Source organism: Zonotrichia leucophrys, unplaced genomic scaffold (genome assembly GCF_028769735.1).
Source record: "Zonotrichia leucophrys gambelii isolate GWCS_2022_RI unplaced genomic scaffold, RI_Zleu_2.0 Scaffold_156_109164, whole genome shotgun sequence".
Lineage (NCBI taxonomy): Eukaryota > Metazoa > Chordata > Aves > Passeriformes > Passerellidae > Zonotrichia > Zonotrichia leucophrys.
The window spans coordinates 48-71,436 of record NW_026992361.1 but is presented as its reverse complement, the minus strand read 5'-3'; the positions used below and the strand labels follow the sequence as shown (position 1 = coordinate 71,436).

The 71,389-nt window shown below is 48.2% G+C and overlaps 1 protein-coding gene and 1 pseudogene across 1 annotated transcript; one reads left to right on the top strand and one right to left on the bottom strand.

Annotated features, from left to right (window-relative positions):
• Nucleotides 1-40,816: 40,816 nt before the first annotated feature.
• Nucleotides 40,817-41,630, top strand: LOC135461047 (cytochrome b-like; annotated as a pseudogene).
• An 11,472-nt stretch (nucleotides 41,631-53,102) lies between these two features.
• Nucleotides 53,103-61,275, bottom strand: LOC135461046 (serine/threonine-protein kinase PAK 3-like). Its single transcript, XM_064738028.1, has 9 exons — nucleotides 61,143-61,275; nucleotides 59,302-59,365; nucleotides 58,564-58,612; nucleotides 58,192-58,304; nucleotides 57,431-57,548; nucleotides 56,649-56,748; nucleotides 56,052-56,248; nucleotides 54,578-54,715; nucleotides 53,103-53,231 (listed from the first exon to the last, which is right to left on the bottom strand). Exons 1-9 carry the CDS (start codon nucleotides 61,273-61,275, stop codon nucleotides 53,103-53,105), a joined length of 1,041 nt encoding a protein of 346 aa, XP_064594098.1.
• Nucleotides 61,276-71,389: the final 10,114 nt, after the last annotated feature.

Genomic DNA, 71,389 nt, shown 5'->3' with positions numbered 1-71,389 from the left:
TTATGGTCACCAGATGGCTGGCGACTTCTAGAGATGGACTTGTGCAAAGGGACCTTAAAATTCAATGTGCTAATACCTTGTTTTCCCCCTAACTAGGATTTCCCATTCCCAAATCTTGGCTGCATGGAGGAGGAGGAGGTTTTGAGGAAGTGCAAGATGCCCAGGGACACCCAGGCAGATGAGGAGGAAGTCAGTGCCCCTTTCTCTCCTGCTCCATCTCCCAGCCCAGCATGGCCTCCGGCTGCAGGACAACCCTGCTGCCTACGCCATCCTGCTGGGGGATGCACTGGGGGATCTTGTTCCCCTTCCTTCTGGCATGGAGGCAAATCCCATCCTCTTCTTGTCCTTCCTCCCCCAGAGAAGGAGCTGAGGATGGAGACCAGGGAGGACAAATCCCCATAGCAGAACCTCGTGGAAGAGGCTGTTTAGAGTGGCTCCATTGTGCAGGAACCCAATGGGGAGGAAAAGCCCTGGACATCCCACAGGAGGAGGGGCTGCAAACCCAGCCCAGGATGCTCTGAGGAGGAAAGACCCACCCTGGGCCAGGAAGGTGAACAGAGCTTCAGCCAGAGCTTAGAACTGGTGATCCATGATCAGCTTCATGATGGAGAGAAGCCCCACAAATGCTTGGAGTGTGGGAAGAGCTCCAGGCAGAGCAGCACCCTGATCCAGCACGATATGATCCACACCGGGGAATGGCCCTACGAGTGTGGGGAATGTGGGAAGGGCTTCAGCTGCAGCTCCACCCTTGTGACCCACCAACGCATCCACACTGGGGAGAGGCCCTACAAGTGTCCCGAGTGCCAGAAGAGGTTTCAGACCAGCTCCAATCTCCTCCTGCACCAGCAGATTCACAGAGAGGAGAGGCCCTTCTGCTGCCCTGAGTGTGGGAAGAGCTTCAAGAACAACTCTCACCTCACCACCCACCGGCGCATCCACACTGGGGAGAGGCGCTACGAGTGTCCCCAGTGTGGGAAGAGCTTCACCAGCAGCTCTCGCTTTACCAGACACCAACGGAGGCACCAGTAAGGGAAGCCCCGCAAATGCCTCAATTGCAGGAAGAGCTTTGTGCACCACTCCAGCTTCATACCCCATGGGAGGACCCACGTTGGGCAGAGCCGTGGTGACCTACATTCCCAGTGATCTGCACTGCGAGGATACTTGGCTGGTTGTCCTTTTGCTTTGGCTCCAGTTTCCTCTTGAAAGTTCTTTATCACTTAAAAACACCTGAAATAGGACTAAGAAGAAAGTAATTTATCAAAGATGTTTAAAGTTCCATCAGTTAACAGTTACTTGAGCAGGAATTTATGGTTTTGGGACATATTCTGGAAGATTTATGGGTTCTTGGGAGATTTCAGGAAGTATTCTCCATATCTTAGAACTTCTCAAGTAAAGATGGATTGATCTGTCATCTGAAAATGTCTCAATCCCACTGAAAACAAGTCAATCTTACCCTCAAGGGGCTCAATCCCACATCAAATTGCTTTGTTCCCACCTCAAAAAAACTCAATCCTGTGCCAAAATTACTCAGTTCCACAGCCTCCAGGATGATATGGGATTGAAAGGAGATTGGGAGAAGTGGGATCCGAATTTGAGGGTCTAGGATTGGGATTGTGTAGGTCTGAGTGTGTGTGATCTATTTTGATAGTAAATAAAATTTTCATAATTATTGATTTCTGTCCCATTAATTGTCCTTCCATTCTGTTTTGTTTTTCAGAGTGTCACCTTCTCAGCTGATTGTGTTTGTGTCCTCCTTTCTCTCCTGCCTTTCTTTACCCGCTCCCTTGAACCAGGGCAGCTCCCACCAAAGACGTGTCCCTGATTTAATTCCCAATCCAGGAGCTACAACCACCATGGGTGAAGTTCTGAAGACTGGCAGTGAAATGTCACTCGAAGAGCTTGCTCCACTTGGCTTTTGGCTCCTTCTTAAGAACTTTGCCTTCAAGATCAGGAACATCTTTTCCTGGCTGGGAACTGGTGTCAAAGGAAGGGGACCAGGACACCAGTTGGTTCATCACAGGCCCTCAGGTCCGGTCCGGTCCCGGTCCCTCAGGTCCTTCAGGTCCAGTTTATTAAAGAAAGTATCAAACACTTATACAGCAAATAATAAGCTTATGAATATTCTGTAAGCCAAGTAATCTATTTGTTAAACTATACCATGAACTCTTCCTCATTCCTTAGGGGTTACATCTCTCTTTTCTCATGTCTCTTTTACTGTTTTTTATTATACTACAGCTAGGCCCCAAGGACACTCTATCTTACAGGTGCAGGACTTGGAATTAGCCACAGTTTTTGTACTTTTCCAGTCCTTAGCCAGCCAAACTCCCAACACTTCCCCTGTTTTTATTTAAAAAAAAAAAAATTCTATGGGCTGTGTTACATTTTTTGCAACACAAAAATAGACAATTCTAACAACTAAACAATATTTTCATCTAGCAAGGTTTCTCTCTTACAAGGGATCTAAGCCAGGGAAACAAACCAAAAAGGCTATCACTAATTATAAGATATGCTATACAACAAATACAAAAAAGAATTGTATGTGCTATAAAGCTCAAACAAAACTTAGGTGTGCTAATATAATTCATAAAAATAAGCTAAAGGAAGTTTGCTTTCTATTCTTAAACAGCAAATATATTTTAACAAAACCAGTTTTACTTATAAATGTTTCTGATTGTCTCTTTTAACTAGAGGTTTTTTTTTTTTAATGTTTACAACAACACTTTATACACAGGTCATAAAATAAATGCTTATCATTAAAACATAAATCTATCTAACATTATTTAAATTTAATAATATTTAGATTTAAAATATTTAAACTTTAAATATTTTAACTTAACAGAATTTAACATTATTTAAACTTAGTTTTAACAAAAATCAGCTGATTTTAAATTTTATATAACTTATATTTAATATAACTTTAATTTTAATAAAAAACTTCTGGTCAACAAAAGTTTGTTTGCCTGCAATCATGATAAAAAGCAAGTGATATCTCAAAATGAATACCAAATGCTGTATATTTTGTTAATCACATGCTTTTAAAAACCAAGCCTTTATTACCTAAAATTTGAAATGATTAATTATTTCAAATTTTTAAATTTTTCTTATTATTTTATCTTTATTAATTTTTATTATTTATCATTATTTTATTTTATTATTTATTTTATATTTTATTATTTTATTCATATTATTATGCCTTTTAAAGTGGCTGGGATGAGAAGCACCACTTTAAAAACCAAACATTTCCTTTGGATTTAAAGAAAGGAAACAATTCTTATTTAAAAACAATTATGTAATAGTTTTATAAAATGCCTCTTTGAGGAAATACATCAACAGATGTTTTCCTTGTGTAAAATAGACATTTTTCAGCTCAAATCTCAGTAATTCAATAAAACTTTTAATCTATACCAAAACTATTTTTTTTTTAATTCAAAATGTGTACCACTCCTAATTTAGCTTTCAGGGCTTGAGCTAAAACCATGTCATCAAAAAACTCTGGGTTTCTCATTTCTTAATTCTTCTTCTAAGTTCTTTTCTCATTGTGCATATTTACTTTTGACTCCACAAGTCTATTATGAAGGCTATATGAAATATATTCTCTCTTAGGAAACAGTAAAGCCACATTGCATACCACTGGAATAAAACACTGTTTAAGGTATAGCTATAAAAAAATTCTTTTGAATTCAATATTTGCTTTTACATTTATCACATCTAAACAAAGCTTAAAAAATACAAAAAATACACTTATTATATTTCACTTTTACAACCACTTTAACCTGTTTTTAACATTTTTAAATTTTTCAAAATACAATTTTGAAGTCTGATGTTTTACTGACTAAGTTATTTTGGGCTTCTGATGTCTAAAGTCTGTTAGGAAAAACAAAAGTCCCTTTTAACACTTAAGTGAGAAACGCTGGCGCAATGGTCCTTGGTGTCGTTTGTTTATTATCACTGGTCTCTTAATTGCAGTAGGAATCTTTCGTTTGTTGACAAGAGTCACATTTATTACGGCTGTCTAAAACTGAAGCTTTTGCCAGCTGTGGGGCAGAGGGAGAAGCTCTCCCGCTGGAAAAAGCGCTCCAGTCCCGTGGCGCCTGTGTCGGAGCGGGCGACTTCCCCGCGCTGGGCTCTTTGTTTGCTCGCCGGCAGGCTGTGACTCCGCTGCAGCTACCGCTGCTCGGCTCGGCTTCCTCCGTGCTGGGTGTGGCGCGGCGCAGCTGCCGCAGCTCTCAGCTTCCGCGGTGGTTCCCGCGGCGGCTCCCGCAGCGCCTGGCTCGGCTTCCGCCTCGGCCCCCCACCGCTGCGCTACCGCCGCTGCACCCATGTCGAGTTTGGAGTAGGATAGCTCGGCAGGCGTCCCAAACCACGGCTGCTGTTTTGCACTCAGAAATATGGTGAAGCAGTGTGTGGTGTATCACTTGCCATGGCTGGCACAGTTTCTTTGCTGTTTTATCATCTTCTAACACTGCTTCCCACAGTATATCCCCAAATTTTCTCCATTCTGAGAGTTTATAGACCGTATGTGGGTTAAGGACAATTTCTTTAGCGTATCCGTAGGCTAATAACAAATTTATCCCCTTTATCTCTTGCCATTCTAGATACGCGGCTAATAACTTATATGCTGCTTGCCTTTTCATACCTCTTTTTATTTTTCGTGAGCGCTCTTGCAGCTTTCCAGGCTTCCGGCAGCACGTGAATGGCTCAGGTCACCGATGTGAACCCCGAGGGTGCTTCAAAGGTCCGGCACCGTCTCGGCTGCGAACGAGACCCAGCTCCAACTTCCTTGACCGTGGCGTGCTCTCTCCCCCTTTTTCTTTTAGTCAAGACGAGAGGGGTCAGCGTTCAGGGTCACCATATGTCAAAGGAAGGGGACCAGGACACCAGTTGGTTCATCACAGGCCCTCAGGTCCGGTCCGGTCCGGTCCTGGTCCCTCAGGTCCTTCAGGTCCAGTTTATTAAAGAAAGTATCAAACACTTACTTATACAGCAAATAATAAGCTAATGAATATTCTGTAAGCCAAGCAATCTATTGGTTAAACTATACCATGAACTCTTCCTCATTCCTTAGGGGTTACATCTCTCGTTTCTCATGTCTCTTTCACTGTTTGTTCTTATACTACAGCTAGGCCTCAAGGACACGCTATCTTACAGGTGCAGGACTTGGAATTAGCCACGGTTTTGTACTTTTCCAGTCCTTAGCCAGCCAAACTCCCAACAAACTGGAATTGCAGCCCCTGGGAGTGTGTGCCATGGATCCCAGAGGGGCATTCCTGAGGCTCCCAGGGTGCTGCTCCTGCTGTGCCTCCCAAAGAACTGTGCAGGGCCAGGGAACAAGGTCCAGCAGCTGTGTTTGTTCTGCAGTGCCACAACCCCTGGTTGTGCAGTGCCATGGGACCTGGTTCCATGAGTTTCCATACTGCCAACAGCGGTTCTTTGGTTCCCATGATGCCCTCCTGTGTCACCATGGATATTTTGTGCCATGAAGTTCTTCAGTGTCACAATGGCCTCCCTCACTCCATGAGCTTCCACAGAATCAGAATGGCCTCCCTGAATGGGCAGTGCCACCATGGACCTTTGGCTCCATGCAGCCCCGCTGGGTCACCATGGACTCCTTGGTTCTATGAGGTTCTGGGGGTGTCTCCATGGTCTCCTTGGATCCACAGTGTCACAATGGACCACTGGATGCACGTGGCCCTGCTGTGTCACCACGGCCCCTTTGTTTCATGGAACCCCAGGGTCACAATTGACTGCTTGCTTCCATGTCACCCCCTCAGTGCCAAAATGGCCCCTTCATTCCATGAGGAACACAAAAGTTTTGTAGAAACATTGAGAAAAAAATCCTGCTTAACACACCTGGGAACATCTGTTTGCATTCAAGAGAGAGGTTAAAGGTGAGGATGGCACCAGCAGCTTCCATCTGCAACAGAAAGATTCAAGGAAAGGACAGAGAGAGAGAATTCAGCTGCAAGACTCAGAGAATTCTGCTTCCAGAGATCATTTCTACTCACACTGTCCCTCGTAGAAAGGTGACACCATTCCAGGCAGCCTGGACTGAGCAGGTGGGTCCTGAGTGGGGTTTGTTGTTCAGTAAATCTGCTCAGGCTTTTCCATTTTTTCTGGTTTGAAAGCAAAACCAGTGAGGGACTCTAAGTCAGAATTACAATTTATGAGGAAAATAAAAAAATAAAAAACCAAAATGCATTCAATAATACAAAAGAAAAAACACTGACAAAGTCAGCATACAACTTGACACCCTGTTGGTCAGGGTGTTGGTAGCAGTCCAGTTGGAATGGTGCTGCAGTCCTCCTGGAGTGGCAGATTTGGTTCTGTTGGAGCAGTGATCCTGTAGTAGGGTGTAGTCTTCCTCTGAAGATCCAATGGAAATGGCAGCTGTTCCTCTGGGAAATCCAGTGGAAAGGCAGCTTGTTCTGTCCCAAACCCCAGATTATATCCAGGTGGGGATGCTTAGCTCCTCCCCCCCGGGCAGAGCATCTTACAATGAGCTAAAATCATTCTATAAGTCATGGGGTGGGTGCAGAAATGGCTCCCAGAGGGAGTCATCTCTGAGTCATGTGGCAAGGCATTTATTGGCCCAAAAACAGGAGATAAGAAAAAAAACTATGTCCCTCCTGCTTTCAACAGCTCTTGAGGAGTGGAATAGAATACATCTTTACATCGTAACCTAAGACATCTATCACTGATGCAAGGGTGGGACGGAATAGCCTCATATTTGAGGTAATTTTGTGCTCTGCTGGGAGTTTCCCAAGGGCTGGTAGTGCTGTTGGCTTCAGGAACAATTTGGGCAATGGCTGTGGGACTGGGGGCTTGGTGAAAAATGAGAACGGTTGTTATTCTTGTATTTACAGTCTTTTGCTACATGTCCAGTTTTCCACTGCCTTTATTACATTCTGTATTGTGGGGAAGCCCGTTTGCTGCAATGAGTGCTTCCATTGCACCCTGGACGGTGGCTTTGGCTAGGCTGGAGTCATGGTCTGAGACCGCTTGGTGGGTGCAAGCATCAACCATCTGAGCAATGGCTGGCTCAGGGTCAAGGCGGAGCATGTGCAGAACCTTTCTGCAGTCAATACTGGCATTACAGAAAACTAATTTGCTAATAAGATAGTCCCAGAACTTTTGATTGTTTGCCTGTTTTTCCAGTGCTTTCATAAGGTGCTTTACAAACTTGATATAGCTCCTGTCCAGGCATTGGCAATAGTCAGTGAAGTCAGTGTGGGGTGCAGAAGCCTCAGATGTGTAGAGGGGGGTAGACCATGCAGCACCTTTGAGATCTTACAGTACTTACTGTAGGGGAGGACTTCAGCCTGCTACTGCAGTCTCGTACAGTCTCCTTCCCTGGTAATGCGGTCCATCGTGAGGTGTTGTGGCCCTTCTTCCTTAACATAGCCTTTTGGTAACTCATTAACTGTATTTATCCAAACTCCTTTCCACAAAATAAATTTGTCAGGTGACAATATGAATTTCATGCACTGTTTTAAATTTTATAGTACCATTGTGTGAGCAGTAAAAGGCACATCCAGCAAATTGGTAAAATTGGGAGAACCCCTCCCATAATCCTTTGCAGCCTTTACTAAGTCCTTCATTTTCCTGTGGGGAATAGATTCCCATTGAGGTTTTGGCCCCTGCTCATACTGCACAGGTGCCACCTGAATCTTGGATGCCACCTCCCAGTCCCCCTCCTTTTCAGCTTTTCTCTGCATCCTCTGCCAAGAATCCTTGGGCTCATCCTCACTCTTGATAAGCTATCGCTCTCTTCCTCTGTGGAGGAAGCAGGTCTGCTGGCAGAGTCATGGGCCTTTCTGCCAACCGGCAATGCCTGGTGTCAAAAGTCTTTGGTACCTAAAATGGCTTCCTTCTAGTTGGCCCCACGTTTGGTTCCAGTGACGTGGGAAGTGGAAGAGGCTGGACTGGAGAAGGGGCCTGGAAGTGGAGAGGTGGAGCCTGTACTGGGGAGGAGCTTTCTGATGACAGGGGAGGGACCCAAAATGGGGGCGGAACTTGATGTCAAGGTGGGGCCTGTCACAGGGGAGGCACCCAGAGCAAGGGTGGGAAATGGGGATGAAGGTGGGAGGGAATCTTCTCTCTCACAGGAGCATTGCCATCTTGTGATTTATAGGAAGGGGGATTAGGATTAGGGGATGAAGGAATGTGGGCAAGGGAATATCTCAGGGCAGCATGGCCACTACCACCATGAGGACAGAAAAGGAGAGGAGATGGCAGGCAGCAGATGGCTTGTCTGTGCCAAAGGGCAGGGTCCATCTCCTGTCCTGTTCTCAGGGAACGTGGGTTCAGGAATGTGGAAGGCGGGTTGAATAAACCAGGACAAAGGATTGGAAACACAAACTCATTAAATGATCCTATAAATTGAAGGAAACAACAGATAAAATTTCCCAACTTTTAAAACCCCTTGTGCTTGTAAAATATAAAGCTTTTCCCCGACAGCATCCCAAAATGGTAACTGATAGATAGAATCAACAGAGATATCAGGAAGCTCCTCAAATAACCATGAACAATATCTTTTAAACTCCCCTCAGAAAATGAACTCCCCTCTAAATTTAAAACTCTCCAAAACTTAACAAAAACATCTTTTTCAGCTTGGGACTGATTATTTCCCATAGCTGCCCCCAATGGAAGAGGGAATTCCCACCCACAGGAGCAGAAAATCAAAAGCCCAAAACCCTGGGAGCTCTCTGCCACTCAGTCACTCACTCTCACAGGCAGAACCTTCAGCCAAAGTGGAGCTTGTGGGCTCTCACTGAATTTGGTCCCATGGATGTTGAAGGGATTGTCAACCTTCACTTCAGTGAGACTCAATAAAACTCAAGTCTCACTTCAGTGTTGTGGCTGACCCAAAGGCATACAGCTTCCAGTGACATTTAGCTGGCAGGATCACCACTGGAGACACTCAGAGGGACCTCAATGAATCAGGTCCCCGTTCGGGCGCCATGTGTAGCATCATGGCTCTACTGAGGCCCTTGTGGCGTCCAGCACTCATGGGCCCAAACTCACTGCTACCTTAGAAAGCCGACAGAATAGGCAGGATGGGTCTTCACATGATCTCCAGCAAACTGGGTTTATTGGTACACAAACAGGCTACACAGCTGAACAGGCTCCAGGGATGAATACAGGGTGTAGGCTGAGGGAACAGGGCCTTATATGGGGTAGTGAGGGTGGAGCTGAGGGTCAGGGTCCAATGGATATGGGGGAAAATGGTGCAGAGAAGGGGTCAGAAGTCAGGTCAGCCAATAGGGAAACAAGGGTGAAGGAATGCAGCAAACTAGGGCCAATGGAGGGACAGAGAGAGAAGAATATTCTAGGGCTAAACAAACGTGAGCAATAGGAGATAAACTAGGGTAATTAGGCCAATGGGCCAATGGGGTAATGTAACATAACATAAATCAGCATGTGTCTGCAAAGATCAGTGGGAGAAGAAAGTGTCTCCCCCTATCCTGAAAGCCTACTCCCTTATCTGGAACCAGTCCTCCATGTCTGGGGGAATGAAACACTGATGGTAGGCCTCTGGGCCTCCACATATCCTCACAGCTGGCCCAGGGTAGGTCTGGACTGGTCTTGGTGGCAGCTTGGGCTTGGCACACACTTGAGGAGTGATTCTGTTTTCAACAGGGAGCTTAGGAGTTTTAAAATGCTAAAATGAAGGAAGAAAAACCCCTCTTTGCCTGAGTGCAGCCAGTTCTCCAAGTAAAGCTGGCCCCAGTGAGTGAGGAGAGACAGGATGGGGTTTGGAAATGTGGAGAAAGGCTCTCCACACTGGGTCAGACTTCAAGGAAAAGCTTCTCTGACTGGGCTCGACTTCCATAGGAGAGACCCTGAGTAATATCAGTCACAGAATGCTGCTATAATTTCTTCTCTAAAGAGAACCATACACCCTTAAAACAGGAATGTGGATTTATTAGAGGCTCTTAGAAATATTTCTCCGTAAAAATAGTAAAAGAACTTCCTAGTGAACTGCACTACAGTAGAGGGAAATCAGTGCAAAACCATGGTTTGTAAGGACTTGTTTGATCCTAATGAGTCCCATGGTGCATTTGGAGCTGAGCCCTGGAATCTCAGGGCCTGAGAGGAGATTGCACAAACCTTTCCAGGAGTCAAAGACAGAAGAAAACCCCAAAGTGTCTCAAAGCATAAATGGGTCCCACTGAGGTAAACCCCCAACACAGGCTCCTCATGGACTCCTTGGAGGAGAGAATTGGAGGCCAGAATGGCACAAAAACCTCTCAGAGACTCAGTGTGGAAAGGAAAATCTGAAGTACCTTAAAAATGTGAGTATTTTAAAGCATTACTGAGCCTCACTGAGTGTCAATACACAGCTCTCAAGGGACTCATAAAAACAGATAATTGGGGCCATGATTGCACAAACCTCTCACAGAGTCTGTATCAAAAGGGAAACATCTAGTAACTTAAAAGAACTGAAGTACCCTGAAGTACTAATGAGCCCAGTAAGCATTGTTACTGACAAAGCCTCTCCAGGGACTAATTAGAGCAGATAACTGGAGGCCATGATTGCACAAACCTCTCAGAGACTCCAAGGCGAAAGCAAAACCCAAAGTTCTTTGAAAAACCTGCAGTCCCTGGGACCATTCAGGAGCCCCCAGGGCCATTCCTGAGCAAGGCTCCCCGGGGACTCCTTCCAGCAGATCCTTGAGGCCACAGGGATGGGGGTTAGCGGGGGATGCTGAGGGCAGGACAAGGGGCTGACAGTGCCCAGCCTGGCTGGGGCTGTGCCAGGAGGCCCCAGTGCCTCAGGACAAGGTGTCTCCTCACAGCCCTTGGTGGCACAGACCCTGCTGTGCACCAGGGCACCAAGACATAGCTTCTCTTTGTCCCCACCTGTCATCACTGCCTCCAGTTCTCTGCTCTGCCTGGGGCCTGGGGACACTTTCTCTGTCGTGTCCCTCAGTGGGACCCATTAAAAGTCCAAGAAAGTTTGGAGTTGGATTCTGACTTGAGTTCTGGAGAGGTTTCTTCAGCTCCCTCTCAGGGACTGATGTTCAGGGCCTGAGCACAAAGCCCCAGAGGCTCATTAAAGTCCTGGTGCTGTGTCTGTGCTGCTGAGCTGGGCCTGGCACAGAGGCAGCTCCTGGTAACCAAGAAGAGCTTCAAAAGCACATTTCTCTTGATGAGCAGCTCTTCTCCCAGCTCAGCAGGGCTGGGGGCACTGCCTGCAGCCACCCCGGGCACAGCACAGAGGCACAGAGAGCTTCAATCAGTCAGGGCTGGGAAGGTGCTGAGAAGTGCCTGGGGCACAATCACTGCCAGCCCTTGGCACAGGAACCTCTGGCTGCAGGACAATGCAGCTGCAGCTCCTGGAGCCATCTCCTCAAGCTGGAACATCCCAATGCCTACAGACCCTGTGAGTACATTCTCTGACTGTCTTCTGTGCAGAACAACCAGGGGTGCCCAGGGCTGTCGTGCAGAGCAGGGTCCTGCAGCCCAGGGCGCTGTGCTGGGGCTGGGACTCTGCTGCCTGCCAGGGACAGCTCTCAGCCAGCCCTGGCAGCTGCTCCCAGAACTGGAGGAACAAGATCTGTGTGGGAGGAGACATCTGGTAAGGCTTGGAAGTGTTCTCCTTGTGTGGTGAGAATGCTGCATTGTTCAGGACTTCTCCCAGCATGGCATTTCACTGCAGAACATGTCCAAATAGCTTATACAGGGAGCACAGCAAAGCAGGAGCTGCATAAGAGGGAAAATCCTGCATTTTTAATGTACTGCTGTGGGTTGCCTGAATGGGAATTTGCATATATATATTCATCTCTCTTTTCAGGGTGACATTAAAAAAAACCAAACAAAATCTCCCAGATTTGAATAGACCAGGCAGTGACAGAAATCACCACAGGACCCCTCAGAGGCAGCATCAGTGTCAGTTTTCCAGCCTCAAAGTTGCTCTGACGTTGCCATCAGAGCCTGCAGAGCCAGAGCAGCCCCTGGGCAGTGCCACAGCTGGGAGGGGCCGGCAGGGCAGAGCTGAGCCCCCAGGGCTGGGCTGGGCTCTGGCAGCACTGGCAGGGTCCAGCCCTGGGCACAGGGAAGCAGCTGCTGGCAGGGACAGCTCCAGGCAGCAGAGCCCTGGGCAGGCAGAGGGGGGAATATGCCCCCAAGCTGTGCTGGGATATTTTAAGTCCTCTCCAAGCCCAACTATTCCATGATTACTTTTCTTACAGATCCCCAAGCCAATACAGAACAAATGTCCAACAGCAGCTCCATCAGCCACTTCCTCCTGCTGGCATTGGCAGACACACGGCAGCTGCAGCTCCTGCACTTCTGCCTCTTGCTGGGCATCTCCCTGGCTGCCCTCCTGGGCAACGGCCTCATCATCAGCGCCGTAGCCTGCAGCCACCACCTGCACACGCCTATGTTCTTCTTCCTGCTCAACCTGGCCCTCACTGACCTGGGCTGCATCTGCACCACTGTCCCCAAAGCCATGCACAATTCTCTCTGGGACACCACGACCATCTCCTACACAGGATGTGCTGCTCAGGTCTTTCTTATTTTTTTCTTTTTTGGAGCACAGCTTTCCCTCCTGACCATCATGAGCTACGACCGCTACGTGTCCATCTGCAAACCCCTGCACTACGGGACCCTCCTGGGCAGCAGAGCTTGTGCCCACATGGCAGCAGCTGCCTGGGCCAGTGGCTTCCTCCATGCTCTACTGCACATGGCCAATACATTTTCCCTGCCCCTATGCCATGGCAATGCCCTGGGCCAGTTCTTCTGTGAAATCCCACAGATCCTCAAGCTCTCCTGTTCCAAATCCTATCTCAGGGAACTTGGGCTTCTTGTTGTTAGTGGCTGTTTCGGATTCGGATGTTTTGTGTTCATTGTTTTCTCCTATGTGCAGATCTTCAGGGTGGTGCTGAGGATCCCCTCTGAGCAGGGACGGCAGAAAGCCTTTTCCACCTGCCTCCCTCACCTGGCTGTGGTCTCTCTGTTCATCATCACTGTTATGTTTGCCTACCTGAAACCCCCCTCCATCTCCTCCCCATCCCTGGATCTGGCCCTGTCAGTTCTGTACTTGGTGGTGCCTCCTGCCCTGAACCCCCTCATCTACAGCCTGAGGAACCAGGAGCTCAAGGCTGCAGTGTGGAGACTGATCACTGGATGGTATCAGGGACATTAAACATCTTGCCAGTTTCTGCAAATCACTTATAATAAAAGTCACCTCTGATACTTTTTGCTTTCATTTTGGACGTTCTTTTCCTGTGTTTTCCTTTTTTCATATTGTCCACAAGGAAATGTCATTGTTTGTGCAATTTCTCATTTTGTTTCTCTCCACCTTTCCTGTCGCCAAAGACTCTGTCAATGAGAGTTTGACTCTCAGTTGCTTAAAAGGAGTGAAAGGATCTGCCAGCAAAGTTTTCTGTAGAGATGCCTTTTTGTTGTCTTCTCTGGAGCTGCAGCAGCAATGTCTGTGTGCAGAGATGGGGGCAGATCAGGGCTGGCACAGCAGCTGTGCCCAGCAGCACCAGCACTTGGTGTTGCCAGTGCTGCTGCCGTGGCCCTTCGCCACTACCCTGGTGGCCCTGGTGTTGCTGTAGGGCCTGAGTGCTCTCAGGGCCGGGCACAGCCCTGGGGGTGGCAGTGCCGGGGCTGCAGCAAAGACAGGCCATGGGCACTGCTGGAGCAGCGCTGACGCCTCAGGCCAGGGCCTGGGGGCTCCAGGCTCCTTGCCCAGGCTCTCTCAAGAACATGCCCAGGACAATGCTCAGCACAGAAAAGCCCTGTGAGCAGCCCCAGGCTGGCCGTGGGCAGGCTGGAGGCAAACAGCATGGCTGGGGCTCTGCAAGGGCCCTGGGGCAGACGGGAAGGAGCAGCAGAGCAGGGGCTGATCCATCCCCAGTGCACTGCACAGCCCAGGGCAGCGTCCCAGAGCGTCCTCATGGAGCTGGCAACAACATCCCCCCTCTGCAGCCCTGGCCTCTCCCCCAGCTCACACAGGTGCCCCATCCTTGCAGGCACAGACACAGCAGCACTTGCTCAGCAGCCCCTGTTTGCATTGCACAGAGCAGGGGTAGCACTCCCATGCTGTTGGTGTGGGGACATGAACCTGAGGGAGCACAAATGCCATCAGCCCCTGGGGCCAGCACGGGCTGGGGGACACCAGGGAAACCACTCAGCTTTGTCCTGGCCTCTGCAGTCAGCCAGAAAGTTTGTTCCCCTCAGCTGGGAGTTTCCTGTCGCACTGCAGACGCTGTTGCTCAGAGCCAGGGCTGCCTGGCAGCCACTTCCAAACTGCCCTGAGAATTTCCTTGGCTTCACCTTTGCTTTATTTACTCTTCCTGATACAAATTTCTTCCTGTTGCCACTCCCTGTTCCCTGCCCTGCAAACAGCCCATCCCTATTTGCCCTTTCCTCTCTGGCCCCACTCCCCATTGCAGTTCCTGACCTGGCACCATGGGAACGTCCCTTGGGCAGCAGGATCATCCTACAAGTGCTGCAGGAATTGTCTGCAGGCTCCTGCAGTGCCTGGTGCTGCTCCCTGGCCAGAGGCACCCCAGACCAGGGGGCACATCTGGGCTGCTGTGTCTGGCTCTGGGGCTCCCTGTTCTGGGCAGTGAGGAGGAGCTGCAGAGGCTCAGCAGGACTGACAGGATGGGCTTTGGGGCTGGCAGGAGAAGCTGAGGGACATGGGCTGCTGGAGCTTCTTAAGGGGAGGCCCAGGGCTCATCCTGCAACTGCTCCAAGAGTGGTTTCAGAGAATCCAGAATCAGCAAGGTTGGAAAAGACTTTGGAGATCATCAAGTCCAACCTGTGACCTGACACTGCTTTGTCTCCCCTGAACCTTTTCTTCTCCAGGATAAACAACCCCAGCTCCCCCAGCCACTCCTCACAAGACTTGTATTCCATGACCCTCCCCAGCCTTGTTGCCCTTCTCTGCACACCCTCCAGCCCCTCCATGTCCTTCCTAAATTGAGGGGCGCGGAACTGCAAACAGCACTCAAGGTGCTGCCCAAGCAGTGCTGAGCACAGGGGAAGAATCACTGCCCTTCTCCTGGTGGCCAAACCATTCCTGATCCATAGGAGTGTCAGGGGTTGGATGAGGGAAATGGTGGGGAGGGAGTGGGGTAAAAGTCTGATTGATTGTCACCCATTAATGATCTTCAAGTTCATATCTATTGTCTGCATTAGGAGTTGCTGGTGGTCAATATCAATTGGATATTTCTGATATCAATCTATAAAGAGGAAAAGAAAAGAGGAAAAAACTGTTCTCTCTGCATTATTTTCAATATAGTACTTTGAATACACTTCTGAAATTTGTCTAATGAACCAGAGAAGAATGGAAAATTTGAATTGTTTACTGGGGATTTTTTTTATGTTCTGAACAAAAGATTTATGAGCTTTTCCTTTTCAATTCCTGAACTGAAGAGCTCAAGAAAGAAGAGGTCTTTTGAGTAGTAAAATCCATCAACAACCTCCAAGTGGCTGAGGATCCATCCCCATCAGAGCAGCAATGAACAGAAATGGGCACAGCTTTTTGGCTGCCCCAGCTCTGGGATGGGCCCTGGGCCTGGAGCACGAGCAGCTCTTGAGGGCCCCAAGGCCGGGGCTCTTGTGCTGCCCTGGGCAAATGGGATGGCAGCAGGGGCTGCAGAGCTTTCAGCACCTCAGGCAGAGGGGAGCAGGGCAGCCAGGGAGCCTCCTTTGGCCTTGGCCAAGAACTTTCCCCCACGGCTGGGGCTGAGTCGTGTGGCAGCTGCAGCTGCTGCTGTGCCCTTGCCAGGGGCTGAGGCCGTGGGGCAGTGCCCAGAGCAGCCTGGCCTGAGCAGAGCTGTGGGGCCAGAGCCAGCTGGGCTGGGCTGGGGAGAGGCCCTTGGTGCTGCCCAGAGCTCAGGGCAGCTGGCAGAGCTTGCAGGGAGCTGGGTTGGGCTCAGAGAGCCTGGCCCAGAAACCATCAGTGTCCATCTCAGCCTGGCTGAGAGTGCAGGGGAAGGACTTAGGCCAGGCCGTGTGGGACAGGTCTAGCACCTGTGCAAGTTACTGAAAACAGGGTAGTGCCCCAAAGAGGAGGCTGCTCTGTGCCCTTGGGGGCATGGACAGAGCAGGGAGGAGGCCCATGACATTTGTCAGTGCCAGCCTCCGTGCCCATGCCTTGGCAGCCCTGGCTGCTGAGCCCAGCTTTGGCCTGGGCTGAGTTTGGCTGTGGCCCAGCTCCATCCTCCTGCAGGGCTCAGGGCCTGTTCCTGGCCATGGCCAGCACTGGCTACCTCTCTGCTGGCCGGCAGAGCCCGGGGCAGGGCTGTCTGTGCAGCCCCACAGGTGCCACGGGCTCTGCAGGAGATGGCAGAGGCTGCCCAGCAGGGAGGCCATGGGGCACAGCGCCCCAAGGCTGCTGTGGGCACCACGGCACAGGGGTCGTTCCCAGCCGCAATGCTCCTGGCCTGGACTGGGCCTGCACAGGGACTGGGCCACCATGGCTGGGCCAGCACAGGGCCACAAAGGGGCCACGCAGCTGCTGCCGGGGCTGACAGCAAGGCCAGGCACACACAAGCAATTGTTGAGCATGGCCTGCGCTGGTCAGGCCTGACTGTGCCAAAGGCAGAGCTCAGCTGCCCTTGGGGGCTGCAGCAACAGTCCAGAGCCCAAAGAGCCTCCATGGCTGTGCTGGAGACCAAGGCTGCCGGAGGGAAATGCAGGGCTGCTGTGGGATGGGGAGGGCATTGAATTCCAGCACACACTTCAGCTCCCTGATGATCCCAGCACCATGCTGGGCCCTGTTTCACACTGGAGGAGAGCAGATGTTGATGGGACAGCAGCCCTGTGAGACTCTCAGGATGGATGGGACAGGATGGGATGTGACGGAGGCCTGCGGGGCTTTTTTTGTTTTGTTACAGTTTAGATCCCATCTATTGCATGTGAAAGATGAAATCTTATCTTGAGTTTAAAAGCAAAGTTTTAAAATTTATATATATGTAAGGATTTTGCCAAAAATTAGCTCATAAAAAAGACAGAGCAAAATCAAATTATATGCTGGTGTTGGTGGGTTTTAATTGCTTCTTGTCTTGCAGATTTGCCTGTCAAACAACCAAAACCAAATGTTTGATTGACCTTAGCTAAGGCAGCAGGTTCAGATACCATATGTGTGTCTCATTCAGAACCAGAAAAGCCTTTCTCAACCTGTCTGGCTGGTGTGCCCATAAAAGATTTGCCTTTGATCAAAAAGCAATCCAATGGTGAGCCTGGTGAAATTGACAATGGGAACAATCCTGTATTGAATTGGAACGTTTGGTCCAAAGAACTTTCCAAAGCAATATCTGAACCCCAAGAATTAGAAATCCTTGGTTTTGTAACAATAGATTTTTGTCTTACATTTATAGCTAATGATTAGTGAGAACGTGATCCTCCAAAGTGCAATGTTACTTCCCATTATTTTGCATACAGAAACTTAAGTTTTTGGTGTAATTATTCAAACAGTTGGGATGTGCTTTCTGAGGCTGACCAATACCACGACAATTGCCCAAGGGATATTGTTCATTTGTGGAGATTGGGCTTGGTAGGGCATTCCAGCACACCTTGAAGGTGGCCCATGTAGCATTGGAATACTCACTGTGATAGCACCTACTGCCAAGGCAGTCATTAAGAAGAAACTAAGGGGAACAAGATCTGCTCGTCATTATGATGAAAACTGTAAGAGTGATTTCATGCCTTGGAAGGCTGCAAAAAGAGTTTCAGCAGGTTTGTTTTTACCCCAACTGGCTTAAGCAATGGCATTGAAACAATAAGATCGGGTTGGATGTTGGCTGAGTAAACAAACTAATGCCACATCCACTGCAATCAGTGATATGTTGACTGATGTTAATAGTGTTGTCAGACCTGCTACCCTTCAAAATAGAGCAGCAATTGATTTTGTTTTACTGATAAAATGACATGGTTGTGAGGAATTTGAAGGACTGTGTTGTATCAACCTGTCAGATCATTCTGAATCTATCCACAAAAGCATACAAAAGCTGAAAGAGTTGACAGCTCCAATTAAGGAAGATGGTGGGTCCTGGTTAAATGATCTGTTCCAAGGATGGAGCTTTGCACCTTGGCTAAGGGAACTTTGTAGAATAGGTCTCTATATGTATTGGGTGTTTTGGTAGTGATACTAGTAGTAATACCTTGCATACTTTGGTGTGTGTGACAAATGATGGACAAAACTATCAAAGAAGTCTTTATCACACAAGAGAGAGAAAGGTAGGAAATGGATTCACAGAGAGTTCTCAAAATCTCACAGAGATGATCAATGAAGGTATAGACATGGAGGAAAGTTTTGAATTCAGACATTGGAATTGACAAGACTTTTTCAAACAATGACTTGTAACTATTGTCAGGCATAGTTTATCCCCTTTGAACTGACTGGACTTCCACAGCATTAAAATTGCTGTGTTGTAATATAGCAATGCTTAGTGCAAGTGAGAAAATGCTTTAAATAGGTAATAAGCAGAAATATTATAGTTCAAAGGCTACGAAACACAAGTAATAAATGACATAATTATGAAGGTTTCTTTTCAGGTGAACAGAGAGGGGGAATTGTGGGAATCCACAAGATTAGAGAGTTTTGAGGAAAGCTGCAAAAGGAAGGCCCCAGAGGCAGTAGAACTGTGATTAGAGCTAAGCAGCAGTCATGAGATAGGTCAGCAGAAAAATTATTTAAACTGTAGAAAATCAAGGACAAATAGAACACTGATCTGTGTATTAACGCTTGTCTAGAATAACACTCTAAAAAGCAAGGGTAGAAGCTCTTTCCCTACCTGATGGGATGCGGGTGGCAACTGCTGCTCTGAAGATGTGCAGCTGCCCCTCTCTGGAGAGGCCATGGAAGGGCTGTGATGGTCTACGGAAACCAGAGGAACAATGAGATCAGGCTGGCATTTAAGCTTCATGGGAACAAGCAGAATGAAGAGCTCACAGTGGAGATGAAATTTGCCTGTGCCTGGCTCCTCCAATGAAACCCCAAGAAGTCCAGATGAAGCAAACAACTTCTCCCAAGAAGCCAGGAAAACTTCAGAGTCCTGAGCACCTTCACTTAGCCCGGAAGGGCCTGGAGGCAGCTCTAAATCATCAGGTGAGGCAGCACTGAGGTCCTGGTATGAGAGCGCTGTGTAGCAGTGAGGGAAGGAGAAGGGAAGCAAAGGGAAGGCTGAGTCCCTATTGGTCTTTGGGTGTGTTTCCCTTGGCAGCAACTGTACTTCTGTCAGGGAAAACAAAAGCTCCCTGTATTGTTAGAACTGAAAATAAGGAACAAAGACTCTCTAACTAGTCAAAGTTACAAAGTGGTATGTTCATTACGCCGGCGGGTGGCACAGGGGAGGGTCATTCCCAAAATGCGTGACCGCTGGCCGGGCTCGCCTCGGCAATGCACAGCAGGATCCAGCAGGACAGGGAAGGGCAAGGCAGGCAGGGAAGGGCAGGGCAGGGCACTGGGAGCAGTGACAGGCTCTGTCCCCACGCTGCATCCCATCCCTGGGTCACCATCGGGGACAGAGAGGAAAGACATTGCTCTGTCTTGGCTGCAGAAAGGATGAAAAGGGGGGAGTTAGAAAACATTCATTTGGACACCTTTTCAGCAGGCTAGCTGGTTTTATCTCACCATGTCTGCCGGTCTTTGGCAGAATTGGCACATTTCTCATGATTCGGAGTCAGCTGCGGCAGCGGGAAGGGGAAGGAATTTTGTCAGCACTGATATCAAAGCCAAAGTGCTGCCCCATGGATGGATGTTGCTTTCTTCAAGAGATTTCTGGCCTAGAGTTGTAGTGAATTCATGCTGGTGTCTTCCCAAAGGGTGTTGCCTTTTTCTTTCCACAGGAATCACCTCTTCTTTTTCTACCCCCCATCTGGGGAGAGCTCCAATGCAAATGCCTCCTGCAGCCAACTCTTGTCACTGTAGACTGACAAAGGAGATCTTGCAGTGGAGAGAGACTCCCTAGAGCTGCTGTGGGGAGCTGAGGGGGGAAGCTTTGTCCCTTAGTCTTGAAATCTTGTTGGGAAGCTGCTCGTGCTCTGGGGGATGGACACCAATGATGTTTATCCAAGCCTTGCAGGTTCATTCCTGAGCTTGCTGACACACCACAGAGTCTTTGGGATTGTCGTATTGGCAAACAAATTTCAGTCTGGGCACTTCTTGAAATGCTTCAATTATTCTTTTTTTGCTTTTCTGCAGAAATGTTGTCATCATCTATTCCTTCCAGAGAATCTTTTCCTACATTTTGGGGAATTCCTTTTGCTGCCCTCCCAGATCAGGCCAATTCCCAGGGCTCCTTCCCAAAGTGAGGTGCAGCCCATGGCCTCCACTCTCCAGCTGGAACAGAAGGAAGCACAGAGTTTGCTGTTGTGGGAGAGGAGCTTCTCTTTCCTGCCTGCTTTCCCTTTGGAACAGGTTGGTGTGTGCTCATTTGGTAAAGGCAGGTTTAAACTCTGAAGCAGTTGTGTTTCAAACTGCTCCCTTCTCCAGCTCTTCTGTGGGTATCCTTGGACAAAAGGCCTCTTGGTGGGAGCTCCCCATGGCAGCTTAAGGAAGGAGATTGATATTTCAGGGCTGTGACTGCTGAAAGCAGCTGGTTTCTGGAGGTGTCCAGAGCTGGGAGTGGCTCCTTTTCTCACCTGCCTGCAGAAAAGGAAGTTGCAAAGTGGGAATTTCATTTGTGGAGATGGCCACCAGGGGTGTTTGCCAAGAGATGGGCTGGAGGAGAGGCAGGTCTCATGCTAAACTGGCTGTGTGTTTTGATGGTGGAGAGGGTCAGAGATGCAGACACAGACACCAGCTGAAGGAACAGTGTAATTTACTGTAATGCAAAAGTGCAAAAAAGAGTCAGGAAAGGATAAGCTAAGCAATGCACCTCAGCATTATTACAAAAGGGTGCCTCTGGTGATTAGGGAAGATCCATCACCAGGTACCCCAATGGTTTCCCCTTCATCCAGAGCTGCACATCAGCTGGGGGAAGCTGTCCCAGCCCAGCCCTGCAGAGCCACGGCCGGGAACCGGGAAATCCTGCGGTGCCTCCACCTTTGGCGGCCACGAGGCTCCCGAGTGCGCTGTGAGAGTAGCCCGGCTCTGACAGTGCTGGACGAGCAATGTGCCAGAGCTTCTGCTGGGGCACAGCTGGTGTCATTCTCCTCTTGGTTTTCTCCATGAGCCTGCCCAGGGCTCAAGGAGGAACCAAGGCCAGGTGTGGCTTTGTCCATTTTCCTCATGCAGAAAGGTGAAGACGTTTCACCAGTGAATGGATGCAACAATCCTTTTGATAATAACACTTATTAAAGGAGCAGATACACAGAACATTGGGTTGGGAAGGTCATCTAGAGGGCAACTTTGGCTCAGGTCCTGTTGTTGAGACTTCAGTCAGGGTCTGTTGTTCAGGCCTTAGCCCTTCAGTATTTTGTGGTGCAAATCGCACCTGTGCAGAGCTGGAAACAAACAAGTCTGTCTTTAGCACATTTGAGACAGGGAACAGGATTAGCCCTGCAAGGCCAGGCTGGGGCCAAGAGCAGAAGGCCAGCACCCTGCTTTGCCCACAGGCAGCCCTGCAGAGCAAGCAGCCCCTCCTGCCCAGGGGCTGAGGTGCCCGAAGCTGCCTCCCCACTGTGCAGCTCTGCAGAGCCCAAAGGGTGCAGGGTCCTGGGCAGTGTGGTGAGATGGGACAGAAGAGGAATAAGAAAAAGCATGTACTAAGTTAAGGTAGATAGATAGTGAATCTAGGGTATTGTTGTGTAGAAGTGTTTTGTAATTTTGTTGATAATTTTAGAAAGTGTATTCTCGGAGGTGAAGGGTGGAATGTGGTGGTTTGACCAGGAAGGAGTGGGAATTCTGGGATGCTGTGGTCAAACCAATGGATGTTCTGAGTTCCATACTGACACCTGGTGTAGCCAGTGCGGTTTGGACACACCTCCGAGAATACACAGGGGTTAAAAGCAGGGCTTTGGCCTTGGGAGGCTCTCTTGGGACGTCGCGGCGAAGAGGTCAGATCACCCTCCCCTGTCCAGTCGCTGCTGCGATGGCAGCCACGTGGTAGGCCCTGGGCCTGGACAGAGATGGGAGGTGAGGGGGCTTCGAGAATGGAAGGGTGGAAGATCCCAGGGAGTCAGCCCTCGGGCAGCCATCACCCCCCCAGGAGAGAGAGAGAGAGAGAGAGAGCCGGCGACACCGAATGTGATAGCAGCTGGCCCAGGAGGAGAAGGGGGAGGAAGAGTGCCCGGCCGGAGCGGCAGCGTGTGGGCAGCGTGTGTGGGAGTGCCGCTCCGGGACAGACAGAGACTGAAAGTTTTAACCCCTTTCTTTCATGATTGGGGCCTTGCAAAAAATGCTAATCCTCCTCGAAGCTGAATAAGAAGGGAGATGAGAGATGAGATGAGACAAGGACCTGGCCCGAAGAACGTGGAGATGATTGAGTGGGGACAGATGATTTGGAGTGGCCTTTTGGCTGGACTTTTCTTGTGGCCATGGACTCAGATGTTCCTGTGACACAGAGACTGCACTTAGGGGGAAGCAGTGGCTCAAAACCAGGAGGGTTCTTCGTGAGGACCCCCCGGACCCAGGGGGTTGGAAAAATATGGGGGGGACAGATGTCCCAAAGCAGAGACTGTGCCTTTTTGGAGTGAGACAAGGCATCCTTGAAAGACAACCCTAAAAGCAGCTCTGGTCCATGCGTCAGTGGTGAGAGCACTGGGCATGGAAGGAAGATGTCACAAGCGGCAAAAGGACTTTTTCCGGGCGGTGCCGAAGTGACAGGGAAGCACACGAGGTTTCAGTGTGTTTCCAGGGGAAGCCTATGGAACAAGAAGGACTCCTTTCCTCTTCATGAACTGCAGTTTGAGTATACTAAAGTGTGGGGCCAAGGCTGGGCAGTTGGTGATTTGGGAGAATGTATCGGATTGGGAAAGTCAGGTAGTGGGGAGGGGGAAAGTGGTTTTTGTAAGGTTTTCAATTTTTTTTTCTTTTCCTTATGGTCTTTCCCTATTTTCCTGTAGTTTAGGTAATAAAGTGTTCTTTATGTTCAAGCTAAAGCCTGTTTTGCTTATTCCTGGTCACATCTCACAGCAGACACCAGGGTGAAGGCATTTTCATGGGGGGCACTGGCTCTGTGCCAGGCTCAAACCATGACAGGCAGCCAGGGCAGCCCGGCTGCCTTGGGGCACAAGGAGTGCCCAGAGAGAAGCTGCTGCCCTTTGCTTTGGAACTGTTCCTCAGAGTCTTGTCAATAACCCACAGTGACTGATGTGTTTTCCTTTCCTCTCCCAAATTTAACACAGCTTTCTGAGAAAACTGACTGATGTAGCTTCTGGTGGTGGTGGTGGTGGTGGTGCTTTTGTCTGCAGGTGAGGGCAGGTGATTTGAACCAAGGACGGAGTTAACACCCCATTGTTAACACCACAGCTTTGCCAAATCAAGAAAACCATTCACAATTGGGCTACCAGTGCTGAGCAGTTTTCCTAAGTTTTGGAAAGCTACCACCTTAAGAAACCCAATAGATTTTCCTCCAGGAGGATATCAGCAGTAGCGTGATGCCAATGTTTTCAACCCTGTCCTGGTTTAGGACAAATTAGGGGAAATCTCCAAGAGGGAGCCCCCCAGAACAAAACAAACCTCCAACCACCCCTCCCCCAACACCGGGTTCGGGAAGGAATTTCTCGGAGGAGCAAAGTGGAAAACAAAACCTATTTATTTACAAGTAACAAAAGAACACTCCCCAACACAAGAAAAGAAAAGGGACCAGACTGTGTCGTGGAGGGCGCCGAATCTTCTCTAGCAGGCTTCGGGTGTCCTGGAGCTCGCAGGCCAGAATCCGGAGCCGGTCCAGTATCTTCAGGGGAGGGTAAGAGAGAGAGAGAGAACAAAAGAAAAAGGAAAAAAAAAAACAGCGCAAAAGCAAAAAGCAAGCAAGCAAGCAAGCAAGCAAGCAGCTAGCAAAAGCCAAGCAGCCAAAGCCAAAAGCCAAAAGCCAAAAGCAAAAAGTGCCTGGTCACACCCCCCCCCCCCCTTCCTCTCTTCCCCATCCCGCCACAGCCAGACTGCCGGGGGGGGGGGGTGGGGGAAAAGGCACAGCTGCCAGACATAACACACGATATTGGGATAAAGGCTGTCACCCCACGACACTCCACCCCTTATCCCATATCGTGAACATACAATAAAAAACATTCATTTCACTTACTCACACCTTTTGACACTTACGCATTCCTCTCATCTTACTTGCTCAAACCTTTGACACTTACAGTTTCCTTCTGTCTCACATTCAACAAACAATGACAGTCATATATGAGTCTCATCCCGCAATCAGGTCTCCCTGAGGTACACACCGTGTTGTTCCATCTTTCTGCATTATCCACCATGTATTACCTGGCCCTTGAGCAAAGACAATCCCACGGATGGGTATGTCTGTACTCAAGGCGGGGTTGATCCATACTGTCTTTCCCAACAAACCTCTGACATGGGCCACTGGGGCTTTATCCCCATCTACTATATTAAGGAGCTCAGACTGAGCAGGACCCGCTCGGTTGGTGGAACCTCGAGTGTTAACTAACCAGGTAGCCTTTGCCAAATGCTGCTCCCAGTTTTTTAAAGACCCCCCTCCCAATGCCTTTAAGGTGGTTTTTAACAATCCATTGTACCTTTCCACCTTCCCTGCAGCTGGTGCATGATAGGGGATATGGTATACCCACTCGATGCCATGTTCCCTAGCCCAAGTATTAATAAGATTGTTTTTAAAATGAGTTCCATTATCCGACTCAATTCTTTCAGGAGTACCGTGCCTCCAAAGGACCTGCTTCTCAAGGCCCAAGATAGTGTTACGGGCTGTAGCATGGGACACAGGGTAGGTTTCCAACCATCCTGTGGTGGCTTCTACCATGGTTAGTACATAGCGCTTGCCCTGGCGTGTCTGGGGCAGTGTGATGTAATCAATCTGCCAGGCCTCCCCGTATTTGTACTTAGACCACCGCCCCCCATACCAGAGGGGCTTCAGTCGCTTGGCCTGCTTAATGGCAGGGCACGTCTCACAGTCACGAATAACCTGAGAGATACTGTCCATGGTTAGATCCACCCCTCGGTCTCGTGCCCACTTATAGGTGGCATCTCTACCCTGGTGGCCTGAGGCATCGTGGGCCCATCGTGCTAAGAATAACTCTCCCTTATGCTCCCAGTCGAGATCTATCTTCAACTCCCCTATCTTTGCAGCCTGATGTACTTGCTGGTTGTTTTGCTGCTCTTCATTAGCTCTACTTCTGGGGACATGGGCATCTACATGGCGAACCTTCACAGGTAACTTCTCTAACCGAGTAGCGATATCCTTCCACTCTTCCGCAGCCCAAATTGGTTTTCCTCTGCGCTGCCAGTTGGCCTCTTTCCATCTCTTCAGCCATCCCCATAGAGCGTTGGCTGCCATCCAAGAATCGGTATACAAATAGAGCCTTGGCCACCTCTCTCTCTCTGCAATACCTAGGGCCAGTTGAATAGCTTTGATTTCAGCAAATTGACTGGATTCACCCTCTCCTTCAGTAGCCTCTGCAACCTGTCGAGTGGGACTCCATACAGCTGCTTTCCACCTCCGTTTCATCCCTATGACACGACAAGAACCATCAGTGAATAGGGCGTAACGTGTTTCTTCTACTGGCAACTGATTGTATGGCGGAGCTTCCTCAACCCGGGTCACTGGCTCTTGCTCCTCATCTGCGACACTAAAGCTTTCACCTTCGGGCCAATTTGTAATTATTTCTAGAATCCCAGGGCGATTTAACTTCCCAATCCGAGCGCGCTGCGTAATGAGGGCAATCCACTTACTCCAAGTAGCACTGGTGGCATGGTGGGTAGAGGGAACCTTTCCTCTGAACATCCATCCCAGCACCGGTAGTCGGGGTGCCAGAAGGAGTTGTGCCTCTGTACCAATCACCTCTGAGGCGGCTTGGACTCCTTCATAGGCGGCCAAGATTTCCTTTTCTGTTGGAGTATAGTTATCTTCAGACCCCCTGTAGCTTCGACTCCAAAATCCCAATGGTCGGCCTCGGGTCTCGCCAGGTAGCTTTTGCCAAAGGCTCCAGGACAGACCATGGCTCCCGGCTGCAGAGTAGAGCACATTCTTCACATCTGGTCCTGTCCTGACTGGACCAAGGGCTACAGCATGAGCGATCTCCTGCTTGATCTGGACAAAAGCTTGCTGCTGCTCAGGGCCCCAATGGAAGTCGTTCTTCTTGCGGGTAACCAGATAAAGGGGTCTCACAATCTGACTATACTCAGGGATGTGCATCCTCCAGAAACCTATAGCACCTAAGAAAGCCTGTGTCTCCTTCTTATCAGTTGGTGGGGACATAGCAGTGATTTTGTTAATAACATCCGCAGGAATCTGACGCCATCCATCCTGCCACTTCACCCCCAAGAACTGAATTTCTCGGGCAGGTCCCTTGACTTTGCTCTTCTTAATGGCAAATCCGGCGTCCAGGAGAATATGAATTATCTTCTCTCCTTTCTCGAACACTTCTATTGCCATATTCCCCCAAACAATGATATCATCAATATATTGTAAATGTTCTGGAGCCTCACCCTCTTCTAGTGCAGCCTGGATCAGTCCATGACAGATGGTAGGACTGTGTTTCCACCCCTGGGGCAGTCGGTTCCAGGTATACTGCACTCCCCTCCATGTAAAAGCAAACTGAGGCCTGCATTCTGCTGCCAGAGGGATGGAGGAAAACACGTTAGCTATATCAGTGGTCGCGTACCACTTTGCTGCCTTGGACTCCAGCTCGTACTGCAGTTCCAGTATGTCCGGTACAGCTGCACTCAGTGGTGGAGTCACTTCATTCAAGGCACGATAGTCTACAGTCAATCTCCATTCTCCATCAGATTTTCGCACGGGCCAGATAGGGCTGTTAAAGGGTGAGTGGGTTTTACTGACCACCCCTTGGCTCTCCAGCTCTCGAATCATCTTGTGGATGGGGATCACGGCATCGCGATTCGTCCGGTACTGCCTGCGGTGCACTGTTGAGGTGGCAATTGGCACTCGCTGCTCCTCTACCTTCAAGAGTCCTACTGCAGATGGGTCCTCTGATAGTCCAGGCAAGGTATTCAATTGTTTAATACCCTCTATCTCAACTGCAGCTATTCCAAAAGCCCACCTGAATCCCTTAGGATCTTTGTAATAGCCATTCCGAAGAAAGTCTATGCCCAAAATACACGGAGCCTCTGGACCAGTCACAATTGGATGTTCCTGCCACTCCTTCCCAGTCAAGCTCACCTCAGCTTCCAACAACGTCAACTGTTGTGATCCCCCCGTCACTCCAGCAATGGAAACAGGTTCTGTCCCCACGTGTTCCGATGGCATTAAGGTACATTGTGATCCAGTGTCAACCAATGCTTCATAGTCTTGTGGCTCTGATGTGCCAGGCCATCTGATCCACACCTTCCAAAAAACCCGGTTCCCCCGTGCCTCTTCCTGGCTGGAGGCAGGGCCCCTCTAAGCCAGATTGTCGTCCTTTCCTTGGGCATATGCCTTGGAAGTTCCTTCAAGGGGATCGGACATGTCATCGTCATACTTAACATCTCGGCTACGAGCGACCGGAGCTGCTATCTTTTTGGTTATACTTTCTCTTCTCTTCAAATCACGCACCCGTTGTGCCAAAGCAGCGGTGGGTTTTCCATCCCATCTTCTCATGTCTTCTCCAGACTCACGCAGGAAAAACCATAACTCAGCCCGTGGGATGTACCTTCTCTCCCCATCAAAGGAGCGCCGGCGTTGGACACCAGGGCTTCTAATTTGTACGGCTGAGATTTGAATAAGGTCCTCCTTAATCTCTTCCCGGAGTTTCTTATGATTCTCCTCTATTTCGTCTTCTAGTTTCTGCAGTTGGGTTTCCACTGCTGCAATTCTGGCATGAGTTGGGCCATGCACAGCATCTGCGTACGCTCGAAGCTTCTTTGCCATATCGAGCACAGTCTCATATGTATCATCTCGCTTCATTATTGCTAGGGCGGAAGCGTATTCAGGTGGCCCAAGTCGCACAAGTTTCCTCCACATTATCGGAGTGCATGGTACCAGGTCCGGATTCCTAGTTGTTGTGTCATCTGAGAAAACGAGCTCTGCGACCGCCATCTCTCTCAGGCGTTGGATCCCCTGTTCTATGGTCTTCCACCGTGTCTGCTGCATATAGAGATCATCCGTACACAGGTACCGTTCTGCTACGCTTCTTAGGACCCGTTCCCAGAGGCTGTGAGGGTTAGCCCCCCTCATCACACCTTGATCGATGGCAGGATCATGTGACAGGGATCCCAAATGCCTCACTTCAGTACCATCCAAAATCGTAACCTCCCCTGCAGCATCCCAAAGGCGGACTAACCAACTAATAATAGATTCGTCAGGTTGTCGGCTGTAATCCTTTCTTAGGCCTCTGAGGTCCTTCAGAGAAAAGGAGTCAATATTGGCTCCAGATTCTGTGCCCCTTGATGTGGCCTCTGATTTTGGTGAGGGTCCTTCTTCTGCATCATCGTCATCATCCTCCACCTTCCGATCGGTCTTGCCTTTACACTTTCCACCTCTTGTATTAGCTGCAACAGCCATGGTTTGGGGCCTATTGTCTGATTCAGCTGCTAGCCTGGAGCCTGGGATGTTAGCTGCAGCCTGGGTCACTGGGATAGTAACTAACTTATCTCCCTGTTCCCTTTCTGCTATCTGCTGCTCCACAGTATCTAGCAGAGTACGGTAAACAAACGCCAAGGCCCAGCTCACTGCAGTAATCCTTTCTTCCTTAGTATTACCATGGCACTTCTCCCTCAAATACTTTGCCACCTCGACTGGATTCTGAATTTGATCAGATGGAAAGTCCCAGTCTATAGGATCAGAAAATCCCTTTAAAGTATGGCCCATATCCTCCCATTTCCCACTCCAGTCAAGATTTTTCCTGCTTTGTTTTACTCCTGAATCAGGAGTCTCTCTAACCCCTCTAGAAATCTCAGCTTTCATTTTATATACACTCCAGACAGTATAGACAAGGCTTAATAAATTAAATGCCAGAAAGATGGTTTCTTTCAAACTCAGGGGAAAGTCAGTATTTTCTAATAGAGATGTCAACAATTTGTAGGAGAAGAAGGAAGACAAAGGCTGAAAAGCCCCTTCCTCTTCTTCTCCCCAAACAAACTGAGTACACAGCCATGACAACAATCCATACATTCCTGAAATAAAGTCCAGCACTGTTATCCGACACATCATCACACATAAGGCCAGCACAATGATTATTCTGGTTAGTGCCCCCCGCTTACAAAAGCTACTTATTAGGGACAACATCAGAGCTATTTTGGGGTAAGGAAATAACCCTAGGGACCACAAAGGTATTAAAACTTCAAAAGCCCCTAGGGACCAGAAAAACCGGCAAGCTTCCACTCCAAATGACATTATGAATCACCAATATGCCCACAAAACAACCAAAACCAAAATATTATTGTTATAGGTTTTTTTTCCACTGTTTTTGGCCTCCGGTTTCCCGGCCAATGCACCAAAAATTTATTGTCCTGGTTTAGGACAAATTAGGGGAAATCTCCAAGAGGGAGCCCCCCAGAACAAAACAAACCTCCAACCACCCCTCCCCCAACACCGGGTTCGGGAAGGAATTTCTCGGAGGAGCAAAGTGGAAAACAAAACCTATTTATTTACAAGTAACAAAAGAACACTCCCCAACACAAGAAAAGAAAAGGGACCAGACTGTGTCGTGGAGGGCGCCGAATCTTCTCTAGCAGTCTTCGGGTGTCCTGGAGCTCGCAGGCCAGAATCCGGAGCCGGTCCAGTATCTTCAGGGGAGGGTAAGAAAGAGAGAGAGAACAAAAGAAAAAGGAAAAAAAAACAGCGCAAAAGCAAAAAGCAAGCAAGCAAGCAAGCAAGCAAGCAGCTAGCAAAAGCCAAGCAGCCAAAGCCAAAAGCCAAAAGCCAAAAGCAAAAAGTGCCTGGTCACACCCCCCCCCCCCCCCCCTTCCCCTCTTCCCCATCCCGCCACAGCCAGACTGCCGGGGGGGGGGGGGGTGGGGGAAAAGGCACAGCTGCCAGACATAACACACGATATTGGGATAAAGGCTGTCACCCCACGACAAACCCCTTTTCTGTGTCCTTTAAGAGTTCCTCTGTGCCCAGCAGGAATGAAACAACATGTGATAATGTGATTTGAGAGCTCTGTGTTGTTCGTTGCCACATGAGTGTTCATGACAAGCTGGACAGCCCACTCGTGGCTCTGTCGAGTTAAATTCATCCTGATTCTGTGCAAACAGCAGCCTTGAGATGCTGAGAAGAGCAAGTACAGTGGGTGGGTGTGCATGCATGCACCCGGGAGCTGACTGCTGTGTGGGCAGATGGTTTTGCACTGTTGTAAATCTTCACTCTCCCAAGCTGAAAGGCTACTTCAAATATATATCTTAAATGAAAACATATATAAAAAAATAAAATTGTTCAAAAATACATGTGCATTAAATTTCATGCATATTATGTATAATATATTATATATTATATATTTTGAATGATATGATATGATATAATATAATATAATATAATATAATATAATATAATATAATATAATATAATATAATATAATATAATATAATATAATATAATATAATATAATATAATATAATATAATATAATATAATATAATATAACAAATATATGAGATCATTTTTGAAGCCATTGCTTGTGGGGGATATTAGATGATCTCCTAGTGTTTGTACATTTTTGCTTTCTGCTACTGCTGATCCTAGCAGCAACTCCCTGTCAGTTCCTCCAGGTAACTTCACACAAAGGAATTCCATCATTTCAGGGCCTGTGAGAACTTGGCACTGAAATGCCAAGTTGATTCCCAGCTCTCCAGCCTCCTTCTGGATTTTGGGGCACCTCAGCACTTGTGTCCATGGCCCTTCCTTCATCCCCAGCCTGCAGCAGTCGCAGTCGCAGCTGCCTCCCCCTTGCTGCAGCTCATTTGCCAAAGTGCTGCCAAAGGCAGCAGAGCTGGCTCAGGATCCCTGCTGGCTTCTGGTCTCTGGGATGAGCTTTAGGGGGACACTTGGAGCACTTTCCTAAAGAGCTGCCCGTGGGATGAGGGATTTGTCCTCCCCGGGTGGCTCCTGCTTGGATTCTGTGCTCAGTGGAGCCCCGGAGTTTTCTCAGCAGCCTCTGCAGCGAGTTCTGAGCCAACGTGGGGCTCTGCTGCCAGCCCAAATCTGCGCTGCCCCTGCCCAGCCTGAGTGCAGGTGGGGCATGTGCTGGGCATGGCCGGAGATTTGCATGGCCAAAATCCTCCAGCATCTGCATCTGCCCATGGCTTTGGGTAGCACAAATCTACACTTACTTCAGTTGAAGCATTGCATTTATTGCAGACAGTTACACCCGCACTGCTAATGTACAAATACACAAACATTAATTATGTTTTAAAATGAAATTTATTTTAAATTTCAACATCTGTGCTACCAATATAGAAACACAGAAATATCAATTTATGATTAAAATCTAATTTATTCTGAGAATTTTGCTATGTAAATATATACAGATATCAACTTCAGTGAAAAAAAATTATTGCACCCCTCTGCAACAACTCACTGTACACAAATGTTGAAGTTACTGAATTGAAGTATAACAATTAAATTCATTACATATTACTACAACCGTACAGCCCATATACAAATACAGAAACATCAATATCCCTCTCTAAAGAATCTCAGATCCAGAACTAAATAAATAGAATTTTAGAACTATACAACTCCATATATAATAAATAGAAGTAAATACATATATAGGCATAACAATATAGAGATGTAAACATGCATTACATATTTCATGACATATAACATGACAATATAATACAAACATAACAAACCTGTCTATAAATACACAAATATCAATGTACCAATAAAAAAATCCATACAACCCCAGCAATAGAAATGCACAGCTACAGAGCTGTACAAGTATGTAAACAGATGAATATACATGCATCAATATAACAATATACACACATAATATCCCTATACAAATATCAGTCAGTGTATGTAAATATCCCTATACTTGTAACTATCCAAATCTAACTACACATCCATAAACAGTGCTAGATCAGGAGGGGTTGCAGCCGCCGATGTTCCCAGGCTCTCGCTCAGGCTCCTCCTCCCGAGCAGAGCAGCTCTCCTGGACAGGGACAGCAGATGGGACAGCCAGCAAGCAAAGGGAACACTGAGTGAGTGTGTGGACGTTTCCCTTGGCAGCAGCTGCGCTTCCATCAGGGAAGAGGAAATGTCAGAGCCTCCCCAGGAGGGTCAGAAGGAAAAGCAGCCGAGCGGGCCAGGCTGTGGTGAGCTGTTCACTTCTTTCTGGCATCCCAGTTGCTCTAAAGGAACTCCCTCATGTCAGGTTATTGAACCACCTCTGCACTTATCAAGACTGTGGCCCCCAAATCAATCAGCATTTATGTCTCCAGCTGCTTGCACCAATGACAGGGAATGTCCTCTAACAGTGCTGGGGCACAAAGTTACCTTGCACAGGTCATCTGACAGGGCCTTGTTCTTTCTGTGCTTCCTGTGTTTCTCCTTACCTTCCACTTGGAATTTTTACAGCATTTCTTTTTCTTTCCCCTTGATCAGTGCTGAAATGCGTGTTTCTCTTCCAAGTTTCAGTTTGTTCAGTGATCCTGTCAAGCCTTTTCTCAGAAGCTTTTATAATGGAATTGAGCGTTAATTTCAGCAATTTTGGTGATTTTCTGTGAGATTTATGCAAGTGCCCTGTTCATTGGGCACCATTTAGGAAGGTACAAAAGAGAAAAAGGATGTTCTGTATGTCAGTTCACTAGTGGAATATTCATGGAAAGAGAGAGTGACTAGCTGAATTTTACATCTACTCCTAACCTGAAAGTGCAACAGGTAATTTTGGGGGAAATTAAAGCCAGATTTCTCCTTCTACCAGCCTGTATTCAAATGTAAAGTAAATAGAGCAGGGTGAGAGTGTCAGTGTTCAGTTCCTGAAGTGCCTTATTTAGATGTTCTTAAAGAAATGGAGATAAAATCTGGGTGGCCATTCCTAATTTCCAGACACTCATTGTCAATTTCATTGACTCTGAAAACAGCAGAGATGTGCACATCATACCTTATCAATCCATTTGAAGATGTTTTAGGTTCAGATTCTCTGAGGCTTTAGATTTTTAGATCTCTAGGCAATGCTCCCAGGAATCTCAACAGCTTTCAGAAATTCAACTTTTCTCCTTTTTTCCTCAGTCTTTGCACTCATGTCCACCAGAGACCTTCAGTGAATGGATTCCACTCTAATCCATCTCCAAGCTGAATCTTCCAGCTGTGTTCACACTGGTGGTTCGTGTGTCTCTTCTGCACAGTGCAATTTTAAAATCTTCGTTCCTTATTATCTCTGCCCTTCCTTTTCTGTTTTAGCTTGCAAATGCATGCAGATGTATCAGAAATGATACACCTAATTCCTGATGCATCAGTTCCTGTCTAGCAATTTCATTTTCTCTTGTTCTGATGTTATGCTAGCCTTGTATGTTTTATTCTAAGTGGACTCCTGTCTTCTTGCATGTGGAAGTTTTACAATGCAATGCTCTCATTCACCTGCTTTCATGAAACCCTTCATTAACATTAGCACAAGTAACTGTGTGATTCCCTTCTGCTTTGTAAAAGATTTGGGAAACTCAAGTCCTGCTCAGCTACAGAAAACCATACATGGTGCTTGGTAATTCCCCTAAGAGCTTAAGTTAATGGTAAACAACTGCAGCTTATTCATTTCACAGAAACTGGGAGAAAAGACATTGCAAATATTGAGGAATGTTGTGCAATATTGATGCGTATCCCTCAGTTATCCAGACAGACTGATGTCACTGGCAAAATTCCCTCTTTTCCAAAGGTTTTCATTTGCTTTGGCTGTACTTCGTATGGCTGCAGGTCGTATTTCCCATGATTTAAGGAAGTATCTTGGCAGATATTCATGGTGATATATCTTGCTAATTCTGCCCTTGGAGCAATTACTCAGTTCTGCAGTCCTTATTACACACCCTGTTCTAAAATACTTTTATACTATTTTCCAAAATACTTTTATACTATTTTCCCTCTCTCTGTGTTTTCACACTTTTTCAACAAGGATTTCTTTCTAAGAAAATTAATCACAATATCCCAAAGGATTAAAAAATGCTTAAGTATTTTTCCCTAAGTATTTACTAAAGAAAAATAATAATAATAATAAAAAAAAACCTGTATGCATGCTGGATGTAAAATACAAACAGAAATAAACTTGAGAGTTCTCCCAAAAACCTTAAGAAAAAAAGCTATGTATTCTATAAAACCCAGAGTATTCATCTACAGTATACAAAAATGGGCATGTTCGAGAAGAGAAAATTTGTGCAACGGTTCTGCACAGAATTCTATGCTTTCAAGCTCTTTGCCCTTCAGGGGCAGTGCCATTCTCTGAACTGTAATGCTCCGAGCATGTTCTGCTCACCATGGCAGCTTTCTGCTCTCCCCGGTACAGATCATCCTCCCAGCATAGGGGGAGTGCAGCCACCACAACTCGCAGCACCTTCCCACACAGCAAGAACCTGAAGGAGAGAGATGGCTTTCACCAGTTGCTGTGGGTTCTAATAGTGCCACCTCTCAGCTGCTGAAAGCCTGAGTTGCAGTGTGTTAGTGTGTCTGTGTTGCAGTGTGTTAGTTTATTGAGCCAAATGTTCTGTTATATAGTGGTATGTTCAAGTGTTCCCTGAGTATTACAGTTAACTTTCTTCCTTATGTTATGCCCTCCTACCCAAGTGTCCCTCAAGGAATTCCCTCCCTCCTCTCCAGATTTTTCCCTGTCTGTCAAGACAACCCGGCCCCTTTGCCCCATCCATCAGCCCAAACCCTACCCTTTGTTCCAGAAAGTTCCCTGTCCCTCACCCTAAGATCCAATCCCTATTCCAATGCTCTCTCCTCCCCTTGTTCTGATTTGTTGTAGCCCTCAAAACCACACCCCAAGAGGCGCTTATTGGTTACTATATGGTGTCCACTCCCTGTTTTGAAAGATTTTACAAACCCGTGCACAGGGGTGCTGGGGGTTCTTTTAACATCTGTTCCTTTTGGGAATTCTCACCTGCAGAACCTTCCCAAATCCTCTCCTGATGAATTTGCTGCATTTTACACTGCAGAAGAGCCTCCTCTGCTTCCTTCACTCAGTCCTCCAGAGGTCTCTACTGCTGGCATTTGGCCTAGAGATTCTGGCTCAGGCAAAACCCTAACCTAGTCACTTCCCCACTCTTGCCATTGTCCCTGGAGCATCACAGAGCTAGGCAGGGCTGTGGAGGGCAGTGACAGTGACCCATGCCCTGGCATGTCACAGCCCCCAGAGCCACACCTGCCAGGCCACAAGCCCCAGCCCTGGTCCCCACTGCGGCCTCAGCGGCTCCTGGGCATCCTCATCCTGGGTGCAAAGGCAGCCTCAGGAGCCCCCAGGGCGCTCTGGATCTAGGCTGCAGACACCCTAAAGCCAGCACTGAAAGGGACACAGATGGGGACTGCAGCTGGATCTTCCAGTGCTCACCACCCCTGACTGCCCTGTAAACGAGCCCAAACCTGGCATGCAGCACCTTGACCACATTTACCCTGCTCCCCCATCCTGGAACGTGGTGTTCTCACATTATGCCCCAGCCCTTTGCAGGGAGTGACCAGCTCCCAGCTGCTCTGCTACACTGGCATTACTTTCTGTTTCCCAGCAATGAACTCAACGGATACGCTCATGAAAAACCTAGCACAACATTTGCTTCTCAGCAGCTCTTAGGCAAAAAACCTGCAGTGCTCACTAGTTTTTGCACAGAAAAGGCGGACCTGACAAAGCATAAGGCACAGGCAGGGCTCTGGCAGACGAATTCCTGAGCCACAGGATTCCAGCCATTGTTGTTCCTAGCTGCTTTGGTGATGTTTTAGAGCCAGTTCTGGACAGGGGCTGCTGCTGACAGGGTAGGAAAATTGGGAGAAATCAAGGTGCAGGAGACAAAAAAAACCAAGGGGGGAAAACCCTTAGAAATACAGAGCACAACAGAAGTCCTTGGAGATGGTTGAATAGAAAATGCCACCAGCAGTGAGCAGAGCCCGAGGTTGCTCACTGCCACCCCAGGGGTTCCTCAGTCCCCGTCTGGTTTGTGTCTGATGCAGCCCTGCCTGGAAAGTGCTCCAGGCTCTGGTGTTCCCAGCTTGCTCCAGGCTACATTCTTAGCAGCACTGAAAGAAGAGGTGAAACAAAGAGCCATTTTCTGTGCTGCCTGCAAACTGTTCTCCTTCAGTGCCACTGCCAGAGATCATCCCTCTCTCAGCTTGGCACTGTGCCTGCTGCATCCTTGTCCCTGTCTCTTGCATCAGCTCCTGCACATCATCAGCACTCGCTTTCCCACATCACGTATAGAGAGCTGTGTCAGAAGAACAAGGAGTGCATTTTCTTGGCCTTTTTAACAGACACAAGAAGCATGAGTCCAAATAACTTTGTTGTTTGTTCTTGCCCTCCTTTTAGATAACTCTTTTTTGCTTTAATGCAAAAATCTTTTCCCACATGTATACAATGATCTGTAATTGGGCAGTTGCTTCAGACTGTCAGACACCATGCAAGTTTTCTCTTGCCTCTGATAAGGATTTGGTGAATTTTCCATTGGTCACTTGGTGGTGTCACCATGGGCTGAGCTTAGCGGCCGACTCTGCTGTCCCCAGGGGATGCATTGGGACGCCAAGCCCCTCAGGGCTGGAATTCGGGGTTGGGCGGGCTCGGAGCGCCAAGAGCCTGGGCCCTTGAGGAGCTGCTGCTGGCGCTGGCTGTGCTCAGCCCGCTGTGCCGAGCAGCCGCGGCCATGGAGACACAGGCGGGAGCTGTGGCCGAGGCCGGCAGGCGGCCCGGGCCGGCTCGCAGCTGCGAGGACGCCGGCAGTCTGTGGCCTGAGGCCGGGGCCGTGGCGGGCGATTTGCGGGCAGGGCTTTTCCGAGCCGGCCGCAATGTGCTGCCTCCCGTGTGGGCCCGACTGTGGCAGAGGCCGGCGGGATAGCGGCGGGGCCGGCAGCGGCGGGCAGAGGCCGCAGAGAGCAGCAGCCCGGCCGGGCCCGCTGCGGAGCGGCACGGAGCTGCCGGGCAGCCCTCGGCCGTGTCTGTGCGCACAGGGCAGGAGCAGAGCCCGGAGCAGAGGCAGGAGCCGCGGCAGGAGCCGGCCATAGCGGCAGCTCGCCGTGCCCGGGGCCGCAGCCGCAGCTCTCCCCTGCCGGCCACAGCAGCAGCCGCTCCCCTTCGAGGCTGCGGCGCTTCCCTAGGACGAGGGGCCCGGCCCCCAGCACGCCCTGGAGCCCCGCAGCGAGAGGAGCCGCCGGCGCCGCAAAGGGCAGCGCAGAGGGCGCAGGGTGAGGAGGAGGACATGAGGCTCGCTCTGGGCCGCGCTGGGGCAGCTCTGCCCTGTCAGCCTTCGCCTTGAGCCCTTTGCTTCTTTTCCATGAGCCCTGATCGCCGTCCTTGGCCAAGGGCCCCCACAGCCCTTTCCAGGGCTGCAGGAAAAGCTGCCTCAGTCACAGAATCACAGAATCACTGGCTTGGAAGGCAGACACTTTCAAGATCATCGAGTCCAAACCATGCCCTAACACCTCAATTGAAGCACAGGACCGAATGCCACATCCAGTCGTGTTTTAAAGGCTTGCAGGGATAGTGAGTCCACCAGCTCCCTGGAGGGGTCTGTCCCAGGAAGAACCAGGATAACACTGGGGCCTTCTACCCCCTGGCGCTTGGAGCTCTGGAAGTTTGTCTTTCTGCTTAGGCAAAGGCCATGGAAAAGGACTGGGAAAAGTAGTCACAAATTGAGTAGCCTACAGAGCTCTAAATTGATGTGCGAGGAATACAGAAAAGATAGAAAAGAAAGAAAGGCAAAACCCAAATGGCATCAGCAAAGTCTTGTGCATGAATACATAGCTGCAAAGGGTCTTCTCAGCCCTATTTCTTTGTATTTCTGGGAACCAGAGAAATCTTGCTTGAGCCTCTGGGGAGATGGGTTTGGGAGATAAAAGTTCATGTCTTTTTTCTCCTTGGGGCAGTTCCTATTGCTAGCATCAGCTGAGCCTTTCTCCAGCCTGATGCCCTTCTGATTGTTGCAGCAAAATAACTGATGGCAGACAGAAGACACTGACGCTTGCAGAGACGTGACTTTTTCCAGTGCCAGCTGTGAGTGGGAGTCAGAAGAAAAACTCCTGAAAGCACAACTCCATTGGAAGATTGCCTTCCTTTTCATTCCAATGCTCCAGATCCACTTCTGAATTGTCAGTTGTTCGTTAAGGATGGGAAGTTCTCTTTCATTATTTTTTTCGTGTGGTTTGGAAGTGGAGGAAGCTCTCGTTCATTCACAAACTCCAGACCAAAGTGCCTTTGGTGGCAGTTTTTGCCCAGCCATGGTACTTGTGGATATAAGAAAGCAAGGGCAATGGTATTTGCAGCCAAAACCCAGCAAAGCTTGGCTCAGCCAAAACATCCTGGGGAGATGGAAGCCTCCAGCTGTTCCTAGAAATCAGCAGAGTTCCAGCGAAATGGTTGTGTAGCACTAAGTGCAGTCTCTTTACCTGGATCAGAGCCTTGCTCAGCTGAAGAAGCAGAAAGATCAGCAAGGACCTCCCAAAGGCCCATCACATCCTTTTGATTTTGCTCATCTTGTGTAAGTTCGCAACTAAACGTGCATTTGCATTTGAGCTAATGAGAGAAAAAAAAAAGTGAAAAGAGGCTTTATGGCAGGGCCATGACATTGCACAAGAGGAATCACTGGTGTGCATTTCATTGGACCTCTCTCAATCCTAGAAAAGTATTGTAGCCCTGATTTGAAATAGGCTGGTATGAACCAACTTGGAGAGACAGAGACTAAAATGGCTTATGGTTTTTTTTTTTAAAGTGAGAAAAACTACCCAAAGGGTGTTGTTTTGTGACATTTTAAAATATACTACCTCAAAATTACCAACTGCAATCAATCAAGAGTTTAAAAAGGTGTGTTATGGTATATGAATAATAAAAACTACAAAATGTGCAGATATGAATGCATGTTTTCAGAAAAATCATGAAATTCTAGACAGAAAAATACATGCCCTGAAATACAATACAAAGGCAGGTAGAACTGTAGTTGAATGATCTCTTTTTAGATTGCTGGAGTTTTTTCCTTGTGAAGAGGAGCTAGGGTATTGCTGAAGAAAAGTGGCACCAGCAGGACGGGGCAGCGTGCCGTGCTCTGTGCAGAGGTTGCCAGGGGCTGCCCGAAGAGTGCCCTGCTGCAGCCAGAGCCCTCCTGGCCTGGGGCCCGGGAGCAAAGGGCCAGGGCAGCCACCTCCTGCTCGTCCTGACCCTGCCACCGCTCCTTGCTGCTGCTGCTGCTGCTGCTGAGGGAAAGAGAAGACTCTCCTAAGGCCCCATGAATGAATGCACTTACACAGCCCTGGGGATGCCAGTGAAGGAAACCATGTGTCACATAATGCATGTGTGACCAGAGTCACCAAACACTACCAAAACATGGAATTGTTGCACCTCTCTAGGACAGGCAGAAATTTAAAGAATTAACTGGAGACTTCAGGGCACAAGAGGCCAGAGGAGGAAAACAACTCTGAAGGGAAAAACCACCATATCTGGAGGGGGAAACACCTCCAACTGCTCAGAATAGGTTGAGGGAACATGTCTCTAATCCTCTCCAGAAAGGGATGCTTTAGGTGAGCTCTGCACCTCCAACTGCCTTGGACCAGAGCCAGGAAGATTCAATTATGTAAATGTTACATAGATAGATAGATAGATAGATAGATAGATAGACAGACAGACAGATAGATAGATAGATAGATAGATAGATAGATAGATAGATAGATTTCGTTACTGAAATCTCTCTTTACTGTCCTCTCTGTTGCTACAGATATCAGAACTTGGTAGCCAGTGCCACACTCAACTACAATCCTGAGATTGCTCTCCTGTTGCCTCAAGAAAACACACTCTTGGGGAATATGGAGCATGTAGGTCCTTACAGAAAGGGATCAGACCCAGAGCAATGCACTGGGAATTGCACTCTTTGTGCATCTGTGCACGGACAAGTTCTTCTCTTGGACTCGACCACACTGGTGGAGCTAAACTGGCTGGAATCAGAAATGCAGCCCAGCCCCTTCCCGCTCCTGTGACCTCTGAGGAGCAGCTGGAATGCCAAGGCATTGACCTCCTGCTCACTTCCCAAACACAACACATACTGATTCCCTGGGCTGCAAAAAGGCATGAGCACTACTAAGCTCAAAGTGATCTGTAAGGCCATACTGGCTGGCCTGGAACCACAACAGTTCCTTCTGCACCAAGGTCCCTGCGCAGAATGATGTGTTCTCATGCAAAACTACTGCATTCTCCAGAAGTGATACCTTGGAAATTAAAATTCTAGCAGACCCAGTCCCAGTGCTAAAAAAGGGCAGAAAATAAGGGGGAAAAGTCATTTCCAAAAGTGGCTCAAATATTTGGATGCACTGAGGAGATGCTGAAGGTCCCTCACAAGGCTCCTGCTTCTGTTGTCCAAGCTAAAGCTTTCTCATCCTCACAAAACAAGCCCCCTTCTCAAACTTGTCAACATCCCTAGGATACTTTAACCCCTTATCCTACCACCTAAGTATAACCCACTTCCTCAAAGGAGGACAGAACATTGCATCCCACCTAATTGACCTCTCCTGATACAAAATAGTAGGTCCAGAGGGGCTAGCCAGCCTACAACTTACAGCAACCAAAACTGCCCCCACCCTCCACTCAGGTCTAATCGAAGCTTACTTAGGATCATTCACCTTATCCATTCTCATCATCCTCGTAGCCACATACAGAAATAACCAATGGCCCTCAACCTTCGTAAAAACCGCCAAATCCTCAAAATCATCAACAACGCCCTAATCGACCTCCCAGCGCCATCAAACATCCCAACATGATGAAACTTTGGGTCTCTAGTAGGCGTTTGCTTAATTACTCAAATCGTCACAGGTCTTCTGCTAGCTATGCACTACACAGCAGATACCAATCTAGCCTTCTCCTCTGTCCCTCACATATGCCGAGACGTACAATTCAGCTGACTCATCCGCAACCCCCACTCAAATGGAGCCTCCTTGATCTGCATCTACCCACACATTGGCCGAGGACTCTACTACGGCTCATACCTAAACAAAGAAACCTGAAACATTGGAGTCATCCTCCTCCTAACCGTCATAGGAACTGCTTTCTTAGGATACGTCCTACCATGAGGCCAAATATCATTCTGAGGAGCTACAGTAATCGCAAACCTATTCTCAGCCATCCCTTACATTGGGCAAACACTAGTCGAATGAGCCTGAGGCGGATTCTCCGTCGACAATCCCACACTCACCCGATTCTTTGCCCTCCACTTCCTCCTCCCCTTCCTAATCGTAGGTCTCACCCTCGTCCACCTCACCTTCCTCCACGAAACAGGCTCAAACAACCCACTAGGAATCCCCTCAGACTGCGACAAAATCCCCTTCCACCCATACTACACCATCAAAGACATCCTAGGATTCGCACTGATACTTTCCCTACTAGTCTCACTAGCCCTATTCTCCCCCAACCTTCTAGGCGACCCAGAAAATTTCACCCCCGCCAACCCGCTAGTCATCCCTCCTCACATCAAACCTGAGTGATCTTTCCTATTTCCTTACTGTTGCGGTGTGTTGCAATGTCCTGTTTTACCTTCTCCCTTCCCCCTCGCCCCTCGCTGAGTGTGCCCTGTCAATCAGGCTAACATACCAGCAAGGCGTCGTGTGATTGGTCCCTCAGGCCTGGGGGACATTGGCCCGTATAGGTGTCCCTAGTCCCTTGAGACCCTGCCCCTTCACCTGGTTGGTGGCTCACCTGTCCCCTCCCCTTCCCCTGCCCTGAGCTTAAAAGGTTAATGAGACCATGCGGCCTCCATTCTGGTGGCAGCAGTTGCCCCGGTGCAGACATCTCTGTACCCATGGAATAAACATCTGGCAACCCTCCAGCAGAATCCTCCCTTTCTTATCTTCACCATCGCCAGAAGCTCTCTCTCCTGAGGTAAACAGAGTCCTGACAAGCCTGGACTTGCGTCTGTGCCCCGCAGCACTCTCCAGCAGCCAAGGTATCTCTGGGGTAAAGCACCACAGTGCTGCCTTTGGCCCAGCAGCGAGGGTCAGAACTGGCCCAGGCACCATCTACCTGGTTATATTGGGATTCTTATTCCAATACCTTACGCTATCCTCCGCTCCATCCCAAACAAACTAGGAGGCGTACTAGCCCTAGCCGCCTCAATCCTCGTCCTGTTCCTCGTCCCACTACTACACACATCCAAACTACGATCAATAACCTTCCGCCCCCTCTCACAAATCCTGTTCTGAACCCTAGTCGCCAACATCCTAATCCTCACCTGAGTAGGCAGCCAACCGGTAGAACATCCCTTCATCATCATCGGCCAACTAGCCTCATTCACATATTTCATAATCATTCTAGTCCTCTTCCCCCTTGCGACCGCCCTAGAAAACAAGCTACTTAAACTTTAATTAACTATAATAGTTTATAAAAACATTAGTCTTGTAAGCCAAAGATTGAAGCCTAAACCCCTTCTTAGAGTTACCCCACCACCCACCTAAGGAAGAAAGGACTCAAACACTCCTCTCCAACTCCTAAAGGTGGCATTTTTAACTAAACTACTTCCTGACCCTACTGCTAAACAGCTCAAATCGCCCTCCGAGACAACCCCCGCACAAGCTCCAACACCACAAACAAAGTCAACAACAACCCTCACCCCCCAGTCAAAAGCAATCCCACCCCCTCTGAATACAACACAGCCATCCCACTGAAATTTGACCGGACTGACAACAAACCCCCACTATTCACCCTCCCGTCGTCCGTCAACAACCCCAACATTCCCCCCATAACAAGACCCACCACCACAACCAACCCCATCCCAAAACCATATCCAACAACATTCCAACTACCCCAAGCCTCCGGATAAGGCTCCGCTGCTAAAGACACCGAATACACAAACACCACCAACATCCCCCCTAAATAAACCATAACAAGCACCAAAGAAACAAAAGGGACCCCCAAACTCACTAGTCAGCCGCAGCCCACAACCGCTGCTACGACCAGCCCTAGCACCCCATAGTAAGGAGACGGGTTAGATGCAACCGCCAACCCCCCTAGAACAAAACACAGCCCTAAAAACAAAACAGCTTCTATCATAAATTCCCACTTGGCCTCTCTCTGAGATTTACGGCCTGAAAAGCCATCGTTACAAACTTTAACTATAAGAACACCTAAATACGTCCTTCATTCCCTCCCCCATCCCCTTACCCCCCCCCCCCCCCCAGCATGTTTTATTCTTGCTTTCAGGGTATGTATAATAATGCATCACACTCTCTGCCCCATCAGACCGCTCATGAAATGTAGGATAATTCACATTAGACGTCAAGCTCTTCCACCAAAACCCAAACGGATGGTATTCGGCCAGCCTACCTACCAGGTACATTCTTGCTTCAGGTACCACACAACCCAACTATTTCTACCCAAGGCCAAGCTGCAAGTGTCACCCAAAACCCAGGATCTTAGCTAATGTACACAACACCCAACCTAGAGAACGAGGAATGTCTCAGTACACCTTGGAATTCCCCTAGTCTACAGGATTTGCCCACCTCCTAGGTAATATTCTCAGCCAACAGCCTTCAAGCACTCCCAAGCAAGAGGACATGGTTATCTATTGATCGCGCTTCTCACGAGAACGGAGCTACTCAACATCATATGTGCTTTAGGTTATTGCCCTCAAGCGCATACCTCTCCTATACTTGCTCTTTTGCGCTATTGGTTGTAACTTCAGGATCATAACTTGCTTCATTCCTTCCTCCTTGCCCTTCACAGATACAAGTGGTCAGTTGAATACTCCTCCCTAACCTCATTACCTCAGCATACCGACCTCTTACACTTGTTTTTTCTTAGCGTCTCTTCAATAAGCCCCTCAAGTGCAGAGCAGGTGTTATCTTCCTCTTGACATGTCCATCACATGACAGCCGCGCATATGAATCCCCTAACACCCAGAATGTCATGGTCTGACGGATAAGGTCGTCGCAAACTTGGCACTGATGCACTTTGACCCCATTCATGGAGGGCCCGCTACCTACCTCTAGACAACAGATAGTGTAATGGTTGACGGACATATTAATTATTTTATCATTTACTAGGAACTAGCATTTAAATTCCATTTTACGCATCAATTTTTTTTATCTTGACCTTTTTTTTTAAAAATCAAATACCTAAGCCACATATCCCTACATTGTCCAAACTACTTACCATCAATACACTTTCAATTCTTTCTTCTCTATTCCCTACTGTCAAAAATAATAACCAGCCACCATCATCCCTCCCCTAACCACCCCCAAACAAACATAATATTAATCCCAAAGCTAGCCCCTCTCCAAAAACCAAAGAAAAACACAAGCCATGATGACAAACCATCAAACAACTATCCACCAAATTTCACATCCTTGTAGCTTATAGAAAGCATGACACTGAAGATGTCAAGATGGCTGCCACACACACCCAAGGACAAAAGACTTAGTCCTAACCTTACTGTTAGTTTTTGCTAGGTATATACATGCGAGTATCCGCGCTCCAGTGTAGATGCCCTGGACACCCCCAAGTGGGTAGATAGGAGCGGACATCAGGCTCACCACCAACCGTAGCCCAAGACGTCTTGCAATTGCCACACCCCCACGGGTCATCAGCAGTAGTTAATATTAAGCAATGAGTGTAAACTTGACTTAGCCATAGCAAATCTAGGGTTGGTAAATCCTGTGCCAGCCACCGCGGTCATACAGGAGACCCAAATTAACTTTATAACGGCGTAAAGAGTGGTCACATGCTATCCAAGTAGCTAAGATTAAAAAGCAGCTGAGCTGTCATAAGCCCAAGATGCCAATAAGGCCTCCACATCAAAGAAGATCTTAGAACAACGATTAATTGAACTCCACGAAAGCCAGGGCCCAAACTGGGATTAGATACCCCACTATGCCTGGCCCTAAATCTTGATGCTTACACCTACTAAAGCATCCGCCCGAGAACTACGAGCACTAACGCTTAAAACTCTAAGGACTTGGCGGTGTCCCAAACCCACCTAGAGGAGCCTGTTCTGTAATCGATGATCCACGATATACCCGACCATTCCTTGCCAAAACAGCCTACATACCGCCGTCGCCAGCCCACCTCCCCTGAAAGCCCAACAGTGAGCGCAACAGCCCCCACCACGCTAACAAGACAGGTCAAGGTATAGCCTATGGAATGGTAGTAATGGGCTACATTTTCTAAATTAGAACATACGGCAAAGGGGTATGAAATAACCCCTAGAAGGCGGATTTAGCAGTAAAGTGGGACAATCGAGCCCTCTTTAAGCCGGCCCTGGGGCACGTACATACCGCCCGTCACCCTCCTCATAGGCGCCCCCCCCCCATAAATTAATAAGCTACCCAGCCAAAGATGAGGTAAGTCGTAACAAGGTAAGTGTACCGGAAGGTGCACTTAGGCTACCAAGACGTAGCTTAAACAAAAGCATTCAGCTTACACCTGAAAAATGTCTGCTACACCAGATCGTCTTGATGCCAAATTCTAGCCCAACCTACATGACCCAAAATAACAAAGCTACTCCCTCACATCTAACTAAAGCATTTACTAGTCCTAGTATAGGCGATAGAAAAGACACCTTCTATCGCCTGTACTGGGAATAGAGACCACATACCGTAAGGGAAAGATGAAATAACAATGAAAACTAAGCTATAAACAGCAAAGATCAATCCTTGTACCTTTTGCATCATGGTCTAGCAAGAAAAACCAAGCAAAATGAATTTAAGTTTGCCACCCCGAAACCCAAGCGAGCTACTTACGAGCAGCTATTATTGAGCGAACCCGTCTCTGTGGCAAAAGAGTGGGATGACTTGTTAGTAGAGGTGAAAAGCCAATCGAGCTGGGTGATAGCTGGTTGCCTGTGAAACGAATCTAAGTTCCCTCTTAATTCTTCCCCAAGGAAAACCTACAATCCCTAATGAAGCGAATTAAGGGCCATTTAAAGGAGGTACAGCTCATTTAAAAAAGAATACAGTCTCTACGAGCAGATAAATACTGGTTTTTCCAACTGCATTGTGGGCCCTCAAGCAGCCATCAACAAAGTGTGCGTTAAAGCTCTACACTACAAAAATATAAGAACTTTATGACTCCCTCCCCATTAACAGGCTAACCTGTATTCAAATAGGAGAAACAATGCTAGAATGAGTAACCAGGGTCCTCCCTCTACAACGCAAGCTTCCATCTGTACATTATGACCAAACCACCAATATACGACAAATCAAACAAGCATGGTATTAAGTATTTTGTTAACCTGACAGAGGAGCATCCACTAAGAAAGATTAAAACCTGTAAAAGGAACTAGGCAAGCCCGTCAAGGCCCGACTGTTTACCAAAAACATAGCCTTCAGCAAACCCAAAACAAGTATTGAAGGTGACGCCTGCCCGGTGACCTGCATGGTTCAACGGCCGCGGTATCCTAACCGTGCAAAGGTAGCGCAATCAATTGTCCCATAAATCGAGACTAGTATGAATGGCTAAACGAGGTCTTAACTGTCTCTTACAGGCAATCGGTGAAATTGATCTCCCTGTACAAAAGCAGGGATAAACCCATAAGACGAGAAGACCCTGTGGAACTTCAAAACCAGCAACCACCTTAAATCACATACTCACCTACCAGGCTCACTGACACACAAGATCCTGGCCTGCGTTTTTCGGTTGGGGCGACCTTGGAGCAAAACAAAACCTCCAAAAATTGGACCATACCTCTAGACCAAGAGCAACCTCTCAACGTGCTAACAGCATCCAGACCCAATACAATTGATCAATGGACCAAGCTACCCCAGGGATAACAGCGCAATCTCCCCCGAGAGTCCGTATCGACAGGGAGGTTTACGACCTCGATGTTGGATCAGGACATCCTAGTGGTGCAGCCGCTACTAAGGGTTCGTTTGTTCAATGATTAACAGTCCTACGTGATCTGAATGCTGGCGCAATCCAGGTCAGTTTCTATCTATGTTGAACTCTACCCACTACGAAAGGATAGGAAAAGTGAGGCCAATACCTCAAGCAAGCCTCCGCCTTAAGTAATGAAAACAACTAAATTACAGAAGGCTATCACACAACACCATGTCCAAGAAAAGGACCAGCTAGGGTGGCAGAGCTCGGAAAATGCAAAAGGCTTAAGTCCTTTAACTCAGAGGTTCAAATCCTCTCCCTAGCTTAACCCAAACCTCCTCAAATGACCAACCACCCCCTCCTAATTAACCTCATCATAACCCTCTCCTATGCCCTCCCCATCCTAATCGCAGTAGCCTTCCTCACACTGGTAGAACGCAAAATCCTAAGCTACATTACAACAGTAGTCCTAGTCCAATTATTCAGCCTTCCCTGCAGGTCTGCCAGTCTGCATTTCCAAGGATGTCTTGCTTGTCCCAGCAAACTGAGGAAATGACAGACTCTGCTGCCGCAGACTCTCCCATGGAGCCATCAGAAGCCCTGCAGGTTCCCTTGCAAATGCTGTCCCTGTCGCTACAGGCACCCACTTTTAGGATGAACGCCTTGACAGGAGCTTTACCAAACCAGTGGTATCCTAATGCTCTTTCTGTTTCAAAATCAGAAACTCAGTCACTAAGAAAGAGAAGGAAGACATACAAAATCCAAGTTAGGATACACCCTAACCTAAGTAGAGAGGAAACATCTACTTACGTGTGAAATGTGTCACAAAATAGGCACCATAGGTAATTCCATAGGCAGCAAAAAGCAAAGGAGCAATTCGCTCAATCATTTTCACACTGTCCTGCAAGTTTGCAGGCTGTGCTCACACACTGGAAAAAGCAAGGATCCTGTCAGTGCGAAACAGCCCACTGACAATTGCCTCAATCAGGAGGATTCTCCTGAACTGAGCAAGTGCTAGGACTGCTCTGACACTCAGGCCTTCCGTGCACCAAGGCAACCTTCTGATGTCACTACGACAAGGTGGCAACCACGCCCTGACATCACAAAGCAAACGCTCCATGTTGGTCTGTGAATTTATGCCAAGCAATAACCAACCTTCCGTACAGCAAACACAAAATAGCCTGGGAACTTCTCCTCTTTCACAAAGCAGAACAAATTCTCCTTGTTGGCCAAACCCTATCTTTCAAGGGATCCAAGAGGAACTCCAGGAGTGCACAAAGCACCTACAGCCTGTACCCCAACTGAGCACTCAGATGGCCCAAGCAAAGGAAACGAGACCAAGAAAATGGCCCAAAGCATTGCTCATCTGAGAAACTACCCTTCTTTTAACTTTCTAAAGGTTTATTAAACCTTAAGAAAAGGCTGTATAAGGAAAGATTGAAGCACTGGGAAGTCTCCATGATTCGCAGCCACATGCTCATCTACAAAAGGGATGCTCTGCTTTTTAAACCCTTAGCCCCTCCCAATGTTTTGTCAGTCAACTCTTTCTCTGCCGTCCAGTGGTGGAGATTACTTTCTTGCATCTTGGTTGGAAGTCTGGTGTAGTTACACCCGCCTGCTGGTCACAAGCCAGCCCTCCCCAAATGCCCTGACTACCAAGGCTATTACAAGGGGGATAAGAAAGAGGACTATGAAAGGACATGTTACAATAACAGCACTTTACATTTGAACAGAATATCTATCCACATAATATCTGTCTCTTAATTGTGAGAGCCAGCTATTACATTACTCACCTATAATGCACAGAAGCAGGAGAGAAGGCACTGGGTTGGCATAACAGCTGAAATCATTGCTAACAAATCTCCCTACATATTTGCACCTTTATTGGACATGGCCAGGACTCCTGTGGATGTACATCTCTGCCTTTCTTCCCCTTTGGAAGCAGTCCACCTGGCAACTCCTGGGGAAACCAAGGGCTTTTTGGGGGCTGCATTGCTCTGCACACACCCAGGCCACCCGTGGCACAGAGCTTTGGTACCTAAAAAGATCAACCAGAGGAAAACAGCTGGAGAAGGTTTCATTTGGACCTTTCTTACCTGCTAACAGAAGTTGTCAAAATGAAAGTGACCAAGCAAGGCCTGATCCCTGCTGCCAGCTCAGGGTTAGAAAGGAGTCATTACTTGATTTCAGTGCTGGGTGCACAGAGAATCACTTCCCTAAGCTCTGCACACCCAGCAATCTCACCTAGAACTTTGTATCCATGGAACTAAGACATATTCAATACTTTGCTGAAACTTACAGGCTAAACATTGCCTCCAATTTATTGACATATTTCAGTCACTTCTCAGAATTTATTGACATCAGCAGAGGAGTGTCCTGTAGATCCCTGCTGGTCATTGTCACAGGATCACATGAGCCATGCACAAAATAACCCAGGACAAAACTGGGCTTGCAAAGCAAATTCATTCCATTAGTTGCAGTAGCATATAATACATACTGACCTCTGGATTCCCAAAAATCCATTGAACAAGAGAAGGAGTTGGAGCGTGATGCTCGGCAGCAGGGGCAGGTAGGCAGTGCACTTCCAGGACATCCCCTGGATCAAAACGCTGTGTATCTCGTCCTTCTCAACCTGCCAGCCCAGAACTAGGTCTTGTATCTCCTGCTCAGGAGTGGAATTTTACAGCAGGAGTCAGAGCAGCAGCTCACACATGCCTGGCATGTGAGATGAGGCCATGAAGGCTCAGGATGACTCTATGACTCCCTGCCACCAAGGGCTCCATTTTGCATTGTTCTCCTTTCAAAGCTTGACTGCCCACCCATTGACCAATCCTTTGTTTCTCTTTCAAGGGTCAAGGTCCCACCTGTTAAACAAGACAGTTTTCTTCATTGTCTTGTCAACATGCTCAAACATGGATCAAATATGGCAGGGCCTGGGACACGACTCCAGTTCCTGACACAGTCATTTGGGAAATATTCCCATTGCTCAAACTCTCCTTTGGTGGTCAAGAGCCTCCTAAAAACACTTTCTTCCCCTTGAATGCATTCCAGCTACTTTCTTAGCAGGACCACTCTCCTTATTCCCAAGGCCAAGATAGCCACTTGCACACAGTAAGCACTGCAGTGGGGGAATACATGGTTCAGCACTCCTGTTAAAGCTAAAGGAATTGAAAAGACTATGCCCTGTTTGTTAGACTTAATGCCTCTCCATCCTATTCTGGGAATGAAACACAAGTGTTTCATCAATACACCCTGCAAGTGCTCTTGCTCAGTGAGGCCACATTGCTGTGTCAATAAAGCAGCCACGACTCGGTTTCTTCATGCAGGGCAAGCCAATTCTTTATTCACATAACTCATTTTTATACTGTTTTCACAGACTCGTGTTCAACTCCAACTGGCTGGTCGTTTCCTTGCCACACAGTTTATTGCTTAGAAGGTGTATTAGTGTGTACATGCTAAGACTCTCTCTTTTTAAGACTCACTCTTACTCAGGTGATTACATTTTTCTTTCGTGGACACTCATGGGACAGGTTTCTTGTTTATTAGAGATGCAAACAGTTTTCTTAGCACAATAGCTTGTTGTGCTGAGTGCACTCATGACTATTCCCATGGGAAGTTAGCTGGCTGCATGTAGAGGACGCAACAGGACAGCTGGGAATTTACCATAGTGTGGTAAATAGGTATGATTCGTGCTGATAAAAATTGAAAGAAGAGACAATATTGATACAGTAATTAATATTTAGAAATATTAAAACAGTTAAAAGTTGTAATGCCAAAGAAAAAGGGAGAGGAGGGGCTCTACCTCCCCCCCTCCCCTGGCAGATGTTCAGGAACAGGAGGAAAGCAAGAGATAACGGTTGCTAAAAATTAACCAAGAAGGGACTCTCTGGTTGTGTCCCAGGAAAATGCTAATTATAAGGGATTTATTGCCTTGATGCCTAAATGCAGTAATATTCTTAGTTTTGGCTTACATTGTATTGGTTTGGTGGGCATGTGTAACCCAAAGGTGAATTAAAGGACAAAGAGGAAGAGTACAAAATCTTCCTCAGATGACCCCCAAAGACTTGTGCGACCACCAAACGGAGTGGTGGCACATGCGTGATAAAGATGATAATGAGGGCGGAGGTAGAAGTGTGCTGAATTGAAAATGAGAGGAGACAGCATTGACAGATGGCGTATAAGGAAGACTCTTCACTTGGCAAGCTCGTACGTGATTTTGCAAGGGTCTCAGAACCCTGCACTCCACATCCCGTAGTTATCTTTTGCTTATGTGCTATTATTGGAACCAAATTCTCCCTTATTTTAATCAAATTATATTGTAACCAATTATATATTATTTTATTTAAAATAATAAATTAAAATTACTACTATTTTTAATATTGTTTGGGGTTTTTTTATGATGGGATAACAGCGCAAACACACCAATAGGAAGGCCTGATTATATAAAGCCTTTCTTTTCTAAAAATAACACTACCTGTGTGCAACACATTATAACTTTCTTTCAGAAATTAATGAAGAAAACACAAATTGCCCACTAAAACCCTTCTGCCCCCTTCCAAATCAGTTCACTCCTCAAACACAAGCCTCAGTCACATCCCTGATGTGCCTCTCTCCCAGCAGCTCAGAGCTGCATTGCACAGCGCTTGCTGTGCACCAGAGAGCACAAAGCAGGCTGGCCTGGTGGGCCTGCATGTTTCTGCCAAACACACTGCATCTCACACCTTTGCTCTGGCTCAGTGCAGAACTGCAGGATTGCAGGCGCTTCCTCCCAGAGCTGCGTGAGGCGCTGGCTCCTGCAGATGGGCCCTGCCAAGCTGTCCCTGCCTCACGCTGGCCTCGCTGCCCCTGGCACAAGTGCCGGGCCTGAAGGAGCTGCCCTGTGCTCCAGCCTGCCGAGCAGCCCGGCTCCCTGCCCCGGTGCCCAGAGTGCTGCACACACTGCTGGCCTTTGCCAGGAGTTGCAGGGCAGCCGGCAGAAGAGGAGGAATCCTCAGTCAGCCCAGTGGCCCTCGGCTGCCCTTGGCCTTTCTCTGTTCCTGGGCACACTGCAGACGGCCAATGCCTCCAGGCTGGGCTGTGCCCAGCACAGCTGCGCTTCCCCTCGGCAGCAGCCAGCTGCCACCTGGGCTCTGAGGGCGGAGCATTCACCCGCTCCCTGGAAGAGGCACCCAGGGCCCCTCTGCTGTTTCTTGCAGCTCCAAGGACCTCCTTCCAGCCTGCCTCTGTCGGGGTTCAGGCTGCTCCAGCCCCTGCCGGGGCTCTGCTGGGGCTCCAGGCCGGGCAAGGCCGGGCCCGCTCTCACCTCACCGGCACTGACAGCTCTGCACCGCAGGAGACCTTCCCGAGCACCCTCTCTGATCTTTCTGCTTTCTCACTTGAGCAAGGCTCTCCTCCAGCCAAAGAGATTATTGCATTTAGGGATCCAAATCCAAGTGGCAGGAGCCCCAATGCTCTCCAGTCACAGCTGAAGGCCTGTATCTGCATAAGATGTTTGGGCTGCCCCATTCTTCCTTTGCTTTTGCTTGCAAATGCCGTTGCCCTTTCTGCCTCAAATAGAAGTACCAAAGATGGCCAAAAACAGACCAGTGGGTCATATTCCAAAGGCAGTCTGGTCTGGAGAGGATGAATGAAGAAGATCCTTCCCCACTTTCACACCATACCAAAGACACTGTTTCACTTTCCACCTTTAAGAAACAACACACAATTCAGAAGGAATTCTCGAGTTTATTCGCAGAGTGAGAAGGAAGGGGATCTTCAAGGTGAGTTGTGGTTTCAGAAACTTTATTGATTTTCAATCCTACTCCGCAGTCCTATTAGACAATCCTACTCTAAGCCCAACCCTTACCTTAATCCTAATCCTTATCCTTATCTTTATCCTAATCCATATGCTTATCCTTATGGCTATGCTTATGCTTATCCTTTTCCTAATCCTTATCCTTATCCTTATCCTTATCCTTATCCTTATCCTTATCCTTATCCTTATCTTTATCCTTATCCTTATTCATATGCTTATCATTATGCTTAAGCTTATGCTTATCCTTATCCTTATCCTTATCCTTATCCTTATCCTTATCCTTATCCTTATCCTTATCCTTATCCTTATTATCCTAATCCTTAATGTAATCCTAATCCTAGTTGTAACCTACAATCCTACTCTACACCTGTTAAGGAATAAATAAATGGTCCTGATGTGATTGTCACGTTTGTCTCCTTCCTCTTCACTGAAACAATCAGTGACACCAGGCTGGACGCAGGCTCAGCATATCTTACAAATGGATGCTGCCCAAAGGGAAAAAAGCCAAATCAACAAAAAACAATGAACCATGACTTTCCAAGCTCAGTGCTTCACAGGATTTCTCCTGGCCCTAGAAGGATGCAGAAAGAGGAACAATGGGACAACTCCATCTTTATGTGCAGGACTTTGCCATCACAGGCAAACCTGGCCTAGAATCCCACTCGTCCATTTCTACAGGTGTCTTCATCTTGCTGAGATTTTAGCCCTGCCAGTGCTTTAGAATTGGTGATTTCTGTCCTTGGAGTTTCTTCTTTTCAGGAAACTCCAAAGCCTCTCATTGGTCCCTCTCTTTGTAAGACAGGCACGGTGCTGATTTCCGCAGGGAGACAGAGCAGTGTCTGCCTTTCCATGCCCTGCCCCTCGTTTGCTGGTTGGCACCTTCCTTCCCAGCAGGGCCAGCCCAGGGGCACTGGGTCCTGCAGTTCCCTCTGCAGGGAACCTGGCAGTAACCCTGGCCCAGTTCCCATCTGCTTGAGGGTGCCAGGCAGCAGATGGGGCTGGGACAAGTCCCTCCTGGCTGTCCCTGTTTGTGTGGCAGAAACCTCTGAGGGTGGGCTGGGGGGCACAAACCAGGGCCCCTCAGAGGCTCAGAGTGAACCCCCACAGCCCCTCCTGCCCACAGCCAAATCTCTGACTGCTCAGCTGGGACTGGCTTCCTTGGCTTCCTGCACCTCCATTTCATGTCTCTGTACCCTGCATTGCACAACTTCAATTCCTTTGCCATTAGGTAAAACTGAACACAGCACCAATAAAAACCTAAGAGGGTGACAGAAACAGAAACCAGCACCTCTTCTCTGAGGAAATGTAGAGAGAGGTGGAGTTATTCAGCTTTGTGAAGAACAGGCCCCAGGGAGACTTTATTGCCCCTTTCCAAGACTTCAGCGTGGCTTTGAAGAAAGTGGGGGACATCTTTTTTAACAGGGCCAGTTACAATAGGATGTGGGGGAATATTTTTAAACAAAATGGGGATCAAGTCAGAGTAGGTCTAAGGAAGAACTTGTTTACTCGGAGCATGGTGCAAGCCTGGCACAGGTTGCCCCAAGAGCTTGAAGGTGCCCCATCCCTGCAACCATTCCAAGTTAGGTGGGAAAGGGCTCTGAGCAACCTGATCTCTTTGAAGATGTCCCTGCTCATTGCAGGACCCTTGGACCAGAGGAGCTTTACAGGGCCCTGCCAGCATAGCCCGGTCCGGGATTCCTCACCATTTTCATTTGAAGAGCACCAAGAGTGGAAGTGAGGAAGAAGAGGGCTGATCTGATGCCTTGGACTTGAGTGGAGGAGGAGCCCATCCCTCAGCCTCCTTTTCACCTGCAGCCCCTTCCCATTTTACCTGCAGGAGCTCCTTGGCTGACCAGCGCTGCTCCTCGTCTCTCTGCAGGCAGCAGCTCAGGAAGTCACGCAGCAAAGCTGAGAGGAGCTTGGGATGCTGCAGTTTTGGGGTCCCTACTTTGGCTATCAGTCGTTGAGCCTGGAGAAAAACAACCACGAGGCTCCAGCTGCTGCTTTCACATCTCTAAGGCTCTCCCAGATCCCTTTGTTTAACCTCTGTTCTTCAGTGGCAGTTACTGCCCTGACAGAGACCCAGAGATGACTTTCCTTTGCCAACCAAAAACCCAAACCCCGATACAACCACAGCTTTTCCAGCATCCCGCAGATCTTGCCTTGGCAGATGATTTCATTGCCTGACCTACTTAGTGGGAACTACATCAGCAAAAGCACGTTTGCTTCTCTGAGGATTCATACCAGCTTGAGAGGCTTTTTGGAAGAGGGACTTTGCTGTACTAACTAATTTCAAGGGTTAGTACATGAAAGGCATCTCTGCAGTGCCTGTTGGTCCTTTAAGCACACGTGCCTTAGAACAAAACTCATCAAGCTTTTTCTGCTGTTCTTGAAAACAATGGGAATTGGAAGAAAAGAAAGAAAATGCATTAGGTAGTCCCCAGGTAAGGAAATAAAGATTTACAAACTCATCTTCAACACAGCCACATTAAGATGCCTGCACAAGTGTATTGGGATGAAAATGCCTGCTTGGGCACAAAGGTGCCACCTGCAGCCCTGTCTCTCAGCAGTCTGAAAATTGCAGCTTCCCATTTTGCAGCAAAAGAAAAATTGTCATGGTCAGAAGAAGGAGAGGTGCCATCCATATGGTCACCCTCTGCTCATTTGGCTACTCGAGTCAATGCATTAGTGGTAGGCCCATCCCAGAAAGTTCCAGGAAACAAACAGGAGGTTTTGGCAGGCTCTCCACATCACCAGGCTCTGGCTTGGTGACACAGAGAACATGCCTTGGGCTGTGAAAGAAACACGGTCACTAAATGCAGTGCAGCAGCACTGCACAAGAAGCAGAAGAGATTCAGTGGCCTTTACACCCTCATGCCCAGGTTTCAGGCATGTTTCCCAGTGAGAAGAAACTGCACACTGGGTTAGGTTCCTCTCTAAAGACTACAGTTTTAGAAACTTTGTTGGGTTTGGGTTTCCTTCCTTCATTTATGGAAAGATAACAGAAGTTCTAAGATGCTTGTTTCCTTTTTCTGGGGCATCTCCACAGACAAAAGAACTGGAACCACTTATAACCCAAAGGGAAGTGTTTCCTGAGAATGGAGTTTGTTTGCATGTGGTAAGGCTTGAGTTCCCCCACTGATGTATCCAAATCTACAGCAGATGCTGATGTGTTGCAGGGACATTTTTAGAGGGGACCTTGGTGGAAGTAGTTCCAGCAGATGGCAATGGGATTTTGCCCAATGGCACGCAGGGCATGGGACAGGTGAGAAAGAGAGTGGGATCAGTGAGTATTTGCTGCTTACCGAGGCATGACTTTGGTCCCAGTAAGGAGGTTCTTTTTCTAACATTTCAATGCCCACAATTCCAAAAGACCATATGTCCACTTTGGGGCCATATGGTTGACCTGTCGCCACTTCAGGCGCCATCCACCAAGGAGTTCCGACTACCAAGCATGGTCTGCTCTGCTCAGAGTTGAGCTGAGTAGAGAGGCCAAAATCAGCTGAGGAGAAAGCAAAATACTGGTTTTATTTGAATTCTGTGCAACTAGGAAAGCAAGCAAAAGAATTCCCCAGTAGAGGTTTGAAAAGTTGCTGTTCAATCTCCTGGCAATGGCAACTTAAAAAATCCCCCGATTTTTTACACTGCCTCCAGCAGTGGCTTTTGTTCTTTGGAAACTTTAGACTTGTAGCTCCCTCCCTCTGGAAGGGACACACACAGGACAACAACACTCTTGACTTCTTGTTCCTTGTCCTATCTCTGTGCACGTGGCATCTGTGCCCTCAGCTCACAGCGGGTGTCCCTGCGCTGCCACCAGCACCAGTTTTGGGAGCTGGCTGTCACTGCAAGCAGCCCCACACCCACATCCCTGGAACGCTGCACCTGACCAAGAATCTACTGACTCAGCTTGACAGAGCCGTCGGTTCTGAGAAGGATGTTGTCACTCTTCACATCTCGATGGATCACATTGTTTGAATGAAGAAAATCCAGTCCTTGCAGGCACTGAGAGAGGAAACAGAAAGAGGAGTGCAAAAATGAGTGATGTGATTTCATCACATGAGAGACAATCAAAGAATCGAAAAGATTCCCTCTCCAGGGGAATGGGGAGTAATGGCGGATTACAATGCCACTGAGTGGAAGAGCTTGCTGCTCCAACACTGGCAGAGCAGGACCTTTCTGAGGAAAGGCATGTCAGCTTTGGAAAGAGCAAGATCACCTGCTCTTTTAGACTGTCCCCTGCAAACCAGCCAGGATGACTCCTGCTGCAGTGGATGTGCTCAGAAGCAAAGAGCATTTTGGCTGCACTCCCATCCTTCTTAGCTGAGGACTGAGAGAATCAAGTCTCTCTTTTTTCTTTGCTCTTTGTTTCAAATCCTGCCACCAGCACCTTTGCTTTTACAGGCAAGGAATGCAGTGAAGACAGAAAAAAGTTTAGCGAGGCAAGATGGGGAACAGCAAATACAAGAGGCGGAGCGAGAGTACAACAGCAGGAGATAAGAGTACTGGCACTGAGTACAGTGAGTGCAGGGGCACTGGCAGGCCTTTCACTTGAGATGCTTTTACTTGCCCATAGCATTCCAGCCACACAGAAACAAAGCTTGGCACATGAAATCACTCCTGTTCTGAGCCCCTGTTCCCAGACAATCCTGCCCAAGGCCTCAGAAGCACAGATGGGATTGCTGACCTCCCGACTGATGGCTGCAATGTGGTCTTCAGACAGGAAGGTCTTGTGGATGACATCACTCAGGGCGCCTCCATCCATGTACTCCATGACCAGCCAGAGTTCCTCACCCAGAAGGTAGCTGAAAGAAGGAAACAAGGCCGTGGAGATAAACATGCATGGCTACCTTGATGTTTTGCTTCTGGGTTTCTTGTTTCCAGGTGCCTTTGTGACTAGGACAGAATCAAAGGAATAGACAATCTGCAGTCTGTGCAGTCTGGAGGAGAAAGGCACAGCAGTGAATAATAAGATGTCTTAGATGGCCAGCAGGTGAAAAATGCAGTTTAGTAACAGCTCAGGTAAAATCTGTCAGGCATGGTGTTCCTGGATATAAGCACCTAGTCTTCCTGGCATGCACAGCAGTGACAAAGAGGGGCAACGATCTAAGAGAAATCCACTTTAGGATGGTTTGTCAGCATTTAAGAATCTTTAAAAAATAAATCCCAGAAAAATGTGGAGGCAGTGTACTTTGAGGGTGTTGACTTAGTAAGAAACAGCTGATCCAGGTTTGAATAATTTTGGAATAATTTTCAAATGACAAGTGGCAGGGAAAACTCATGCAGACAAGATGTACTCTCCTCACATCCATTGGAGATGAGTAAAGAAATATGAATAAATAAAAAATGAACAGCTCTACTTTCTGCCACTGACCAAAGTGGGTTTTTAACCTCTCATGTTTGCTGTATGTAAATGCCCATTCATGGGATATGACCATGACCTCTCACCTGTCTAAATAATTCACAACACTGGGACTCCTACACTTCTTCATGATCATGATTTCATTAACAGTTAGTTCCTTCGTTCTCAGTCCTTGAAGATGTATTTTCTTTATGGCCACCTTAAATGACATTGAAAATCATTAACTGGAGAAGTTAGTGGCACGAGACCACAATGCAAATGGAGCAAGTGATTTAAATGACACAGCTGAGCTGTGCCAAACTGCCTTGTGATTAGATGCTGCAATAATTAGGAACTGACATTCCAACAGCCCATTTCTCTGCTCCCTTGGGGGACAGTTACAGAGCTCCAGCCGCAGCTCACACCAGAGGGGAAAGCCCTCATGTGCAGCAGAGTCTGTGGGGCTTGTTGACATTTACCTCTCCTCCTGTGGCATTGTTGAGTGCTCTGACCACTTGTCCAAAACCCCTAGAAACAAAACAGAAGCAGAGAAAGAAGAAGCTGTTTAGCTCCTAGAGTGAAAGCCAGCCCACACAGGAGATCTCTGCTGGAAGTGTCAAAAACCTGCAGGAGGCAGGAGGGCTCTGCCAGAAGGCAGATGATGCATTTTCCTCTCAAGTGCATGGGCACTGGGCCTGTTCCTGAAGCACTGGGGTTCAACTTCTAAAGGGAGTTTAGTCCTTCCTCTTGGGTTTCACTTTCTAAACTGTGTGGTTCCTATCCTGACCACAGAGTATTTCCTTCTGCAAAGCAGGGGAAAGAAATGTTCTTGGGAACTGTTATCTCACACAGCTTTGATAGAGGGTAGGTTCCTCTTTCAGGCAAGCAAGTTTCTTCTTTTCTCATTAATGGAGCAGTATGATTTTGAGACATACAAAAATGCTAAGGAAATTAGCACAGAGGTGTCCCACACTTGAGACACAAGGAGATCTTCCAGGTCCTGTTCCTTGATGCAGGCAAGACCTTGGCAGCATGGAGATGTCACTGACAACGCCTTCTGAGCACACTCACAAATTCTGAGCAGCACTGAGAGATGGGGTCATCTATCCCCAGAGTGTGAACATGTTTACAGCTGGCCTGACTTCACACTGGATAGACATTCCACCAGAAAAACACCTGGCGCATGGCTGTGCAGGAGTAACTGCGGTTGGACTCACCCGCTGCCAATATGTTCCATTTCGGTGTATATCACAATGGGATTTTCCTGGTTCACCATTCTCTCTGAGGGAAACAAAATGCAGGATGCTGACTTTAAAGCAGAGATCCCAGCTTCCAGGACATACAAAAGGCAGCCCCACTGTCTGGGGCTCTGAGCCCTTTGTGGTCAGCTGGGTAGCAACAACCACAACCACAAGAGCAACAGGACAGGCAGCCCTGCAGTGCAGATGGCTGGCACAGAGACTGATTCTGTACAGTCCTTTGAAGAGTTCTCTTGACAGGAAACAAAGCACGGGGAGATGCATTCCCAGGAGAGAAGAACATCTTCCCCACCTTTCAGCAGTTGGCCAAAGGAATTTATTTCCATTTGTAAAGCAGAGCAGCTCATGCTATAACTGATCCCGAAGGGGCTTTCAGCATCAGGAGCCTGACCTGTTTATGAGCAGGCTGAGCTCAAAGATGCCCCTCTCCCAGCTAAGGAAGGCTCCAGCCCTCAGGAGCAGGGCAGCTAGCACAACGAGGCTGGCAAAGCCCAAGCATGAGCACTGGCAAGCAGTGGGAAGAAGCCACAGCCAGCCTGAGCCTCTTACAAGCTGTTGCCCCCATTGAGGACACAACAGGATGGGATTTGAGATCAGCCACACCGAGGGGTGGATCAGTGCCCTTTTTGTCCCAACAGGTGATGGCAGACACAGAATCCACTGGGCTCTGGTCTCAGCCCCACCAGGTCTTATCTGAGAGCACAGCACTGGCAGCTGTTACAGGCAAGAAGCAGATTCATTGGGTTGTGCTGCAGAATCACAAAGGACTTGATGTGTTTTCCTAGAGACTGATCTGAGCAGGGCTTGGGCCAATGGGTAGGATTCTAACAGTCATGGGAAAGAGTGGGAATCGGGTATGGAAAAGTGCCATGGATCTGAGGAATATACCATGGCTGGGCTGGAGGCTCTCTCCTGAGAAATGCCTGCAGTACAGTTTTATCTGATGACGCCACTTGGATACATCTCTTGGACTCATCTTGATAAGCATAAAACTAGAAGATTAAATAAAGGTTGCTACAAAAGTATCGCTTTTTTCTTTGGGGGCACATGGAAAACATCTCTTGCTCTCTATATGTCCTGTAACCTGATGTCATTTCAAAGTGATTCTTATTGACAAAAAGATAGCATTCTTGTGAAAATAAACTGCAAATGTAGTAGTGGTAACAGTAGCAGTCATAAAAATGCCATCAGTAAGACATGGGGCAGAAGGGCTATTTCAGAGTGGAGAAAAAACCAACTCCACTAAAAAAGCCCCAAAAACCATAAACCAAAAAAACCCAAAACACAAAAAATCCTGCCACAGAAAAAAAAAAAAAGGCCTCCACAAAAAGTAAACACCACAAAAACATGGCCCCTCTCCCAAAAAAAAAAATAATCCCCAACCAAAAAGACAAAACTCCAAAACCAGTCCATTTCTGTGAAGTTTTTTGCTCTGATTACTGGTTCGAAGTCAGGAGTCTAATGAGAATTTAGGAAGCTGAAAATTCTGTTCAGTTTGGCACTAGCACACAAGACTTGCCTAGATCATTTGCTAGGTCACAGCCTTCTGCAGATCCAAGAACAATCCCTGCTTCAGCCTTTAGCAGAGAGGGAAGCTCAGGCAAACCCAAGCCAGTCCCAGGTGCCCTCAGAGGCAGCAGGAACACCCAGAGCTCTCTCGCTGCCTCGGAGCACAGCACTGCCTCTGGGGAGTCCTAAATGGCCCTGTGACACCAAGCTCAGGAGGAGCACTTGGTACAGCTCTGCTGACACCTGCACGCAACACACTGTCCCTCAGATAAGAAACACCCCAGACGTACCCAGCATCTCCAGGTGCTTCTTCTCAGTCTCCTCTTTCAGGGAGATGAAGTAACTGCCCGAGCTTGAGCTCCCAGGTTTGACAGAAAGGCTTCCTTGGGATGATGCTGCTGCGGCAGCAGGATCAGAGCCCATGATGTGCTGGACTTGGAGCACTTCTGGTGGGCACTGTTCCTGTGCCTCACTCCAAACTTGGGGTCCTTCATTGCCAGACATTGGCTGGAATTCTTCGCAGGCTGCCCGGTGAGATGTCAACACTTGCACCTCAAGTCAAACAGAACAAAGCAGTCACACACTACAGCTTGTCCCTGTCAGGCAGGAGTCATCGACTGTGAGGAAAGGGAAAGAACAGATTGACAAGGGATACAGACAGCTTGTTTCAGTCCTCCATCTGGGTCACCATGTTCCACTGTAAAAACACTTGAAGGAACAAGGAGAGCAGGAATAGGCCAGAAGAACAGAGCAGCAGTGGAGATTCAGCACACCGGGAAATGTCCTTCAGAGTGACTGTGATACACACTAGAGCAGGATGGCACTCAGAGGCATGGCCCCACTCCCTGCTGCTCTGAGTGGAAAGGCAAGAAAGGCAGAAACCACCAGTTTGGTGCCTGCAGTGACTGAATCCCTCTTTCACTCATTCTAGAGCCTAAGGGAGGCGATTAAGTTTCTCTCTGACAATTTTCATTTCTTCCTCCAGCCTCTTCTCCCTTGCCCTGTTGCTAGCCTCAGAGTCCTGCAGCTCTGCCTGCACGTGTCCCTTGATAGACTGTAATGGAGAAGGGAGAGGACATTTCATGAGTGGAGTGGCTGCCACTCTTTCACTCACCTGGTTTTGTTGATGGCTCCTGTACTGATGGAGATTCTCCTCTTGAATTCTTCCCATGTCTTCCTTGTTCTTTCTCTTCACGTCCATGATGGCACTCTGAGCTTTGGGCAGCTCTGATTGTGGCTCTGCCTTGATCTTTTATGCACACAAATGCAGACCAAGTGGCTGGGAGCTGCCATCAAGCTCAGCTTTTTCCTCTTGCAGCCTCAAAATCACATTTATTCAGCCACTTCTTTCTGCTTCCCTCCCCACATCTGCTTCCATTGCAAACCTCCTGTCCCAGGGCTGATCTCTGCAGATTGCAAGGCTCTGTGCTTCCAGTGCCTGTGGGACTTCCTGGCCTCCTCAGTCCCAAGAGCTCTGGTTTACGCCCCTCTTCCTGCCCTTCCCTCTGTCACCTGGCCAGTCAGGCTCACCTGGCCATTCTCCTGTGGCTCTTCCACCTGCTGCCTGAGCTGCTCTTCCTGCTCTCGGGCTGGGAACAGCTCTCCCTGAGTCTGGCATGGCAGCTCAGATGAAGCACTCTGCTCCTGCCCTTTCTCTAGAAGCACCTGCACAGAAAGCAAGAAAAGATGGGTTTCAACTTCCCACATGACTTTTGTGGGCCAAGACTCAAAGACTGCTGGGCTCACACGTTCCCAGAGCACTGTGCTGCTGCTCTGCTTGGTCATTCTGTGCCCGAGGGCAGGCACAGATTCCAAAGCGACCTTGGCCTTATAATCAGGTACCATCTGGGATTGAAGCTCCAACAGCCTCTCAGGCAGCTGACAGGGAATGTGTGGCATTTCTCAAGGGTCTGGTGAGGGCCTCCCTCTGCTTCTGCCATGTCCTGTTTGTCTTTCAGTAGAGACTGACACCCCAACCTGTCCCACAGCTCCATCCTGGCTCTGCAGGTGTCAACCTGGGTGAGCTCAGCCCTTGTGAGAGACACTCCTGGAGTTCACGTTCTCTTCAGGCCTCCACCAGCATTTCTGCCTTTCTGACATCCACTCTCTTGCTAGAAAACCTGGTCATTCAGGAGATGAGGATGCATGCAAAGATCTTTGATGGAGGTCACAGAGCCTCTATGGCCACCTCAGTACATGGAGGAGGACCAAAGTGTTTCTTCTCCCTCTTTTGTCAGCTGAGAATTCTGACCAGCAGAAACAGACACTCTCCTAAGGCCCCATTAACGAATGCACTTACACAGCCCTGAGGAAGCCGGTGAAGGAAACCATGTGTCATATAATGCATGGCATGTATGACCAGAGTCACCAAACACCACCTGAACATGGAATTGTTGCACCTCTCTAGGACAGGAAGAAATGGAAAGAATTACTGGAGACATCAGGACACAAGAGGCCAGAAGAGGAAAACAATTCTGAATGGAAAAACCATCATATCTGGAGGGGGATACATCTCTGCCTCCTCAGAACTGGTCGAGAGAACATGTCTCTAATCCTCTCCAGAAAGGAATGCTTTTGGTGATCTTTGCACCTCCAACTGCCTTGGACCAGAGTCAGGAAGATTCAGTTATGTAAATGTTACCTAGATAGATAGGTAGGAAGATAGACGGATAGATCTCACTACTATAATCTCCAGTTACTGCCCTCTCTGTTGCTGCACACATTAAAACATGGCAGCCCGTGTGCCGATCAGCAGCAATCCTGAGATTGCTCTCCTGTTGCTCAAAAAAGCACACTCTTGGGGAATGTGGAGATTTTAGGTCCTTATGGAAAGGAATCAGACCCAGAGCACTGCACTGGGAACTGCACTTTTTGTGCATCTGTGCTCGGGTAAGTTCTCTTGGACTCAACCACATTGACAGTGCTAAAGTGGCTGGAATCAGAAATGCAGTCCAGCCCCTTCCAGTTTCTGTGATCTCTGAGGAGCAGCTGGAATGCAAGGGCATTGACCTCCTGCTAAATTTCCAAACACATCACACAGTGATTCTCTGGGCTGTAGAAAGTCAGAGAAAGTGTTAAACTCAAAGTGATCTTTAAGGCCATGCATGAAAGCTTGGAAACACAAAAGCTCCATCTGCATCAAGGTACAAAATGGGCACAAAATGTCTTCCAAAGCTTGATAAAGGCAGAAAAGATGGTGCAGCAGCATCCTTGCTTGCTGGAAAAATGAGAAAATGAACAGAGCTTTTCCTCCTAGGAAACCCACAAACCACAAGATGGAAGTGTCAACCACTCCAGTATCTTAAGCCCTTGGATGCAGTGATGGCATGTTTGGAAGAGAAACAGCCCTTGTGCTGAGCACTGTCATGAGGGGATTGCCAGAAGTCTGCCTGGAGGTGCCTCAAGAGACTCCCATTGTCCAGGCTGAAGCTCCCTCAGAACCTCCTCACTGGCCTTGCGCTCCACCCCCTTGCCCAGCTGCCCTGTCCTTCTGTGCACTCGCTGCAGCCCCTCAGTGACTCTCTGCTTCCCAGGGGCCCACAAGTGCACACAGCACTCCAGCTGTGGCCGCAGCGCTGCCCAGCACAGGGCCACGCTCACTGCCCTGCTCCTGCTGCCCCATTGCTGCTGACACAGGCCACCATGCCCTTGGCCTTCTTGGCCACCTGGCCACACACTGCCTCATCTTCAGCTGCTCAAGGCTGCCAGCCCTGCATCCTTTAGGCCCACACAGCTCCCCAGACACAAAGACGCCCCATTTCACTTCAGATACAGCAGGCACCATTGCAAGATGGTCTACCTCTTCCGAGAAACACAAGACAGCAGCCAAGGACTTGCAGCTTAACCCACATTCATGGCTTCAAGGCGCTTTCCAAAGCTGTGGACCACACCAAAATATGCCCCAGCAGAAACTGGCCACTTCTGCTTTTGGCCTCACAAGGATGCTTCGCAACTCCACACTTTGTTTCTTTTCCACATGGGACAATAATTGCCTCCCACAGCTGCACGGAGAACACAATCCACCCTTTGCAGCTTATCAAAAGCTAAAAGACAGAGTGCCTAAATTAGACTCTACCAGTGAAGAACTGCTCAAAGAAAGTGCAGACCACTTTCAGAAGCCAAACACACCTTGCCAAAAAGGGAAAACAAACAAACCAAACCCTGGCACCTCCAGCACAACCTCATTGCCCATGGCCATAGCACTGCAGAAGCCAAGAGACAGAACTTCCCTGCGCCAAGCAGCCAGGTGCTCTCCCGGAGGCACCAGCCCTTTGCGTCCTCAACATGACAGGTCAGAGGCCAAGTTGTGCGGTCGCTGCCTGGAGGAAATCCCTAGCTCCTGGCAGGACTCCAGCACCCAGCATCCTCAGCCTGCAACAGCAAAGTGCTGGCTGCTCCAAAACTTGCACCTCTGCCTTGCACTAAAGACAGCACCACACACAACTGGCATTACAGGTCTAGAACAAGGAGGTGTGAAGAACATTGAATGGTTGTTGTCATCCACCTCATTTTCCGCCTCTTTGGCTTCTTCTCCAGGAGCAGCGGGAGCCAGGGGAGAGACGGCTCTTGCTTCTGTCATCTGTGGCAAGAGAGAAGCATGAGGGACAGCCCGGTACCTATCATGTAGAACCTCATTGCTTTTCACATCTACCACCACATCTTCTAAGGAAAAGGTCATAGCATTTCATAGCGACAGAGGGGTTCTAAGTTACAGCCACGAAATTAAAATGGGTCAATTCAACAGCACTCTAGATGGATATGAAGTTGATTCTTCTGCCTGGCTACTGTCAGCAAGCAAGGTTATCTCAGAAAAATGGACCTTTTAGTTCTTGAAACACTGAAATAGAAAACAATGAAAGCGACAGCAATGCCTTTGCTACTGCTGCTGCAGATGTGGAAACCTAAAACTGGATCAGAATCCCATCCAGGGCAGGAAATAGCAGAAAATGCTGTGCAGAAGCATCTTTGCTTGCTGGATATACAGTAAAATGAACAGCCTATCTTGTGCTTGCAAACCAAGGAGCCAACAAACCACAAGATGGAAGTGTGACCCACTTCACTGTCTAAAGCCCTTGGATGCAGTGATGGGATGTTTGGCACTGAAACAGCCCGTGTGTTGAGCACTGTCATGAGAGGATTGCCAGAAGTCTGCCTGGATTTCCCTCAAGAGCCTCTCAATGTCCAGGCTGAAGCTCCCTCAGCACCTCCTCCCTGGCCTTGTGCTCCACCCCCTTGCCCAGCTGCCCTGTCCTTCTGTGCACACGCTGCAGTCCCTCAATGACTCTCTGCTTCCCAGGGCCCACAGCTGCACACAGCACTCCAGCTGTGGCCGCGGCGCTGCCCAGCACAGGCCACGCTCACTGCCCTGCTCCTGCTGCCCCACTGCTGCTGGCACAGCCACCGTGCCCTTGGCCTTCTTGGCCACCTGGCCCCACGCTGCCTCATCTTCAGCTGCTCACGGCCGCCAGCCCTGCGTCCTTTGGGCCCACGCAGCTCCCCAGACACAAAGGTGTCGCATTACACTTCAGATACAGCAGGCACAATTGCAAGATGGCTTTCCTTTTCTACAACGACATCTTCTAAGTAGATATCTTAAAGTTTGATAAGAATAGAATTGTAAGGCACTCTGAATAAATCAAAATGGTCTAATTGTACAGGAAATTGCTCTTAAGTAAATATTCCACCCTATCTGCCATCAGCAAGCAATGTTTCTTCTGCAAATCTGGATTTGTAGTTCTTCAAAGACCTGAGATGGAAATTTTAAAATATCCACTCATGCCTTTGAAATTTTTGTTGCAGGCATGAATATCTATTTTCTTTTCGGCCTTCCTAGCTGGCCCTCTACACTCTACTGCTACTGGCCAAGCTCACATCTTCCTCTACAATGCTTAGTCACCAGGAACATGACATGTTCCTTTCTCACTCACCTCAGGATCTTCAGCACTGCTGAATACATGCTTCAGGTGTCCTGTATTTGGAAGGGAAAATGAACCAGATGCTCTCATAAAACTGCCTGGGCTGCTGAATCCCACAGAGCAAGTCAACCCAAACAGAGATGATTTCCCGTTTCACAACATCCCTCCAGGAGACACATTTCATTCACACAGCCAGCAAGAGATCAGGACAATATTCTTGCTTCTGCCTACACTTTGGCCTGTTTTGCCAGTAAATGAATACAAACATGACCAAGAAAATGCAAATTGTTCTTTAACACTCAATGCTCCTGTTCTACCAAAGACATGAAATAGCTTCTGAAATCCTCTCCTTGAGGTCCTTTTTTTTTTTTTAATCAGTTGCATGCACCAGTTCTCATTAAGTTGCTTGAAACAGTTGCTCAGAAAAGCTTCCCCAAAATCCCCCTGAGCTGTGGCAGACACTCACTGCTTTAGAGTTTGCATTTCCTTGCAAAGGGAATCACTATTTCAGCACTTTGAAAAGGTCAAGTTAGACAGTCAAACCCTTTCATGACAAAATTTAAAAAGAAATAAGCTTTCTCTGAATTCTGGGAACAACTGCAGAGTTTTTAGAAGGCCTTTCCTGAAGGTCTACAAGTCTACATTTCCAAAGGTGTCTTGCTTGTCCCAAAAACTGAGGAAATGACAGACTCTGCTGCCACAGACTCTCCCATGGAGGGAACGGAAGCCCTGCAGGTTCCCCTGCAAATGCTGCCCCTGTGGCTACAGATACCCCCTTTTAGCTGAACCTCTTGACAGGAGCTTTACCAAACCAGAGGCATCCTAATGTTCTTTCTCTTTCAACATCAGAAACTCAGTCACCAGCAGGAAGAAATAAAAAGCCAGCTTATAATACGCCCTAACCTAAGCAGATGGGAAAACTCTACTTATGTGCAAAGTGTGTAACGTAATATGCAGCAAAACAAACACCATAGGCAGCAAAAGCTGCCATGGCCCGGTGGTGAAACATTGTTCCAGTGTTGTGCCAGTCTTCTCCAACACTAGAAAAACAAATGGTCAGTCAGAGCGCAACTGCCCACTGACCAATGCTCCAACCAGGAGGATTCTCCTGATGTGAGCAAGGCCTAGGGCTGCTCTGACACTGAGGCCTTCCGTGCACCAAGGCAACCTTCTGATGCCACCACGACGATGTGACAACCATGCCGTGATATCACAAAGCAAAGTATGACAAAGAAAAGCATCACAAAGCATGTTAGTCTGTGAATTTATGCAAAGCAATTACCAACCTTCCCTACAGCAAACACAAAATGGCCTTGGAAGTTCTTCTCTGTAACAAAGCAGCACAAATTCCCCTCATGGGCCAAACCCTGTTGTTCAGGGGATCCAGGAGGAGCTCCAAGAGTGCCCCAAGCACCTACAGCCTGTACCCAGCTGAGCACTCAGATGGGACACCAGCAAAGGAAACCAGACCAAGAAAATGGCCCAAAGCATTGTACAGAACCAGGAGAGAAAGCACTATTGGCATAGCAGCTGAAGTAATTCCTAACAAATCACCCCATATATCTGCATGTTTATTGGATGTTCCCAGGGCTGCTGTGTATGTACATCTCTTCCTGTGCTCTGCCTTTCTTCCCCTTTGGCAGCAGTCAAACTGGCAGCATCTGCCCGCCAGCAGCAGCTGCTCCAAGCTGGGAACGCCGCTGGCGGTGCTGATTTCCAGAGGCTTCTGTGTGCCAGGGGAAGCCAAGGCAGGAGGGGTTGAACGGTGCTGGCGCTGCTGCTGCTCTGTGCCAGAGAGCCCCGGCTGGGCAGGGCACGGTGCCCACTGCGCTGCGGGCTCCTTCTCCTGCCACAGCTGGGCACACCTGGCAACAAGGCATGACAACTGGTGGGCAAGCCAAGGGGTGTCTGGGGCTGCACTGCTCTGCACACACCCAGCACACCTGCAGCACAGATTTTTAACCCTCAAACAGGTAAACCAAAGGGAAACAGCTGGAAAAGATTTCATTTTGACCATTCTTACCTGCTCAACAGAAGTCTTCAAAACGAACTTTACCATGCAGGGCCCGATCCCTGCTGCCAGCTCAGGGTTAGAAGAGAGGCAATCCTTGATCTCAGCACTGGATGTGTGGGGAATCACTTCCCTAATACGTGCACATCCAGCAATCTCACTTACTAGTTTGTATCCATGGATCTAAGACATATTCAATACTTTGCTGAAACTCACAGGCTAAATATTCCCCCAAATTATTTGATTTACTGATTGATACTTATTGACTTATTGATACTTAAATCACTTCTCCAAATTTACCGACATGAGAATAGGAGTGTCCTGTAGGTCCCTGCCAGTCTTTGACACAGGTTCAGGAGGAGACCCATGCACAAAATAACCCAGGACAAAACGGGGCTTGCAAAGTAAATTCATTCTATTTGTTGCAGTAGCAAATAATACATACCAAGCCCTGGATTCCTAAAAATCTGCTGAGCAAGAGAAGGAGATGGAGCGTGGTGCTTGGCAGCAGGGGCAGGTAGGCAATGCACTTTCAGGACATCCCCTGGATCAAAACGCTGTGCATCTCATCCTTCTCTCCCTTCCAGCTCAAAACCAGGCCTTGTATCTTCTGCTCAGGAGTGGAATTTCCCAGTTACAGCATCAGCTTACACATGGCTGGTGTGTGAGATGAGGCCAATGAATCAAGGATTTAAAAGAACTGGAAGAGTTAAAATTTTAGCTAGATTTAGTTAGGAGAAAGAGTATAGCAAGAAGAGTAGAAATAATAAGGGATAGCTAATTTTTAGCAGATAAGGTAGTTCAGGCTAGGGTAATATATCACTTGCCTGTCTTTACTATGTTTAAAGAAGCAGGATGGGATTTCTTTGTGACAAAGAAGAGGACCGTAGCCTTCACCTGGGCCCCGAAACTTCAGCTATAGCCAAGGGGTGCGAAAGCCTGCCAACAGGTCATAAGGAAAGAGGTCAAATTGAGGAAGATGTCCTGGCCTTCATCAGAAGGAGACCATTTCCCACTTTAAAACCCACCAACCCATTTGAAGTGAAAGACTGCAGAAATGTGAAGGAACTTTGGACTCAATTATAATACATTTTAATTCAAAGGAGGGTAGGCAGTGTTATCTAATGAATATGTGTTAGGTTTTTTGGGAATTATATGAATGTGTAAGATATTCTAGATGAGTAGAGATGAGAGAGAGAGCCAGTGATTCTTCACACGTCTTTAGGAGACAACTCCTCGTGTGCCTGGCGCTGTAATAAACATACCACCTTGTACCTTTAACTGTGATGAGTTGTATTCCACACCTCATTTGGTGACCGCGCCAGGAACGCTTCTCTGCTCCAGCGAGAACAACCGGGCTCTGGACGTCTCTGGGCACTGCCAGGACATTCCTTTCCTGGAGGCACCTCCGCTCTCGGCTGTTCCTCGTGGGGGCCAGACAAGACTGCTGGGACTGTGGAGAAAGGGAATGTTTAACTCTGTATAAAGTAACCCGTAGGGCGAACGCAGGGGAAGGGCTGTTCCTAAGTCACACAGAGATGTCCTGCGCACAACGTACGCCTCTACAGTTTGGGTTTGGGTCTGGCTGCTGGCAGAAAGGATTTGCTGTGTCAATAAGGACCTGCTAGCAATTCTGGGGGTGAATTGAGCAAGTCCTGTTTTATTGCTGCTATTTTTCCTGTGTGCTGTAATTGTGGTTTTGTTTTCAGTGTGTGAATGTTTGAGGAAGATGATGTGGGTGGATGCTGATGTGGTGGATGGTGTGTGTTGTGTTGAGAAAAGAGAGCACTCTGTCCCCTCATAAAGAGATACTCCTTCCTGATGAGCCTGTGTGTGTGGACTTTCTAATTGCAGGGGTTGGTGCTCGCTGGTGCGCCTGGTGCTTGGGTATACAGGGGGTTGAGTGGTTTTTCTCCCACACTGTGGTCATTTGGGACTGCAGGGTTGTGTTTGGGGAGATTTTAGGATTTTGTTTGCAACAACTGTAGCAATTTATGCAGAAAATTACAGTGTGGTGATTTATTATGTTGAACTATGGCAGTTCCTTTCTACTGCCCCCCTCTCCGAGCGTTTAAAGTCTCCTGCCACGAGGTGGACGCTCTCTTTCCTCCCCTGGACATCCTTTTTCCTCTCCTGGACACTCCCTTTCTCCCCTGGAGTTGTTCTCCATTAAAGCTGTGGGACTTTGGTCCCAGGAAGAGAGAGCGCCTCTCCTCTTTTGCTTTTGTCCTTGTCAGTGTCACTGGGCCCAGAGCTCGCCAAACTGATCCCCCACAAGGCAAAAACTGACAAATGGCCCCACATACACAGCTCAAAAATTGGCCACATTTTTGGTGGACTGGGGTGTTTGCCACACTTTTGGAATTCCCTATTCCCACACAGGTCAGGCAATTGTTGAAAGGAGGCACCACACTCTAAAACCCATTCTAGGTCAACAAAAAGGGAAGTGGCCCAAGCAACACCTCAGATGAGGTTGAGCAAAGCTTTAGATGTCTTTATGTTTTGAATAGCTCACTTGCAGGACCTAATCCTCCAATTTTTAGGCACTTTTCAAACAGCACACAGGCAAAATTGAAAGAAAATCCTTCAGTTTTGATCAGAAACCTTGAGT

Bases quoted from the DNA above. Each gene is read 5' to 3' on its own strand.
- LOC135461046 (XM_064738028.1), bottom strand. From the start codon at position 61,275: ATGGGCTCTGATCCTGCTGCCGCAGCAGCATCATCCCAAGGAAGCCTT. The intron at 58,613-59,301 runs GTGAGTCCAACC...TTTTGTTTCTAG, and splicing joins ATGGAACATATTGGCAGCGG to GGGTTTTGGACAAGTGGTCA. The intron at 57,549-58,191 runs GTGAGAGGTCAT...TCCTTCTTTCAG, and splicing joins GTTGTGAATTATTTAGACAG to CTACCTTCTGGGTGAGGAAC.